At 36.2% G+C, this 72,089-nt stretch overlaps 1 pseudogene; it reads left to right on the top strand.

The window, feature by feature from the left end:
- The first annotated feature begins 39,022 nt into the window (after nt 1-39,022).
- LOC112926419 (large ribosomal subunit protein eL6-like) lies at nt 39,023-49,692 on the top strand (annotated as a pseudogene).
- The last annotated feature ends 22,397 nt before the right edge of the window (nt 49,693-72,089 follow it).

The raw sequence follows: 72,089 nt of genomic DNA, 5'->3' as shown, positions 1-72,089 counted from the left end.
GACAGTATTTTCCATCTTCTTACTTTTAGCCATTCTTAGGTGTTTAGTGAGAATTTATTGGTGTTTTAATTTGCATTTACCTGCTAACTAACAAAGTTGGGGGCATTTTCTTATATTTAATGGAAACATCTGATATCATTACATTTGCTAAAACAAGTGAATTCACTGCAGGGAATACTTTTGGCTAGCATTCATATGGGATATAATATTCTCATACTCTAGGCTCATTCTGAGAGGTCCATCTAAAAACTCCTCCTAAAATCTCCTCATTCCTCTCCTTTAATTGTGTTTCTATTAAGTTCCTGACCATCCAGCCAGACTGATTTCCACATCTTATAAATGGGACATATCCATGCCTCCATCTGTCCTTCTAGAAAATGAAGACAAAGTTTGAATTTCTACCTATTAGGAATATTTCCCTCCTCTACTGTCCCACAGACATACCTAGGGAAAATGCAATGACTTTCCAGTGCACTTTGTCCTGATTTACTCCAGTCAATCTGGCTATGCAGCCATAGCTATGGGTTGAAAGGAGAAGGCACACTATACGGGTGACTCTCATTCATGTATCTTGTTTGTGCCTTCAAGATCTCCTTAGACCTAAGTCCATATTTCCACTTCATCTGATAAGGAAGTACTACTGGGCATGCTCCAACTTGATAGCTTGATATATTGATTAATAGGTAGCTTTTGTTGCATGATCTACCAATAAACTATGGAGAGGCCTGATCTCTCCCAGGGGCTGGTAGCAAAGCAGGAACTCTTTCTCTGAAGAAAATTAGCTGTTTGCTGAAAAGGGTCTAGTTTTTCTCTAAAGTTCTAGGGACTACTGTTATTATTCTCCAATTAGAGTTAAGCATATCTACTACATAAAATTCTTATTTTCCCTAATACTTCCACACATCATTGAGTCTTATGGCCAACTAAACACCCAAAGATCCACAGAAATGATCCAGCAAAAGCACTACTGCCATTGGTCTGGAAAATAAACTCCACACCTTGCAGCCACTATTGGATTTGCTTAGTGTTATTGCCTCCATCAGATTCTGCACAGGCCCTGCTTCTTCACATCACTAGCTTTTGACCTAAAGTACTAAGGCAGGTACATGGATTAGCAGATCCTAGATCACATGCCTACACCCCAGCTGCAAGGGAGACTGAGAAAGCAAATACATAGCTTTTTTGTTTGTTTGTTTTTTCAGTCAATTTTGATGCAGTAAGGAGATTTAAATTCTAGGTATTGAAAATGAATACAAAAAGTTCACTTCATTAGGCATTAAATAGGTGTTTGTTGATCTGAATTCAACTGACTTCTTTCGCATAATGATAAAATGAGAGAAAATGTGAGCCAAGGTTTAACAGGTGGTCCCACAGCATGGGGACACTTGGGAAATTTGACCTTGGATTTACTTCTTGGACCACTGCTCTCCAGAAAATAGTGAGTTATGATAAATGCATGAACATTTAACTGTGTACCATTCTCTAAAAAAGAGATGTACCTTGTTAAGAAAATAAATAATGATCTCTTTCAACACATGGTTGAACTTTCTCTTCCGAAAATCTTGGGAGTCTGTATCAGTTAGGACTATTTAAGTTGTAAGAGATCAAAAATCAAGTGAGCTTACTAAAGTTAATTTATAAGCAGAAGTAGTTCTTAGTTCAGGCAGAGATTGATCATCCAGCTCAAAAAAAATTTTGCCCAGGATTCAACTTATCATGATTTCTCTGTACTGCCTTCCATAGTTTCATTTTCATGGACTGGCACTACACAGTGCTCAAGGGCCCTTCCTACCAACACACACACACACTCTCACACACACACACACACACACACACACACACAAACACATGCACTCACTCACTCACTAGACCAGACTCTACCTGCTATGGTAGCCAAATAGATGCCATGGTTACAAGCCTGAGAGACTTGCATGCACATTCCAGGAACACTGTAGAAGGAAGTGGAGGCTTCTCTTTTCCACAAAACTTAGCAAGTATCTCCTCATATTCTAAAGTCTTTGATTGGTTTATGTGTTCATCTCTGAATCAGGTATTAGGACTGGGAAAACGGGCTGGCCAGTTTAATTTAAGATTATGAAAATGATGCTAGGAATGGGCAAATCTGCCCCAAGAAAGATATGACTGAAAACAAAAAATAGTGGTTCCACCAGAGGAAACATGTTGGAAAGGCAGGGTACTATTGGTAGAGAAGCAAGGAAATAGGTATGAAAAGATACAAAACAAAGACCCATTAGAGATTGTTTTGGATTTTCTGTATAACTGCAGTCATCTCCTTTTTTAGCGTTTAAGGAGTATGCAGTACATTAAAGACTATTACTACTATGCTGTTTTTAATTTTTTTTTATTATAGTCACAGAGAGAGAGAGAGAGAGAGAGAGAGAGAGAGAGAGAGAGGTAGAGACACAGGCAGAGGGAGAAGCAGGCTCCATGCACCGGGAGCCCGATGTGGGACTCAATCCCGGGTCTCCAGGATCGCGCCCTGGGCCAAAGGCAGGCGCTAAACCGCTGCGCCACCCAGGGATCCCTACTATGCTGTTTTTAAAGGATTAAATGATTTTTCAGTGATGGAATCCATTTATATTTCCTAATTTATTATCCCTCTCAAATGTTCATATGCTCACTATTACATATCAGTCCAAAAGCTCTGATGCTAATGCTTCTGTTTGAATCATTCTGATGATATTAAAATTTGCTGTTGGAGATACAAAGGAGTGTCATAGATAGATTCACAAATTCCATGTGTTCCCCCAGGCACCATGTTCTTTTTCTCTAGATGAGAATTCTTTAAGACATTTCCAGTGCTAAGAATAGTCTCTGCAATTATTATGAAAATCACATTACAGTTTAAACATTTTCAGTTGAGGGCACTGAAAATCATGATCACTTGGATAACTTCTATCTCTAAAAATGTTTTGAACTTAGAGATTTTTTATGTCCCAGCAAGCAACACCGGCTTATGGAGTGTATCTATCTGTTTCTTTCTTTCTCTAGGAGATCCCATGAATCATCAAAATCAATCCCTGACCTGTCACAGCAGGTTAAGAAGTCTGTACTTGTACAATACATTTACAATTCATGAAAAATCAATAATAGGCTAAAATGTTAAGGGGAAAAAAAAGCCCTAAATTTTGCAGTACTGGCAGACACTGACTTATTACAGCTAAGCTCACTGTCTCTGGTGCCCAGCTGAGCAACGGCAATAATGCATTTTTATACCAGTGACAACTTTTGTATAGGAAGCAGCCTAGAAAGGAGACGTAGACAGGTATGTCACTTGGTACAGAAACAGGCAGTTTGACATTTGGCTTCCTCTGTACTTGGGCCTGAAAGAAAACCAGGCATGTTGCCAGCTTTCATTCCAATACCCTAGAGGTGAGATACCTGCTGAGATCGCACATCCACTTCCAGGTGAGAGAGAAATTTTCACCTTTGTGGACACCCTGTCCAGAAGCTGCGGGCTTTCTGCACTGCCCATCTTACTCAGCAAACCAGGGATAAGAGAGTGCCAGGGAAGCATTTTCTATTCACTTTTCACAGCCTGTCACTTGCGGTGACCTCAAGGATAGAGTACTCAGCATTTGTCAAAGCAGCAGAGACAACCTGTCTGAGGGACTTTTATTCAGGTTGCTTTCTAATTTGGGATGGCAGCAATCCGTAGGAACAGTCCTGGCAAGTGTAAAGGGGAAAAAAAAAAAACAGAGGCTGCTCTGCCTTTGTAGCCATATGATTTCTGATAATACTGAATAATATTAGGAGAAAGAATGCTGTGAAGTCAGATCATACATAATTCCTTTTTTAAAAGGCTTTATTTATTTATTCATGAGAGACACACAGAGAGAGGCAGAGACACAGGCAGAGGGAGAAGGAGGCTTCATGCAGGGAGCCGGATGCGGGACTCAATCCCAGGATGGCAGGATCATGCTCTGAGCTAAAGGCAGATCCCCAACCACTGAGCCACCCAAGTGCCCCAGATTGTACCTAATTCTATTGCCCCCTGAGAAGTAAACTCCTTTTGCACAGAGGGAAAACAGATCAAGCATTTCATTTAGAAGTGTTCCCTTTCCCCTTTCATATATCCAGTTGTTTACCAAACCATAGAGATTCTTTATATTTACATTATTATTCATTGTTACACCATTAGAGAAAACATTTGTATCACTCCCCAGCCTTGCCAAAACCACAATAATTTTTATGATTCTATACATTCTAGTCTCTCACCATGGGCATACAAAATTTCCATCAAAGGCATAGTATAAATCCTAGTAATCTTAGAGTAAATAATACTTTATGTTCTCCCTGACTTCACAGAACATTATTTAATAAATGTTATCCCAACTTGTTGCCTTCCCCTAATAGAAATCGTTTTACTTTGTCTTACTCCATGGAATTGGCAAATCATATTTTAGTAAACAATTCTTCTATTGTTAGACATTGACATTGTTTCCGATCATATTATAAATCATGCTGCAATTAACATTTTCAGGCAGGCAAATTGGGGGGAGGAAAAAAAATCTTGCTTTTCTAATTACAAAATCAACACACGCTCACTGCATAAAACTTGGCAAACAAAATAAAACCTACTGATGAAACAAAAAAATTATCTGTAGTCCCCCTACCCAGAAATAACTATTTTCACTTTGGTAATACCTTTCCATCTTCTTTCAGTATTCATTTAAGGATTTTTTCAACGTGATAATATAGCAATAAATTATGTACATTTCTCTATGTAATTAAATATTCATAAAGTCTGATAGGCTTGAGCCTTATAAACAGTTTCACCTGAGCCTGAATCCAATTTCAATCATTTATTAGATACGTAGCTTTCAGATATTGTAATACATTTCCAAGACATCAGATTGGTATTAGGATTAAGTTTTGAAATGTATTTAAATGCATTAAGTGGTAAATAGTAAATAACCAGTAAATATAATCATTACTATCAGTACCATATATGGTTTTAATGGTTCTATATAATTTTATTGTATAGAGAACAATACTTATTCCCAATTACTAAATATTTAAATTGTTCCCACTTTTTCAGTATTATAAAAACCATAAATATCCTCATATGACTATTAGTCCATGTACCCCTCTATTTTCTTAGTATAAATACATAGGAATGAAATTGCTGTGTCAAAGATTATTAACTGTTTTTGGATTTTTAATGCATGTGGCAAAAAAAAAAAATCCAGGAAATTTGCCCCAACCTGTTCACTCCCCTTCCAACTTGCTTGCAAAAACAACTGATAGAAGGGAAGATTGAAATTTATGAGCTAAGTTTTTACAATAGCCTCTGCATAACTAAGGATTGAGCTGATATAATTTGATAAGTGCAACCAATGCTGAACTTCTTTCATTCAAATCTTTGGGTGCTGTTCCTGCTACTACATTGAGATTGAAAAGGAACTGTGTTAGAGGAAGGCTCTCAAATCACAGCATCCAAAGGTGTCAGAGTAGGACTTTGAAAGAGTAATGAAGTATATTCCAGTCACATTACTTTAAAAATTCATTACTAACATTTTTATAAGAACAAATATTTCTAATAATATTATTGTTGATATTAGTGACAAGACATGTCACATTTTAAGAATAACATAATTTAAAAATTTAAGACATTATATTGCTTCTAAAATATTCACATGACATTATTTAACACTCCTTAAATGCATTAAAACAGTCTAACACATTCACAATCATTATACAAAAGCTATATTATTTATCATTCAATAAAATAAAAGAGTTGCATTAAATTCCTTACATTTCTGAATATCAGTTATTGGTGTCTCTGTCATATCAAAAGCTTACCCTGTAAAGGAAACATTTTAGTACCTTTTAGGAAAAGATTCCTTCATTAAAAACTTAAAAAGTGAATCTTGAGATTACATAGCATACTGAAATTATTCAAGCTGCTCCAAATTAAGCCACTTTATTGATTTTATAAATACTGGATTTAAACTCATCAGAAAGTCCCTGAATGACCAGAATGCTTCTAACATGTAAACACTTATCAGAGAGCATGAACTGTCAGACAAGGCAGTTCTGAACTCTGGAGAAAATTCTTCTCCAAATGACTAATGGCTAATAATATTAAAATGTACTTGTCTTTTTTTATAATAAATTTATTTTTTATTGGTGTTCAATTTACCAACATACAGAATAACACCCAGTGCTCATCCCATCAAGTACCCGCCTCAGTGGCAATCACCCATTCACCCCCACCCCCCGCCCGCCTCCCCTTCCACCACCCCTAGTTCGTTTCCCAGAGTTAGGAGTCTTTATGTTCTGTCTCCCTTTCAGATATTTCCCACACATTTCTTCTCCCTTCCCTTATATTCCCTTTCACGATTATTTATATTCCCCAAATGAATGAGAACATATAATGTTTGTCCTTCTCCGATTGACTTATTTCACCCAACATAATACCCTCCAGTTCCATCCACGTTGAAGCAAATGGTGGGTATTTGTCATTTCTAATGGATGAGTAATATTCCATTGTATACATAAACCACATCTTCTTTATCCATTCATCTTTCGATGGACACCGAGGCTCCTTCCACAGTTTGGCTATTGTGGACATTGCTGCTAGAAACATCGGGGTGCAGGTGTCCCGGCATTTCATTGCATCTGAATCTTTGGGGTAAATCCCCAGCAGTGCAATTGCTGGGTCGTAGGGCAGGTCTATTTTTAACTCTTTGAGGAACCTCCACACAGTTTTCCAGAGTGGCTGCACCAATTCACATTCCCACCAACAGTGTAAGAGGGTTCCCTTTTCTCCACATCCTCTCCAACATTTGTGGATTCCTGCCTTGTTAATTTTCCCCATTCTCACTGGTGTGAGGGGGTATCTCATTGTGGTTTTGATTTGTATTTCCCTGATGGCCAGTGATACAGAGCATTTTCTCATGTGCATATTGGCCATGTCTATGTCTTCCTCTGTGAGATTTCTCTTCATGTCTTTTGCCCATTCCATGATTGGATTGTTTGCTTCTTTGCTGTTGAGTTCTTTATAGATCTTGGAAACTAGCCCTTTATCTGATACGTCAATTGCAAATATCTTCTCCCATTCTGTAGGTTGTCTTTTAGTTTTGTTGACTGTATCCTTTGCTGTGCAAAAGCTTCTTATCTTGATGAAGTCCCAAGAGTTCATTTTTGCTTTTGTTTCTTTTGCCTTCGTGGATGTATCTTGCAAGAAGTTACTGTGGCTGAGTTCAAAAAGGGTGTTGCCTGTGTTCTCCTCTAGGATTTTGATGGAATCTTGTCTCACATTTACATCTTTCATCCATTTTGAGTTTATCTTTGTGTATGGTGAAAGAGAGTGGTCTAGTTTCATTCTTCTGCATGTGGATGTCCAATTTTCCCAGCACCATTTATTGAAGAGACTGTCTTTCTTCCAATGGATAGTCTTTCCTCCTTTATTGAATATTAGTTGACCATAAAGTTCAGGGTCCACTTCTGGGTTATCTATTCTGTTCCATTGATCTATATGTCTGTTTTTATGCCAGTACCACACTGTCTTGATGACCACAGCTTTGTAGTACAACCTGAAATCTGGCATTGTGATGCCCCCAGATATGGTTTTCTTTTTTAAAATCCCCCTGGCTATTCGGGGTCTTTTCTGATTCCACACAAATCTTAAAATAATTTGTCCACTCTCTCCACTGCTATTAAACATAGTACTGGAAGTCCTAGCCTCAGCAATCAGACAACAAAAAGACATTAAAGGCATTCAAATTGGCAAAGAAGAAGTCAAACTCTCCCTCTCCGACGATAACATGATACTCTACATAGAAAACCCAAAAGCCTCCACCCCAAGATTGCTAGAACTCATACAGCAATTTGGCAGCGTGGAAGGATACAAAATCAATGCCCAGAAATCAGTAGCATTTCTATACACTAACAATGAGACTGAAGAAAGAGAAATTAAGGAGTCAATCCCATTTACAATTGCACCCAAAAGCATAAGATACCTAGGAATAAACCTAACCAAAGAGGTAAAGGATCTATACCCTAAAAACTATAGAACACTTCTGAAAGAAATTGAGGAAGACACAAAGAGATGGAAAAATATTCCATGCTCATGGATTGGCAGAATTAATATTGTGAAAATGTCAATGTTACCCAGGGCAATTTACACGTTTAATGCAATCCCTATCAAAATACCATGGACTTTCTTCAGAGAGTTAGAAAAATGTACTTGTCTTAACTAAGTATGCAATAATTTAAAATAAACCAGTAAAAGAAAATTCCATAAAGCTTTTAGGCCTTGAAAACTTGAAGGATGATATTTCTATAGTATGAGCTAACATGGTTTATGACATCACCCTACTTCAATTCCCAGTGAAGACAGCCACCTTGCTAACATGGGTATCCATCCGTTGCAAAGTGAATTGGAGAAGTGTAACTGCATCAGCAAAAATCTATCACTCCTTCAGAAAAGTAACTCTATTCATGCCTGCTCCATAACACGGGGCTGGTAACATCATCATCCTACAAAACAAATCAAATATTGCTACATGTTAACTTTGCAATATATTCACCAGGAGTAAGATCTCTGCTGTCTGCTATAATACTATGAATTAACTTGGCATTAAGTAAAGTACAATTCAGTATTATTTTAGTTTTCATTTTATTATATACCCAAATTATCAGGTGCTTTGGTATCTGTGACTCTACTTAGGACACAAAACGATAAGTTAAACATCTCTGCTCTCTACTGTCTTTGTTATCTTGAATAAGTTTCTCAATCTCTCTGGACCTTAGTTTTCTCATTTGTAAAACAGGAATAAGGATGCCTTTCTTGTAGTGTTGCTTTGGGGTTTTTTAAAGATCTAGATCAAATTTATAGCACAGTATGTGGCACACTGCTTAGTAAATCACAGTTATTATCATAATTTCAGTGCTTTATAATTGATATTGATCCTTAGAGTACTCATAATACACCCTTAAGATTCCTGCTAACAGAGAGTTAGGTGCAACAAGCAATTGCTAAGTGAATAAAATGTCGGCTTAACAAAAATTTGCCATTGTTAAATAACACTTTATGCAGTTCAGATGAAAAAAAAATCTATTTAAAGCTAACTCAGTTCTAGACATGCATGCACAGCAAGCAGTAAAAAATCTAAGAAACATGCTGTTTCTGAGTTGCCTAAGTGGCAACTCCACAGTAGTCAATTTCACATCAACAGAAGATAATAGTCCAAATCAGAGATGGGTTCAAGCCCATTTGTGCTCAGTGGACCTACACCTCATGCTGTAGGTCATGCTGTTTGAAAGCTGACCTTGATGGCAACAGCAGAGTTTCACCAGAGCTTGCAGTCTACTCTGCTCTTTGGATTGAACAGTCACTAAACTCAAACTTTGTACATGTAACAAATGAAATGCAAGGTTTAAAAAGTCAGAACCAAAGAATGCATGCAGAAGTTGATGGCAAATATTGACCAGCTGCATATTGAATGTAGAGCAAAAAAGCAGCAGAATACTTAAAAGCTTCTAACAATCAAAAGTATTATTTTAGACATTGATGTAAAATTGCTACCCCACTAGCTGCTCCCAAAAGCTGTGAGGCATTCAAGAAAACAGAATTTCATAGCTCAATTTTAACTCCTTTTATCCTCTCCCTTCTGCCCTATTCTACACCATGTCCATATAAAGCTTACCAAAACATCAGCTAGCATATCAGTTAAAATTCATCAATCATTTTCCATAGTTCACAGAACAAAGTCTCCAATTCCTAGGCTCCTGAAGTTATCTCTGTAACTTCACATCCTGCCTGCCTTTGCCTACATTCACCCCATATTTAAACTTGATTGCTTACTGTACACCAAATATCTGTCATATCCTCCTCCTTTGCCTTGCTTAAATGTTTTTTTCACTTTTATTAAGGTTGCTATTTTAGTTCCAGTATAGTTAACATACAGTGTTCTATTAGTTTCAGGTATACGATATAAGTGATTCAACAGTTCTAGATATTATTCAGGGCCCATCATATGAAGTGCACTATTTAATCCTCATCGCCTATTTCATAGGCGCTTTCATATGAAAGCTCCTCATACTTAGGTGATTTACAAGGTGTTGATGTGTAATGAGATAATATTCTGGCAAATTACCTGATGTGTTCTGCATTCTTTGGCATTTCAGAGGAAGGGACCTCAATCTGTTCATCCTCCTTTCATACGAATGTCTTCACCTCTGTTCAGGTGCTGACACCTCACAACAGGTGCTTCTCTGACTCTCACCCTCATCTTTCAACTTTACGAGCACCAAGTGATGGAGGGAGGAGGCAAAATCCAAAATAGTTGAAATTAAACATCCACCAATTAGAAAACAAGCTGAAAATATAAATCACATCCAATTATAGGAAGATTAAGTCTACTATTACTTGGCTGAGATTTTAGTCCTCAGATGTACCCACTCCATATGGCTAAGACCAGTACTTGTGATCTTCCCCAACAATCCTATCACTCCACAACTTCCCTTTCCTTCCTTGAGAGTTCTCTGTTATGAGAAGTTACCTAATGTGATTTCTATTTCTGTCTCTTTTGGAGCTTCTTCCTCAACAAGACTGTTTTTCAAGTTTCTTGATGGGCCACATCATATACTTTATACCACCAATCAGCACCAATGCCAGAATTGTCCATAGTAGATCCTTCATGTTTTACTGGGGATTAAAATTGAAGAAGAAGGGGGTGCCTGGGTGGTTCAGCGGTTGGGTGTCTGCCTTCAGCTCAGGGCATGATCCAAGGATCCTGGAATGGAGTCCTGCATCAGGCTCCCTGGGAGGAGCCTGCTTCTCCCTCTGCCTATGTCTCTACCTCTCTCTGTGTGTCCTCATGAATAGATAAAATATTTTAAAATAATAATAATAATTGGAGAAGAGGACCAAAGGTGTGAGAGAAGCAGAAGCATAGATAGATACACTGCTGCAAAGGTTGGATTAAATACTTTTCTACAAGGGATAACTTTCATCAATACTCCCAAAGGAATCAAAACTGATAAAATTATGTTTCAACTCCCTACAGTCATGGCCCTTGGTTTACATGTTTGACTCCCTCACTGCCTGCCAGAGTAGATAGAAAATACTTCCTTGGAAATTAAGTCCCTGCCACATAAGTGTAATATAGCCTGTTTGCAGGACATGAACAGGCTTAGCCTAAATCAAGGAAACTTGCAGCCCAGGAGTTTATTGGTAAATTCCACGGGAATAAAATTCTATTAGAAAAGGTTTCATAACTGCAACTAATAAGAAAAAAGAAAAAAACTAGAAAAAGAAAGTAAGAAGAAAGGTTTGTCCTTACATAGGTTAACTTCTGCCCTATTTTCTGTCAACACTTACTTATCAAAGAATAATCCAATCATAGGACGGAAATGAAAAATTGTTCCCCCAAATTACTGTGCTGCATTTCTAGCTGTCTTCCCAGAGCGCAGGAATTCCATTTTAAGGAAAGCTATCCTCTCTGGAGGGATAAAATCTGGGATATCCAGTAGGCTGGTGTGATGTCTTGCACCAACCCTTCCTTTATTTTTGTTTTTATCATCCAGTACATAGGACAGAATGGAACACCAGGATTTGGGTCGTGCTGAGAAGTCCCACTGGGGAAGGCGGCTTTTATCCTCTCACATTTGCAGCATTGTTTCATGGTATTGACAGAGGGCAGCAGCCCTGGTGTTCATTAGTCCAGAAGGCTTTGATAAATGGCTTCACAGGAATCTGCTACTTCTATTTAAGGAAGTAAGTGAGTTTTTGTAATCTTCAGAAAGAAGAACTATCTCCTGTGATGCGTTATTCAAATAGCCAGAGGCATCTAGAGTTTGTAACAGCTGGAACCCAAAGACCCCTTTAAGGGAAAGCCCCAGTGCCACCATTTACATATTCTAATTTAAACCAGAAGATACCTGTGGTTTGCTGAAAAAGCAATCCAGCACTGCCCAACAATACTTAGAAACAATGCCCTGAAAGGGTCAGTTATTTTCATGAACTAGCTATAGCTGAATTGCCAATTTTTTCTGTATTCTCCTAATATTTTTTCTACTATATTTCTAGCCTTTCCTATACACAGGTAGATTTTCTGGGGCAAACCTGTATTTTTTAATTCCAGGACAACCATAATTGCTACATAAAGCCTCAGTGTAACACTCCTTGTTAAGACAAAACAAATGTTTTGTTTCTGGATATCAGTATTCTTTACCTTAAATATTTATCACCAGAATTTGAAAACAGAATTAGAAAACAATCTCAAGACTATCTTCTATCATTACTCAAGTCTAACTTAGGCTATTTTTAACTTTCAATAATGAACACTCCCAGAGAAAATTTTATATAACATATTTGCAAGGTGGTGACAATGCATATGCTCTTCATATGGTGCTAAATGCTTCCCATGCTTTATTGAATTTATCCTTCACAACAGCCTTTTGAGTCAGGTGCTATTATTATTCCAATTTTATAGGAGGAGAGAACTAGGGCTTGCAAAGATTAATTACATGGCCAATGTCACAAAGCTAAGAAAATGAAACAGGGATTTGGATCTAGCTGTTGCGGCCCTGGAGTCCATATCTATGTCGCTACACATAGTTGCCATAGAACGTACTACCACTGAACAAGGACACCAACGTTCCTTGTTCCTGTACTCAGAAGCCCAAAATTGCTAATTAAAGAAGGGAATTTGATTCTCTGATTAAGTTACATTGTCAAGATTGAGTTTTCTTTCCCCAGGGCATTTATTCCAAAGACCTAAATCCACAGAAGAGATGAAACTGTGTAAGCCAATGTCCCAGTTTTCATACATTTCATTTAATCTTCAAAGTGACATTGCAGGTGAATTTTGTTATCTCCAGTTTTATAAAAGAAAAAAAAAAAAACTCAGGTAAGTTATGCAACTTACTCAAGGATACACAAAAAATAGAGAATAAAGCTGGAATTTAAATCCAGATCTCTCTAGCTCCAAAGATCATTCTACTAGATGGAGCCAGTTTGATCTTGGGTCAATTAGAGGCAACAGAAATCAGGATTATCAGATTGATTCTTATTCTAGAATTCACTCTCAGCTCCCAGTGCTAAATGGCAGAGAATGTGGGTGGATTTCCAGTTCTCACGATCAACTGGAAAGGCTGATTTTAGTTATGGCCACAGAAAACAACTGATGAAAAATGTCAAACTCTTTTGTGTGCCTAGACGAAACGGTATGTTTCAAGCAATTATTTTACCTAACTTGCTATTCCAAATGGATTATATCATCACCAGCCTAAGACTAAGACTTTTATGGATTAATATTTTCAGCAAATGATATTAAAGTTGCTAAACAATCCAATAGTTAATAGAGAGCTTCAAGGGTCATCTTTACCATTTTGTACATCTCACCATATTACACAAGTCAAACACCTAGTAGGCTTGCTTTATATTTCCTTACCCTTTGTCCTCATATTCAAATCCTAGCCTACAGGAAACACCAAGTTTAGAAACTTCACATTGAGAACAGAGAAAATACCTACTTAAAAGGATCTCTGTTATAGTTTCCAAAAGTAACCACACATTATGCACAAAGAAACCCTCAAAAAAATTCCAAAAATTACATTCAATACAAAGTGTGTTCTCTGATCACAATGCACTAACTCCAGAAATTTAAAAAAGAAAAAGAAGAAAGAAAGAAAGAAAGAAAGAAGAAGAAAGAAAGATAGAAAGAAAGAAAAAGAAAGAAAGAAAGAAAGAAAGAAAGAAAGAAAGAAAGAAAGAAAAAGAAAGAAAGAAAGAAAGAAAAAATAGCTATCAGGACAGGTGAAATTTCTATCTCCATAACACTTAGTTTAAGGAAAAAAAATTATAACCAGAACTAAAAATAATAATTATGAAAAAAATACATATTTGAGTCTTTATAACACAGCAAAGATTTGTCATGCTAAGTATCAAATAAGAGTGAAAATAAGTGAATTAAACATTTCCATTCAAGAAGCTAGCAAAAAAGAAGAAAAAATACCTCAAGGAAAGCAGAAGGAAGAGATTAATAAAGAAAGTCAGAAATGTATGAATTATAAATCAGGAAAAAGAATTAATAAATCCAAGAGTCATGTTCTTGAAAATAAAATAATACACTAAATAAACCACTGGCATAATTAATTTAAAAAAAAAAGAAATAGGGGGGATCCCTGGGTGGCGCAGCGGTTTGGCGCCTGCCTTTGGCCCAGGGCACGATCCTGGAGACCCGGGATCAAATCCCACATCGGGCTCCCGGTGCATGGAGCCTGCTTCTCCCTCTGCCTGTGTCTCTGCCTCTCTCTCTCTCTCTCTCTCTCTCTCTGTGACTATCATAAATAAATAAATAAAAAAGAAAGAAAACTTATTAGAAAGAAATTTAAAAAAAAAGAAATAGGGGTAGAGAAATCATACATACACAAAAATAAAACTATAACAGTGAAAAAGTACAGATAGGAAATTAAAGTATTATTAAAAAACAAACTATAGCATAGCTTACGCCGTTTTAGAAGAACTTAACAATCATTAATGAAATATTAATGTTTTATTCATCAAATGTATAATTATAACTGCATTTTAAAAGCTTATTCTTCTTAGATACAATTCCCAATGAATCTAATCACTGAACTCATGAGGGACCAACATATAGATGCTCATGAATAATTACACAGTCAGAAGGAATAAACAGAATACCTCATAAATCTGTCTGTGAAAAAATCATCAGAAACTCATACAATTTTCATAAAATATCTAGTGCTCTGCAGTAAGTTCAAAATAGATCATTTCAAGAACTGTGAAGAGTCTGAGATTTTCCCAGCTCAGAAGATAAGTTAGCCTGCCACAGTTTCATGACAGTGCCAGGAAACACGGGATGCCCAGATCACAGACAAAGGACTTGATGAATCATGACACAACAGGCAGCCTGAGCTCCATGTTTGCCGTGTTTCCTCTCAGCCTGCAAGTCTAAAGACAGCAATGCAAAAGAGATCTAGGAGGTACTGCTCACATAGTGGGCTGGAGTCACAGCTGAGAAACTCTGAGCTTAGGCAAACCTCACTAACTCTTGCCTTGGAAAAAGGCATTGTCTTTATTGTTCCAGACGAAAAACAAATCTGCCTTCTTCCCACAGCAAGAAACTATCTCTATCTTCCAAGACTGTTCATTACACAAACATCTTTGAAAAGTTAGCCCAGAACAAAAGCTGTCAATGGTTCTGCTCACAAAACACATAGAAACGTGCAAGACCCGCAGAGAATTATCTCCCAAGGGATAGCATATATAATACATAAAGTATTAATTTCAACAAGATAACTATAAACTCAGAAATGTATAAAATTCTCAAAACCAAGCAATATCCTACAGCTAGAATGTCAACATTCCCAAATTATCAGGTATGGTTTTCACAGGTGTATTAGTTAACTCTTTCCGAGTAACAAACCAGCCCAAAATTTAGTGGCTAAGAACAACGGTTTGTTACTTCTCAGTAATTCTTGTGTTGGCTAGATGGTCTTTCAGGTCCTACCTGGTTCACTCAAAGGTTGCAACTCCAGCAGAAACTGGAGGTGACCTCACTCATATGTTCAACAGTCTGTGCTGGGTGTTGTGGGACCCAAGGAATTTAACAAAAATTCCCTACCCCTGGACAAGCAGAGCAGGACTAATTCCATTTTGTGCTACACCTGCCATCTCCTATATAAACCCCACATGACCTGCTTATTGCTTAAGGCGCTCGACCCCCCACTCCCAGTCAAGCGGCTGAGCACACCCTTACCGGGAAACCGGTTCATAAGAATGTAAACACCACCTTTTGCCCGCCAAACCTGAGTGCCAATTCTGACCAGAGTGATAGGCTAGTTCAAACGGTCACTATAAGGTAAACTGTAATTCAATTAGCCACCTGCATGTGGACCGACATGACTATGCAACTTTCTGTGTGTGTTACAATCTCATTGGCCACTGGCCCCTATAAAACTGCTATGCCTCTTAACCTTGGGGTCCAAGTCCCTGCTCCACTATGTCGGGTATACTTGGACCGAAGCTCAAGCTTGTTAATGAACCCTCGTGTACTTGCATGGGTGTCAGCTCCTCGGTGGTTTCTCGGATTTGCAATCTTGGGCACAACAGGTGTTAGTTAGGAAATCTTGATTTTCCTCCACATGGCCACTCACCCCCCCACCCCGCAAGAGGCAAGATCAGCTTCCTTCCATAAACCATATAGAAGCATTCCAAGAGGCAGCAAGGTCTCACACAATGTCACTTTAGACATACTCAACTAGTCAAAGCAAATCACAAAGCCATCCCAGATTCAAATGATGGGAAGATAGCTTTGTTCCCATGAAAATGGAGCTGCAAAGAACTTGTGACCATGGTTTTAATTTACCACACAAGGACTCCTGGATGCTTGGGATTTATTGCCTGAAGTAATGATGCCAGAACAATGCTCAGATGAATGCTGAAGAACAGTAGTACAACCAGGCTCTGATGAACCAATAAGTTTCACAGTAAAAACTACAAGAGAAAAATATTAACTCCACAGAATATTAATCATAAGAAAAGTTACCACAGTAAAAAGTTTGGCCGTCATGGTTAAACAAATTAAACCATTTCCTTGTTTGCAGAAGTTGTCAATCTTAATTAAACAGAAAACTCTCATTTTTTGGTGAAATCTCTCACTGGCACAGTGTTCTATATATTACTCTTTGGAAAAACTAATATAATAAAAAACTGTGAATTTTAGAGTCCAACAAACCTAGTTTAGAATCCAAGCATTGCCACCAACAAGCTTTTGACTTGGAACAAGTTGTTTAACATCTCTAAACTTTAGGTTCCTGAAACAAAAATTCGAGGTTCATTGTGAAGACTGAATGTAATAATGTATATAAAACAGCTTAGGTAACAGATAGTTGATGATACTGAAAGAAAAAAATTCTATTTCTTTTCCCTTACCCTAAAGTCGGCTCACTTATTCCTTTGTGTTCTTTCCCTGCCAGGTCTAGATGGAGAGGAATAGATCATCCTATTTAGTGATGAGAGATGTGTATTTGGGTAACCAATCTAAGGCCATCAAATATTACTAAGAATTTCCATCTCTTTTAAATAATAGGTCTGTCATTCTCCTATGGGTATATAGGGAATACTCCCTAAAGTTGAAAGAAAAATAATAAAACTATCCTTAAAAGGTGATTTATAGCTCAAATGATACCTATAATCTTTTTCAACTTAATATTATCTATTGGAGTATAGTATTTGAGATTTTAAAAAAAACTTGGGAGGCATTGGAGAAAAAGGAAACTGGGTACAAATCTTTGAGGATAACAGACAAGGAAGAGACATCTGGGAAGGAGCAGAAAACAAAAATAAAAATAAAGTAATTTTAGAAAGAGTCATTCTCTTACCCAATATTCTGACAGAAGAGACAGCTTGATGGAATTGAGACTCTGAAAGTAGCCACTCAGGACCCTGGGAAAATCCTGGAAGCAGTGATCAGAGTGGATCACAGTGTGAGCTTACAAAGGACTGGTGAGGAGAGCAGTAGGGGACCACAGCTCCCCCTGGAATGAGTAAAAGGACTTTCTATCAGGAATCAAGATTTGAGAGCTGCTGTTTGAAAGGACTAGCTCTAAACATTGTTTGCCTCCTGTCTTGATAAAAATTGTCTCCAGCACACCCCCTGGAGAGAACTAAAGCCAGCACATCAGTGAATTTTACACAGCTGGGAAAGAGCAAGGGCTGAAGGCTGCACATCAAGGTTTCATGTAGGTAAGAATGGGCTTTCAAAGGTGGAAAGGATTCTCAATGCCTATTTTTCTTATTGAAAACATGATATGTAAGTTATATGATAATCACTCACTCAAAATACATCCATGATAAAAAAAACTACCAAACTCATGTTATAACTTTTCCAATGCATTCTAGAAAATGCCTTATTTGAAATGGCCCATGCAAAGAAATTATCTGGGGATTTACTTTTTTAAATGCTTTGGTTTACTTAGGAACTAAGCAAAATATTTAGATATAAAATACAAAATAGCTCAGAAAATATCATAGTTAGGGACGCGTGGGTGGGTCAGGGGTTGAACGTCTGCCTTTGGCTCATGTCCTGATCCTGGAGTCCTGGGATCAAGTTCCACATCAGGCTCCCTAGGAGAAGCCTGCTTCTCCCTCTGCTATGTCTCTGCCTCTCTCATATAAATAAATAAAGTCCTTTTAAAAAAGAAAAGAAAATATCATACTTAAACCTCGGTGAATTTTTGTTCTTTAAATCCTTTATTCAATTCCTTTTCATCCATTTGAATAAAGAGTTATATTTGTGTCACTCTTACTTAGATATATTCTGGAAATAACTTTTAAATGTTTCTCCAATCTTCATTTTCTTCACTTTAGAAATCCTTCTAGTAACACATTAGCGAACAAATCAAATGAGAAAGTTAGCTGAGCAGTAAGTTCTATATTTGTAAGAACATGCCACATAATTTTCATTAAATACTCATTATCATAGCAATATGGTAGTATAACATGTTTGATGATGGAATCTAAGTATTTTTGTTATAACATAATTCATGGTTACAAATATATCTATGTCTTCAATTAGCGATCAGACAACTCAAAACCTGATGCAGCAGTGAGAAATCCTTGGGAACAGTGATCGGACAGTTAATTAAGTAACTATTTAAAGGATGAAGCAATTGCAGGGACAATTCATCTGCAAGGATTATGTTTTTGACACACCACCATCAACAGGCAATGAACATTGGTCTGGCTTATGACCAAGAGTTGTAAGAAAGTGTTGGGTGTAGGGATACCACCTGCAGAAACGCAGACTGCCACACCTGATGGCATAATCTCAGGCCTCATTAGAAAAGAGTGTAACTATCAGAAGTGACCAGGCATAAGCTCCCAGCTAAGCTTCAAACCACTCATTATTTAGAGTAATTATATAATAGCATGGAGGAACTAAAGAAGATGATAATGCAGTCCATTTTAAGATTGAAGACTACAATAAATAAGGAGAAGATGATACAATGACTTAAGTACTATGAAATAAATCTCCTAAAACTCATTCCATATGCTATGACTTCATACTGGGAGGGAGGGTTAAAAGCCTTAAATATTGACAATTTTAGTAAGTTGCAGTCATATTCCTGAACCTTGGGTGTTAATATATTTGATACCCAAAATTGGTCTCATTCTGTAATTACGTTAAACATATTAACCATTTCCACCAACTCCTCATCCTCCAAATGTTGTGCAACTTCAGCTCCTCGCCATTCACATAAGGAAAAGCTAACCTGATCATCCTGAAGAGAAATGGACTCTGCATCCGAGAGGGGTGCCCAGCATTGTGAAGAGGAAGCCATGAAACTTTGTCACAAAGCCATCCAGAGTAACTTCAAAGCCAGACAAAGTAACTTCAGCACGTTCTGTAACCATTTCCACATTTATTATTGTCTGTCAGGCTTTTAATCCCCAGAGTCTGTTAAAAATAAATCAAAGAATATGGAAAAAAACAGAATGGATATGTATAATTAATGGAAAGGAGTCCTTAAATATGACATGAAACTGTGTGACACCTTTCAACATGTTGAAAAAGTTGCTAAAACCCCAAGTACTAGAAACAATATTCTAATTTTGTTCTATCATATTACCCTTTACTTAAATTGATTCAGTCAATTACTGAGTACTGGTCAGGCACAAGGCTGAGTGTAGCAAGATAAGGCAGATATAAAGATGAAGTCCCTATAAAATTTACTGTGTAGTTGATAAGACATACACATTATTAAACATAACTCAAAAAAGAAAATAAGTTCCAAAATCCACAGGACACAGATGGCATTATGCTGAATACCTATGGAAAGGGGTACAGGGGTGCAAAAGAAATATAAGGTATAGTACTAAGCCCTCTAAGACACCACATTCTAATTAAGGATGTAAAATGTTTTAATGGACTATATTATTTTTTAAATGGTTAAACAAAAGGTGTATCGTTATGTGCTTCCTTCTTCCCAACTCAACCTTGCCCTATTTCTCACCAGCTAAATCCATTCTGGAGCCTCCTTTCTATGATTAACTGCCTCTCTCCTGACATTCTACACTTAACATAGTCAGGCTTCCTCTAAACCTATGAACTAGAAGCTAAATTATTCCCCCAAGCCCTTCAAAGCCAGGAGTGAGGTAGACATTGATTGGAATGTCATTTACAAACTCTACAAGGCAGGTTTCAATGCTTTCCCCACTCAATATCCATTGAACTGAAATATATTGAGATGCTTGAGAGTTAGTAGTAGGGACTAGATATTAGATGTCCTGAAACTGAAGGGTGGTGTTGGCACTCAGTACTATCCAGACCAATAATAAGGTGAAGAAAATCAGAGAGAAAACAGAGACAGCACACAGAAAAATGAGAAGAATCTAATATATCATTTGAAAGATGGACACAAAGGAGCTCAACTCCTGAGAACCCATATTTATAACCCCCAATGGCCCTACTTTGTTTCCAGTACCACGATATTAAACCTCCATATATCAAATTAGTTTAAACCGTTTTGTTAATTTTCTCAGAAGAGACATAAGAGAATATAGACCATTAACTCACCACATTCAGAAAACCTTGTTTATGTTGAGCTTCACTAGTCACTTCTAGGATCCTGATCACTCTAATCCACAGAGACTTTGACATATCATCTTGACCTTACCCCAAATACTGCCACATGCTAGGTAACTTCAGTATCATGTTGAAAATGGTAAATTTTATGTGTCAACATGACTGGGCTAAGGGATATCCAGAAAGCTGGTAAAACATTATTTCTGGGTGTGTCTATGAAGGTGCTTCCAGAAGAGATTAGAATCTGAATCAGTAGATTGAGTAAAGAAGGTCCATTCTCACCAATACAGTCAGCATCATCCAATCCTTTGAGGTCAGTGGAGAAAGGGCAAGCACGTGTGCACTCTCTCTCTCTCTCCTTGACCTAGAACACCCATCTTCTCCTACCCTCAGACATTGGAGCTCCTGATTCTCAGGCCTTTGGAATCTTGGAACTGCACTAGTACCCCCACTTTCATAGTCCCTCCCATTCTCAAGTCTTTGGATTCAGACTGAATTACACCATAAACTTTGCTGTTTATCCAGCTTGCAGCAAGATATTGTGAGACTTCTCTGCCTCCATAATTGTGTGAGCCAACTCCCATAATAAATCTCTTCTTATCTTGGTTCTGTCTCTCTGTAGAACCCTGACTAATCCAGTAACCCATGCTGCAATCTAACTGCTTAATTATTTGCTCTTCTTCATTCCCATCCATATTATGGCCACATCCCATCACTGCCATCACTGGAAATTGCTTTAATTTGATCCTTAACCTCTCTGAGCTATTCTTGCCAGGACTCATTCCCTTAATGATAAATTCAGTGAACACATTTTAGCTCAGGTGTTACTTGACCTAGCTATGGCATTGGGCCATCATTAGCCACCCTAATTCATTGACTTACGTTTGTCCCTAGGCTTCTCTGACACTGTGACTTCTTGATCTTCCACTTCCTCCTTGACTGATTTTTCTGAGTCAACTTTGTGGTTTAACTCTTTCTGTTCAACTCCTATATGTGGGTACTCCTTACGGTTCTTTATTCTGTGTCTGGGAAGTATGTGTGAAGAAAGGCTAGAAACAGGCTACCTCATCCAATTCAACTACTATCTTTATGGCAATGACCCCCCAAGTTTGTAGCCCAAATCCATAGCAAATTCGAGTCTGTACTCTTAGGAGGCAACTCACAACTTTGAAATAAAGGCGGTTTGGGGTTTTTTGTTTTGTTTGTTTCCCCTTCAGAATCTCAAGGTCTAGTTGTGGCCAGTGCACCCATACAAAAGAAAGCAAGATGGAAAACGTGGATTTTGCAAGTGCTAACAGGACAGTATGTTTACTGGACATTTTTGCTCTATGCTCTATGTATAAAATACACACAAAGCCAAATTCATCTTACTCCCAAGTCTGTTTTCTCCCGTTCACTTACTCAAGTCAGAAGCATGGCATCCTTCTTAAATCTTCCTTCTCCCTTGCCTGTCACTTCCAACCATCACTGATTCCCAGTATTTCTATCTGCTGAGTATTTCTGGACTGAAGCATTCCATGCTTCCCCATTCTCTCTGCCACCACTGTAGTTCACAGGAAGCTAAACATTATATCAAATAGAATATATTCAACAGGAACAAATCTGAAGTTGGTTGAATGCCCTTTATTTTTATTTAAACAAATATATGCAGTAATATTAAAATAATAAAATTATATATTTAGATTTAAAATGTTTGCTTCTAAGGATATTAAAAAATAAATTGATATTTGCATTTAAAGATAACTAGATTCTATTTGTGTGAATTACCTTCTGAATCAAGATAGTCAAGCACATTTCTTTTTTTAAGTAGGTTCCACATCCAACATGGGGCTTGAACTCCTGACTCTGATATCCAATCATGTGCTCTATGGACTATGTCAGCTAGGGACGCCAACACATTCTTAAATAGAGGCATAGGCTATGCTTCCATCACACATATGCTCCTGCATATAAAGAAAGCTATTATACACCTCTAAAATGATAGACTACCTTGGCAAAAGAGTGAAGCTATAATTCAAAAGCTCTCAAGCCCTCTAAAACATTATGTTATCACTATTTCCTTAAGTAAATAATGCCAGGAGGGATGGGAGGCTCCAGCTCCTCAATTGCAGGGCTCCAAGCAAATACGAACCCAAAACCACATGTAGTCAGGGCTAACAGGAAATTTCTTTCCTATTTTCCATTTTAACTTCTAGGTATGACATAAAGAATGTTTCTAAATATTTCTAAAATATCAATCTTACTGGAAACCCAAAAGAATAAGCATAGGAAAGAAAATAAATTATTTGTAAAAGAATCCTTTGAATTGTTTTATAGGACGATTGAGATATACAAGACTTTTTCTTCATAGGCTAGTCACGGCAATGAAGATTCAGTGTTGAATATATACCATCACTATCATATTTGATTCTTACAACTAACTATAAGAAGGAAACTGGGCTTGCTATGCCAACATTAAATGAGAGAACTGGGACATGTGAAGTATTGTGCCTTTAGAATTACTAGGTAGGTTGATGTACCCTTGTGCCATAGCTAGATAAGTACTAGATAACTACTAACTCTATCCTCCAATATCAATTTAGTCCAATGAACTCTGTGCTGCCATTTGCTTCAGTTTTATGCATTAAGACCAATTATGCCAGTAAGCATTCCAGCAATTCCACCTGTCCTGTGAAGTAGTTTCTATCAGAAGGCCTTGGGGAAGCACATACATAGCTCCAAAGAATACCTATAAACTCTTTACCATTGACTAGTGACAGCAAAGTGCACAGTTGCAGTGAACATATTGGTTTTACTATGAAGGCACCTGGGATTTAACAATAAATGCCAAGTGTAATTTGGATCTGGAAACGATGAAATGTGTGACTACTCTAAGCTATGATCTGACAGCTCAGCTCTGTCTATCAACCTGTAGGATGCCTTCTAATGACCGCCCAAGAGCTAATTTATACTACTTGGCCCAAAGCCAAGTAATTTGCCTTTCAAGAACTTCCTCAATGAAAAGCAACAATTTTAGCAAATAATTCAAGCTGTTGCTGCTTTTCTTATACAAGTCACTTTTACTTGGTGTATGACTTAAATAGTTCTTTTGTACTAGACTTCCATAATCTTGTTAACACCCATACAAAAACAGAATCCCACTCAGTCAAATTAAATAAATGTTGTGAGGACACTGCAAAGCCTGCCTGTGTCCAGGTGCCTAGAGCTCTCAATTTTCCCCTTATTTTTGGATAGGAATATTGATTCCAGAAACAACATCTAATTGATTTCAGTGTGTCCATGGCTTAGGCCTGCCATCAGATGACATTATGTTATATGCCTTCCTCGAAAAACCACCTTGTCAAATGTATTTCAAAAATGCCTGACATATGACACTGGCAAAATCTAGGTGTTACATGACATTCTATGTCTGAGTAATAGGACATAATTCACAATATGTCTCTTACTCATTTTCAGATCAGTTCTACTGAATGACGGGGAAAAGAGTATGTGTTTTAGATACTATTTTTTCCCCTTAAAAATAAGTTTCTCTCAGAGCCTACAATGGCAAGTGTCTCGAAGTACCAATGTCTAGTAATGAGTGTATGAGAGCTAATCTGTTCTCATACTCCGCTCAGTAAAAACCAGCAAGTCACTAAAATGTTCATTTAACATATGTCCACCCCAAAAACCATTCCCTTCAAACATCTTACCTCTCTTTATTTGATTTAGCTTGAAAGCAAAATTGGCACACTGTTACTCACCACTGGAGATTAAGTCCTAATAGAGTTGTTAAAGTACATATACACATATGAACTGTTCGCCATTGTTTCAGAAAAGGAGAAATGAAGATTAAAAGAGAAATTGGCACAGATCTCCCAACTACCTTGAATGAGCCTGAAAATTACATTCTTGAAAGCCTTTTTCAATTTAAGTAAAAATAATGAAGCAAGCATTTACAAAGCAAAGAGAGAGCACAAAGGACCATTAGCAAAAGCAGGAGCTTTGAGGGAATAAATCAGACCAAGTTGATAGCTTTTCAGTGAAGCTATAACATTGATGAATGAAGAAACAAAGACAATACCTTATATGTTATGGATATATTTAAGAAAACATTGATTTTTCTATTACTCAAGGGTTCTAAACACGCAACCCAATGGAATAATAAAAGCCAATTCAGTGTTTTGGCCAACAGGTAGCTACTTTAGTCAATATAACCCTTCTGAGGTTTTGGCAAAGAAGTACTGATGCCAGTAAGTTCCTAATTCAGTTGAACATTGCTCTCTCTGGTCTGGAAGTGACAGCATACCACTGAGACTTTTCTAATTCACGTATTTAAGAAACTTATCTAATAGTCTAACAGCAGAATATAGCAATGCATCCATTTAGTTTTAAGGTTCTTATATCATCTAACAAAAAAATAGCATAAAAATTTTAAATTACCTTTGGAAGACAGGTTTAGAGTGAGAAAAAAATATTTTGTACAATAATGAGAATGAGAAAATCTAGAAAGTATTAGCACTATAGTTTTGGGAAATAGCAATCAACAATTTATGGTAAATAAAGTTAATGAAAATAAATCACTTCAGAAAAAGCATTTAGCAAATGCTGAAAAGCTGAAAACTTTTCCTCTAAGATCAGGAAAATAAAGATGCTTACTCTCACCACTTTCATCATTCAATATAGTGTTAAGAAATCCTAGCCAGAGCAATTAAGCAAGGAAAAGAAAAAAAAAAAAAGGCATCCAAATCAGAAAGGAAGAAGTGAAACTATCACTATTTGCAGACAACATGGCATCTGCAATTTACAAAATCAATATACAAAAATCTGTAGCTCTTTTGTACACTAATATTAAACAATTTGAGAGAGAAAATTTTAAAAAACAATCCCATTTAAAATTACACCAAAAAGAATGAAATATGAAGAAATAAATTTAACCAAGTAGGTGAAAGACCTGTGTACTAAAAACTATAAGACACTGATGAAAGAAATTGAAAAAAAAAACACAAATAAATGGAAAGATATTCCTGCTCAAAGATTGAAAAATTAAATTGTTAAAATGCCCATACCATCCAAAGCAATCTATAGAATCAATGTAATCCTTACCAAAATTCCAGAGGCATTTTTCACAGAAATAGAAAAAAAATTCTAAAATTTGTATGGAACCACAAAAGAATCCTAAAAGCCAAGCAATTTTAAGAGAGAAGAACAAAACTGTAGACATCATGCTCCTTGCTTTCAAACTATATTACAAAGCTACAGTAATCAAAATAGTATGGTGCTGGGATAAAAATAGACACATAGATCAAAGGAATAGAATACAAAGCCCAGAAATAAACTGACACATATATGGTCAATTAATTTATGAAAAAGGAACCAAGAATAGATTATGGGGAACAGGCAATAAATTGTGTTGGGAAGCCATTTAAATAAATGGTGTTGGGAAAACTGGGAAGCCATGTAAAAAAACATAAAATCAGACTACTATCTTACACCATAAACAAAAATTAACTCAAAATGCACTAAAGACTTAAATATAAGACTTGAAACAATAAAATTCCTAAAAGAAAACAACAGTGGTAAGCTCCTGTGACATCAGTCTTGTCAATGATTATTTTGGATTTGACACCAAATCACAGGCAACAAAAGCAAAAATCAGTAAGTGGGACTAAATCAAATGAAAAACTTCTAAATAGCAAAGGAAACCATCAACTAAATGGAAAGGCAACAAACAGAGATAATATTTATAAATCATATATCTGATAAGGGGTTTATATTCAAAATATATAAAGAACTCATTGAACTCAATGATAATTTGATTTAAAAATAGGCAGAGGGTATGAATAGACATTTTTCCAAAGAAGATACACAGATGGCCAAAAGGTACATGAAAAGATGTTCAATATCACTAGTCATCAGAAAAATGCAAATCAAAACAATGAGATACCACCTTATAACTGTTAGAACGTCTATTATCAAAAAAATAAGAACAAGTTTTGGAAGGGATGTAAAGAAAAGGAAACTCTCACACACTGTCAATGGGAATGTAAATCTCTGTAGCCACTATGGAGAACAGTGTGGAAGGTCCTCAAAAAACTAAAAATAGAAATGCCATATGATCCAGCAATTCCATTTCAAGGTATTTATCCAAAGAAAGTGAAAGCACTAACTCAAAAAGATATATGTACATCCATGTTCACTGCAGTATTATTTACAATAGCTAAGATATGGAAGCAACCTAAGCATTCATGGATGGACAAATGGATAACGATGTTGTATATATACATAATGGAATATTTTGTAGACTTAAAAAAGAGGGAGTTTTGTCATCTTCAACAACATGGATGTAATATGAGGGTATTATGTAAAATGAAATCAATCAGCCAGAGAAAGAGTAATATTGGTAGTTGGATGCCAGAATCTGTGTGTAGGGGGGGGTGCGTAGTGGGTGGGAGAGATGATGGGGAGAATGGGAGGTGAAATGGGTGAAAGGAGTCATAAGGTACAAACTTCCAGTTAAAAAATAAGTTATCCATAAGTCATGGAGGTAATGTACAGCATGGTGACTATAGTTAATAATACTGTATTGCATATTTGAAAGTTGCTAACAGAGTAAATATTAAAAGTTCTCATCACAAGAAAAAAATTTGTAGCTGTGTGTGGATATGTATATTAACTAGACTTACTTGGTGCACCATTTTGCAATATATACAAACATCAAATCATTATGTTTTATGCCTGAAACCAATATAATATTGTATGTCAGTTATATCTGGGTTTAAAAAGAAAAAGAAAAATTTAGAAATCTTGTCTGCCAAGTGATAACATTAAAGTGATAGCACTTAAACAAAAACAAAAACAAAAACCTTTCAGAAGATATGCCAAGGGCAGCCCCAGTGGCGCAGCAGCCCAGGGCATGATCCTGGAGACCCTGAATCGAGTCCCACGTCAGGCTCTCTGCATGGTGCCTGCTTCTCCCTCTGCCTGTGTCTCTGCCTCTCTCTCTCTCTCTCTCTCTCTCTCTCTCTCTGTGTCTCTATGAATAAGTAAATAAATAATCTTTAAAAAAAAAAAAAAAGAAGATATGCCAAAGCAGACATGTACCAAACATCTCTTAAACTTTTCTCAACAAATGAGAATTGGAAATAAACCAAATGCTTATAAAGAGAGGAATATAATATGAAAATATGATATAATCATACAATGAAATACCATACAGATAAACAAAGAGGATTAAATAAATCCACATGGGTAAACCTCAAGAGAAAAACAAATGTTGAATTGTTGAATTACAAAATAAAATCAAACACCCAGTTGCAAGGTGATATGAAGGAGATAATTCCTTTTACATTAAGAAATACAGAGATATATATATTTTTTGATGAGTGCATTTATATTTCCATAATAAGGAAAAAAATGCCTAGTCAGAGGTTCAGAACACATTTACCTACAAGTTCAGTGATTCTTAGCGGAGCATAGCTGAGAGAGAAAGACAACTGCAATTCAGACAATTGGGGAGTAGGCTGGAAGACTTCAACAGTATGGAAGACATGAAACTGGGACTGGAAAGACCAACTTACAGAAAAGTGGCGCCACTAGCCTGGTTATGGAGAAGTGGGACAGAGAGAAATAGAGACTGGAAAGTAAATCTGTGGACTGATTATGGGAGGCCTTGGCCAGAGCAAGCAGTCTTAACTTACCATAGTGGCAGCCTGGGTGGCTCAGCGGTTTAGCGTTGCCTTCAGTCCAGGGCCTGATCCTGGAGACCTGGGATCGAGTCCCATGTCAGGCTCCCTGCATGAAGCCTGCTTTTCTCCCTCTGCCTCTCGTTCTCTGTGTCTCTCATGAATAAATAAATAAAATATTAAAAAAAAAAACTTTTTTTACCGACAATAAACTGGGAATCACTGACACTTTTTAACTAGGCAATGGCACAATTTGGGTCATTTTACGAAGACTGACCTGGGAACTGTGTTCATGATGTATATAAGAAATTTTAGAGGCAATGCCATTAAAAACCTAGTGCAACAGCCCAGATATGAAATAATAAAGGTCCCGAATTCAAATATACATAATGAGAGTGAAAAGGGATAGATGAATACATTATCATAAAGAAAGGGTTGGTAAAACCTGGTGACTAAGAAGAAAAGGGAGATGTTATAGGCTGAGTATTTGTGTTCTCCCAAAATTTGTATGTTGGAGCCTTAACTCCTGATTTGATGGTATTTGAAGATAGGGGTCTTTGGGAGGTAATTAAAGTTAGATGAGGTCATGAGGGGGCCTGTTATGATGCGATTAGTGCCCTTACAATATAACACCAGAGAGCTTGCTTTCTCTCTCTCCCCCTACACACAACACATAAAGAGGTCATCTGGGCACACAGCAAGATGGGTGATAGCTACCTACAAGCCAAGAAAAGAAGAATTAACAGGAAGATAAGGAGAAGAAAAGAAGAATTAACAGGAAGATAAGAAGAAGATCCAGTCTGTGGAGAAACCAATCTAAATCCACATAATTTAGATCAACTTCAGTTGTTCCTATGATATGCAAGTCAAATGGGGCTACATGTCTTATATAAAATGAAAACAAATAATTGAGTATAAAATAATAATGCATGAGTATGTCTCTGTGGGATGGTCATACAATGATTTTACATTAGAAACAACAGGATGCAAAAAATTATTTGAAACTCTCTGCTACTGGTTTTGTGTTTCTATTTATGCTTCTCTAATGATGTTGGTAATAAGCTTTTCAAACAATCTTACTGACAGGATTTATTGTGTTTTTATTATGATATGCCAGTTGGCACATAATGAGAGGAAACCACTTAATACCCATTTAGACCAATAAGGTTTTTACATTACCTAACTTAAAACAGTAAAACGATCATAGGACTTTTTTTATAAAAAAAATAATCAGCAGGTATTATTCTGATATTACATCAAATCTTCGGGACTGATTTTTTTTTCTCTTACTAGATTTGTGTTGTTAAGATGGTTCTCAAATGATTGATGGAAATCTACCCAATAATGGGCCATGTCAAAGTTAGTCTCCTAGGATCAACTCAACCACACCTGTGCATGAGCTGTAGTAATTTAGAATTAAGTATTTGGGATAAATACTTTTCTCCTGTTGACTTTCATTGATGTGTTATAGAAATCCACACTATTTTTTTCATGTAGTCTAATTAAGGAGATATGTTGTAACGAAATGTGGGTAAAATCTTTTGCTCCTCCAAGAAAGCTCAAAAAACAAAGATTAATATTATTACAATCAGCAACAAGCTGATATAGCCTTTTTTTTTTTAAGTTAAAAGAAAAAGAAAAAAAAGCCAAGCTCACTAGTAGAGTTGTCATGATACATTTAGTGGAATATGATTCAGCATAAATCAGTAAAAAGCCTTGAGGACAAGGAAACTGGTTTTCATTTCTGTTGCTTGGGGGATTAATATAAAATAGGCACTCCATAAATATTGGGTAAGGAAAGGAAAGGAAAAAAAGTCTTGAGTAAGAGAGGAAAAAAGAGTGGGAAAGGAGAAGGATAGGGAGAAAGGTAGAAACCACACTAAAGGCTTTAAATCCATGATTAGCTCAGCATCTTAGGTTCTCCAGAAAACAGACACTGAGTCATGGACTGAGTGCATCTAGTTGATTTGGGAGGGGCAAGGACATTCACTTTGGAGGAGGGGTGGTACAGAAAGGGAAGGAAAGGCAAACAATTAAGGATATATTATTAAGGCAGCAAACACTGTCAGCAATTGATGTGGGTGAAAGGAAAGCTCTTGGAAGCTACAAAGTACACACCTCTCAGCCAAGGCACAAGATAGCTGAAGTGAATTTACCCCCGACAGTCTTCAGGAACTAGTTAGGGGCCACCCCCATTACTTCTCAGGCACATTAGGCCTGCTGAGCAAAGGTCTTGGATGTTGGAAGTCAGGCTGGCATGAGCAAAAATGGTAAAGGGATCCCAAAGATATAAGTGAAGAACTGACAGCATCTGCTACACTCAGCAGCCAAAGATATTTCCATTAAGTTATGTCCAAAAAAAAAAAAAAGGAAAGAAGCTAGGTTGGAATATAAATTTGGCATGTTCTGGTGCATCAATTAACAGATTTTAGGCTTTTATATTAGAAGAATCTATTTTACAATGGTAGGAATCAGTCGCAGGCAAATCTAAGGAGAGATATCATGATAAAAAAAAACAAAAACAAAAACAAACTATAACTAATTCTCACCAATATCAAACTTATTCAGAGACCGTCAATTTCCTGACTCAATTATCCTGAAGGAAATTAGTATGTAAAACAGACAAGCAGAAAGCTTAGTTATATGTCCCAGGGAGAGGTGTGGAGAAGCAAAGATTCTGGTTCCCTATAGTCTTTAGCTAGGAATTGAGAAGTAAAACAAAAGCAACCTTCAGCAGCATCCTCTTTCAAGGAATAGCTAAGCAAGGCAAATGTAAAGAAATCTAGGAGTCTTCTCCTGGCAATTATTAAGTAAAAATATGTTATTAAGTAAAAATATGTTCTTAGGAACTCTTTCTAGAAACCGCATGAATATGTGGTTGTTGTTAAAGCTGTATTTTCTGCTAACTTTAAAGCACTGTACTAAATGTCACATAAATTCAGAATAATTACATATGGATTTAGGTATGCTTTTTTCATTTTTGACTATTTACAATCATTTCTAACCCCAGTTAATAAAATTATCTTCCAGTTAAGTTTAACTTATGATTCACTAAGCATTCAGTGAATGCCTCTATGAGCAAAGCACAGGACTAAACTCTGAGACACAAAGAAGAAATCACAGTGATTGCTGTCAAGAACTTTATGACCTAGAAAGGAGATATGATGAGTGTGTAGAAAAATGAAGATTTCTAAGGGCCATCACAGAAAATAAGCTATGGAAAGTCAGAGAGGGGATCATTAATTTTGCGTGAGGGAAGATAAGACCTCATGGATCAGATGGCATTTGAACAAAGCTTTAAACCACTTCTAGGATTTGGATGTGTGGAGGGGATAACAGCATTCCATGGATACAAAACAACACAAAGACAAGGCAGCAAGATAACTTGAATGATTTACAAATACAAACAGAGAATTCAATGTGGCTAGAGCATGGAACATATAGAAGGGAAAAGAAATTAAAGTCAGAAACAGATTTATAAAAGGTAGTGAAAGTTCCAAAGCTGCACTGATAGGGTAGCCATTAGCTACATGTGACACTGAGCCTTTGGAATGGAGCTAGAGACATATTTCAAAACCTTAGCATAAAAAAGAATATAAAATACTAATAATTTTTATATTGATGTTATGTTGAAATAAAATTTTGATATATTGGATCAAATATATTTCTTTTCACTTTTTTAATGTGGCTATGACAACATTTTAAATTACACATGTGGTGCAAATTGCCTTCTATTCTAGAACAATAGCTAGAATGTGTATTCTTTTTCGATAAGAAGTTGGAGGCCTTAGGGTAAAGAGTGAATGACTGAGTGACACGATTGGGTATCTGCTTTAATATGCCTAATCTTGATTTAAAGGGGAGAGAGTAGACCAGAAAGAAGCAGCTAGAAAAACACACGAGATGTAATGAGGCCAGTGGCAGCAAGTGTAGAAAAGAAGACAGATGTAAGTGATGTTGGGAAGGTAGAACTGGCAGTATTTGGCACGAAATCAGAAGTACTGTATAGGCAAACGTAGAAGCCAAGCGCAATGACAAGTTAGTGGAAGAAGTGACTGGAATAAATGCAATGATGTTAACAAAAACAGACAGAGGGAATTAGTTAAAAGAAAAAAAAGATGGATTCAGCTTGGGACATAATGAGTTTTAGGTCCAAAGGATACAGGTGGAGGAGCTGAGCATACAGTTAGAACAGAGGCTCCTATAATTTGAGAGATCTTCAAAGGCCATAAAGAGGGAAACAAATGCTAACAGAATTTTTTAAATAGCAGTTTTTACTCAAGAAACAAAGTCCTCTTGTTCCTCTTAGATCAGGCATAGAGACCACAGCTTCATATATTATCAAAAAGACCATAACAAATTGTCAAATATCATCGATAATGGCATCTTTAAAAGGAAGTTCAAGGTATGGGAAAGCAGAAAATAAGGGGAAACTCCATTTAGCTCTTGTTTATTGAGTTCCAATAAGAATCAGGCAAAGCACGGCATGCTGGAGAGGTGGGTGTGAATGAGGCAACACCCTATCCTGAGAGCATTCATAATCACATAGTTTTTTCTCAGGTAAAGTGAAAATGTTAGTGAATGATGAAGTTGGTAAAAAAAATCTGCCAAACCTTTAAGCTGTAAAGATTACAACATCTAATAGAAACAAAACCTGAGGCAGAATGGAGTCATTTAGAGAATGGTACTGTTTTCTTTCATTTTGTGACTGGTTTTAGTACAATACTAGCCTTAACACTTTTTAGCATTCTGTATCTTTAAGCTCACTTTTTATGTTAATATTCAGGAATCATTTCTTTCCAGTGTAGAAAAAATCTGTTCTGTGTTCTATGTGAAGTCATGTCTCTAATTTAAAAATATAATTTCCATGATCAAAGATACCCACAGGAGCCTCCTTACAGCTAAAAAAGACTACATCTTGCAAACTAGAAAAAAAAATATCCACTTACTAGTGAGGAAAATGACAATACCACATCCAATTCTCAAAGCATTAACTGGAATTGTATCATGGTCCAGACGCAATTGGATAGGGCTTGGTTAGTGGCACTCTAACAACTACAAACAGAACATTTCAATGTTTGGGGGCACAGGAAACAAGGACATTGAAGGTTTGAAGAATCATTATCTTCCTATGAAAGTCTGACCCCTGAGTAAAGGAATAAAGAATACAAACATTTTTCAAACAGAGAGATGGCAGAGAATGGCTACAGTTTAAGAAACTGAATAGCTATAAACAGAAACTATAATCATGTCTGACAGAGTATGTAAGTACTGCACAATATTAGGGTTGAATTCTGTGATTTCCATTGACTGAGGGGGAACCACAGGTTTTTTTTTTTTTCAGATATATACTAGTGGTTCTGGTAGAATATAATGTAAAATTCCTTATGAAAGGAAGACATAAGTCTTTAAAAAGGCTAAATGTGGCAATTTCTTACTACTCATAATTCATATACTCACTTGGACTCATTTCCCTTCCAAAAACAGAATAGAAAAGATAGATGCGGGGATCCCTGGGTGGCTTAGCGGTTTGGCACCTGCCTTTGGTCCAGGGCATGATCCCGGGATAGTCCCGCGTCAGGCTCCCAACATGGAGCCTGTTTCTCCCTCTGCCTCTCTCTCTCTCTTTCTCTCTCTCTCTCTCTCTCATGAATAAATAAATAAACAATCTTTAAAAAAAGAAAATATAGATGCTTTGTCAGAATTCTGATGAAACATTCTGGGATATAGTCATGGGACTAGGGAGAGAGCTGATGGCAAGTCTTTATGCTTGCAACTAACCCTTATAGAAGAAAATATGATTGAATGATCGTTCTAATAACATAAGAATAAATGATGATACAGTGACAGATCAGACAAAGGAGTTCTTTCTCAGAGGAAAATATTACTGCAATTTCATTTTAACTTGCGCTGAACTATTATTTGGTAAAATGCTATAGATCCTTAAAGAATATTAATTCAAATCTTCTAAGCTGTCAGTGAAATACACTATAACTTTTTTTTCTTCTTCATTACTTCAGAAGTCCTGATGCTAGAATGAAGATGTAGTCCCCATTATAGAAAATGTCACTTTATGTGACCCTTATGATGATTACGGAAAATCAAGGCATTGATCTTATCCTCATTACACATTCAAATGATGACATAGTCAATGCCCCTTTCTCACAGTAACATTTGTTTAAGTTTAATTACTGTACAATTAGAAAACCATCTTGTTACTTTGAATGCAAGACATTAATTTAAAAAGAAATAAAATATCTATATGCCATCCTCCCTAAATACCAGCTAGGAGAAAGTCCGAGAACAAAGAGATACTTAAAATTTTGGTATTAAAATATCTTTTATTTGGAGGGAGATTGCTAACTTTTAGTGATCTCTTATTAAATGCCAAGCACTGGATGAAGTGCTGTACATAGATTATGTCATTGAATTCTCATTCTGCCTTATGATATCCTAAAACAGGAATACCAGGAATTGACATTACTAGAGATATGGAGACCCAAGAAAAGTCTTCCTACCCCCACCAATGCAAGCCCCTCACCCCCATTCCAGGTTGCTGTTCCTCTGCCTTATGAGGTTGACTTGATTGACTGCTATAGTATACTCTACTATTGCCTGACATCCCTCCATAGAGAGAAAACAAGTTAAAGAGGCGATAGTAAACATGTCTCTTGGAGACTCCCATGGAAAAAGGTTAGTCCTGTATTTGCTAGCTAAAGTAAAAACATTTTTACGGTTTTTTTCTTTGCCATAGCTAATAATTTTCTCTACCAAAAATAAGCAGAAATGGTAAGAACGTTGCAGAAACGTTTTACAAAGATAGTGGGTAAATCAAGTGCTGCAATTATTTGTAACATCAGTGGAGGTGAGGTGAGGAGGAATGTAGAGTTCCCTAGGAAAGCTGAATCAGAAATTTTGGTTACAAGGAGCAAAAAATCAAGCTGAACTAGTTTAAGCAAAATGGAGAATGGGAGGACTCTGAAGCTTCTTAAGAAATACAAGAACAAGTTGAGCATACTGAGCTTGAAAAGGTCAAAATTAGAAAAGTTCTGATTACTAGAGTTCCTTAAAAATTCTGCTAGCCATAGCCAATAACCACATGATGTTGATGCTCAACATCACTAACCATTATGGAAATGGAAATCAAATCCACAGAGAGATACCACTTCACATCCCTTAGGATGCTGGCTACTATAAAGGAAGGAAGGAAGGAAGGAAGGAAGGAAGGAAGGAAGGAAGGAAGGAAGGAAGGAAGGAAATAACCAGTGTTGGGGAGAATGTGAAGAAATGGGAGCTTTTGTGCACTGCCGGTAGGAATATAAAATGGTGCAAATGCTATGGAAAACAGTATCAGTTCCTCAAAAAATTAAAGAAAAGTGCCATATGATCCAACAGTTTCACTTGTGGAATTGGAATATATATATATGTATATATATATATATATACATATATATATATGCAAAAGAATTGAAAGCAGGGATGATCATGCTCATAGCAATAGTTAAAAGGCAGAAACAATCCAAATGTTCATCAAAGATGAATAAACAAAATATGATATATACACATAATGATATATGATATATACACATATTATATATACATTAACTTTATTGAGAGTTAAAAAGGAATAAAATTCTGATATATACTACAACATGGATAAACCATGAAGACTATACACTAAGTGATATAATACACTAAGTGATATAAACCAGTCAAAACAAATACTGCATGACTCCACTTATATATGGTATCTAGAGTAGTCCAATTTATAGAAACAGAAGGCAGAGCAGTGATTGCCAGGAGCTGGGGGGTGGGGGAGTGGGAGTTATTGTTTAATGAGTATAGGGTTTCAGTTGAGGAAGATGAAAAGTTCTGGAGATGGATAGTGGTAATGGTTGCAACAAAAAATGTAAACATAGCTAGGAAACAGAGAGGGACGGTTGTCAAAATGCGGAGGGCAGCAAAAGTGTTCACTATAAAAGGCAACTTTTAGCAGATAAGCAGACAACTGTTATTTTTCATACTTCCATATGGCTTCCTTTATTCTAACTACACTGAACACTTGTACATCAACTCACATTTCAGTGTCACTTAGTTGCTGAAATTATTTGAACTATCTCCATGAATCTTTCATGTCCCTGGATACTTGGAGTGATACCTTTAAAAAAATTAGTCATCTTTAACAATATGAATGTTGAATTAATAGGAAAAGATTTGGATGTTACACACACTAGAGTATTTTTCTAACTTTATTTTTAGTTTTCAAAAACATCAAGTAAAAGTGATATATAGTGCTTTTAGGTAAGTAGCAAAAGAGAATGCTTTCTGAAGAATGGATATATACTTTTCCTATATTTTTTCCATCTTATCTACATAAATAGCCATAAGAATGCCAATGGTTGCCAGATGAGAAAATAAACTTAGAAATTAAAAAGCATAAATAAATAAATGAGTGAAAGGTGAAGCATTTGCTTTTGGATGAACAAAAACAACAATTAAAGTCTAACAACTGAGGTTTTGTGTTCAGCAAATAATGAGTATATAAATTAGTTAAGAGCAGCTCATGTATGTATTGTATTCCGAGTATTCCATCCTGACCTTCTAATTGTCTCAAAATAAAACACTTTATTGATTTAGGCAAGTCAATTAAGGGCCATTCGGCCATATCTTTATCATGGTTTCTGTGGTTTTATCCCTGGAGATAATTGTCAATTTAGCTAAGAGTAAGTGAAGCTACAAAGAGAAAAAGACATGTAAAACATCTTCTAAATTTTTAAAGTAAAAAACAAAATGACACAAAGTAGAGGGGAAGAAAAAAGAAACAAACGTTCAATTATTTACATTTTGGCAGGTGATAGCTGATATTTGACCTGTTCTGAATTTAATGATTTCTCTTTGAAACTAATTGTGCTTTTATTTCAACTACATCTTTCTGGGAAAGTAAAATTAAGAGAAATAAAATACAACTATTTATTATATTATTGTACAGACATCTTTTCTAAAAAGTAATCCCTTTGCTCAAAAGAATAAATGTTTAGCTGTAACAAAACTGAAGAATCTTTCTTTTATGCAAAAAAGGAGCTAAAAATAGAATAAGTTAGGGGTGCCTGGGTGGCTCAGTCAGTTAAGCATCTGACTCTGGACTTCAGGTAGGGTCATGATTGGGTGGTGAGAGCAAGCCCAGTCAGGCTCTGCACTCAGCAAGGAGTCTGCTCCTTTCTGTCTCCCTCTGCCCCTCCCCCCACTTACTCTCTCTCTCTCTCTCTCTCTCGCTCTCAAAATAAATAAATCTTTTTTAAAATTAAAATAGTTAATTAAAATTAAATTTTTAAAAAGATCAAATTGCAGTGTAAAAATGGCAAACCACATAGTTTTACCCATCCTAATATTAAACATCTGATACATAGTTTATCAATAAAGAGCATTAGGTTACTTAACTCTCAACATTGTTCTCCCCACCAGAGGTGGTACAGTGTAGGATTAAACACCCAAACCTTATAGTCACACTCTCCTGGTTTGGAGTCCGTCTCTGACTCTACCAATCACTTAATCTCCCAGTGCCTCAGTACCCTTATGTGGAAAATATGGATGATGATGACAATGATAATGATGGTGATGATAAAGAAGGTGGTGGTGCTGGTGGTGGTGGTGATAATCCTACTTTACAAGTTTGTTGTGAAAATTAAACAAATGTATATAAAGTGTTTACAATGGTGGCTGACACATAGAAAGTGATATAAAAGTATTCCCATTGTATGTTCAGGTCACTACAGATGCTGAAATCTACAAGTTACGTTAACAGGTAGGGGAAAAAGAGTTACCTGGTTTTATTTCTTCAAGTTGATACTCATTTTTCATAGGTAACTCATTTTTCATAGGTCCAATAGGCTTTATTTGGAAACATGCATGCCCCTTGTTTTCCAATAGAGTAGTATCACACCAGCCCAGCATCCCTCCTTTCCCACTCTTGCCAGGCTGTTTCACTTAATAAATTTGGAGATTCTCTCTCTCTCTGCTGCTTCTAATAGCATTTAGCAGTTCCTTTAACTATTGTACAACTACACATGAATAAATACAAGAATATGTTAGAATGATATAACAATGTGAATAAACCCAGAGAAATTAAATGATTACATAAAGCAAATAAAGTCATTGCTGCCAAACTGAACTAATTATATCAAAAAGAAAAGAAGGAAAATTGCAGCAGAGATTCTTATAAAATTACTTTATCCAGCACTAAAATATTTTTTTAATGTATGGTATGCTTAAAATATTAACATTTTGTTAACATTTGCCAATAAGAGACTAGCTACTCATATTTTCTGGTTTTTAACATTTTTTTATTATTTTGGTCAATGTTTTAAACTATCCTAAATGTGAATTTCCTTATAACTTCTAAAATACAAATAAATAATCAGAACACAAAGAGGAGACTATTTAACAATACATCGGAGGAGAGCAAACTTGTTCAAAAACAAACAAAAAAGATAAGTGAGTTGGTAAGTAGAAGGAACCACACAATAATACTCAGATGGTTGGTCTATTCATGGTTATATTTCCATTGACTAGAACTGTGTCTTGCACACAGAGGCATTTAATAAACAGTTGTCTGAGTTTTGAATGAATGAAATAGTTGTCAACCTCTAAACCTATTATCAAGCATCTGGACTTTGTAAAAGGTGTCAACAGTCTGAGAAGTGGTTCTCAAATGGAATAGGACCAACCCACTAATGGGTGTTTGAAAATACAGTGGGAAATTGGCTTGTCGCAATGACTGTTGGTGCAACTGCCAGGTAATGGTTGGAGGCCAGAGATTCTAACCTCTCTGCACTATGGAGAGAGGTAGGAAGGACAATTACAGAACAGCCCAGCACAATAAAGAAGTTTTCCACCCAAAATGCAAATAGCAGTCCATCAAGAATTACTAGAAACAGAATTAGGATGGAGGGATAAGAGACAAAGCAAGCAAATCAGAAAGGTTGGGGCAAGATTGGAGTACCTATTAGAGTGCTCAAGACATCTCTGCTATGACTGAGAAAGAAACTGTTTAGAAAACTGAGCCAGGCTAACAATGCCTAAAAATGTCCCAACCAGAGCTTCTGGGGTATTTGTACAAGCTGTAGAAGTGATCCTGAGTCCTTTTTTATAGTAAAAACAAATATGGAACAATTATAAAGTGAGAGGCAAAATTTCTTTAAGATAAGAGATTCAAAGAAATCTCATGTTTGTGGTAAGCACCTGGGGCATGTTCCCAGAACTCCGTATACACCCACCCACATACCCTTCACCTCCCACCCTCATACTGTCAGTGGGTGGCACTTTGGTGGAAATACAACCTCAGGTCCTGAGTTGTGAACAGTTCATCAGAGATGAATAGCAGTACTAAGTTTAGAATATTGTGGAGGTAGTACAGGTTAGGAGCAAGAAAAAAACAAGGCATCTAAAGGAAGGTGAAGATGTCTAAGAGAGTTCACCAAAAATAAACTTCAAGGTACAAAATACACAAAGTATACAAAGTGGCAACATTAAGGCCTTGATTATTTCATTATTAAATATTTACTGAACACTTTTATATGCATCAGGCACTGTGCTAGGCCCAAAGGATAGAGATACACAAAAGACATGGTCTGACCCTCATGAAGCTTATAATCTATTGGAGAAGACATTAAACAAATGAACAATAACAGAAACTCACAGAACACTTCAAAGATAGCAAGGAGGTCTACTTTAGATTGAAGTATTAAAGGAGAACTTTGCTAAAGGAGTGGTATCTTCTGAATTCTGAACAATGAATAGGAATTAGGTGATCTTTACAGAAATGCTTCCTGGCAGAGACCTCAGCCTATACCCAGGCCCAAGGCAGGAAGGAGCCTAGCACACAAATTCCTGGAGTTATAACAGGAAAAGTGTGGTTGCTGTCTTGGTGAGCTGGGGACAAAAATCCTTCAACCTCCCACAGGAATTTGGGTTTTGATCTCATCAAACTGGGAAACTAAGGGGGCAGGGTTTAATTAGACATGAACCAGGTTTTGTATTAATTAAGATCACTGGTGACAATGTGTAGAATTGGAGGAGGCAAAAAAAAGGCGCAGGTAGATCTTTAGAGAAGCCAGTGCAAGGGTCAAGGTGAGACATGATGCAGCTTAGTTGGGAGTGATAGCAACAGAAATAAGAAATGTAGACGATATGAAGCACAGAGTCAAAAGATTTGGTAATGAATTGGATGTACAGAGTGAGGAAGTGACAAGGATGACTAACTGGTGTGGCACCTGCAAGGGTGATAGAGCCTGCCATGTTCCAAAGCAGGTAGCCTGTTTCAGGAAAGGAAGTTTCAAGGACTCAGTTTTGGATTTGTTCACCAGGAGTGTCTAAAAGCCATCCTAGTGGAGACATTTTTTTAAAAAAGATTTTATTTATTTATCTGACAGAGTGAGAGAGAGCACAAACAGGAGGAGCAGGAGAGGGAGAAGCCTGGATTCCAGGACCCTGGGATCTTGACCTGAGCTGATGGCAGGCACTCCTTAGTGGAAACACTTTATATTTGAATCTCCAACTCAGAAGTGCGTTCTAGATCAGGGTGTGAATTTTGGAGTTTGAAGCACCAATAGAGAATATATAAAGACATAGCAATTGATATGATCACCTAGGAAAAGCATGTTTGTCTCAATCCATGAAGACAACACTATTAAATTCTCTGAAATCAAGTAAACATGATCCCATAATTTTATTTCCAATACCTTTCCATAATATTTTATTTGGTAACCATTCTTTCTGGTCTTTTTTCTAACAAACTAATGTAATACAATGGAATATTACTCAGCCATTAGAAATGACAAATACCCACCATCTGCTTCAACGTGGATGGAACTGGAGGGTATTATGCTGAGTGAAATAAGTGAATTGGAGAAGGACAAACATTATATGGTCTCATTCATCTGGGGAATATAAATAATGGTGAAAGGGAATTGAAGGGAAGGGAGAAGAAATGGGTGGGAAATGTCAGAAAGGGAGACATAACATGAAGACTCCTAACCCTGGGAAGCGAACTGGGGGTGGTGGAAGGGGAGGAGTGTGGGGGATGGGAGTGAACGGGTGACGGGCACTGAGGGGGGCACTTGACGGGATGAGCACTGGGTGTTATTCTGTATGTTGGCAAATTGAACACCAATAAAAAATAAATTTATTTAAAAAAAAAAGAAAAGAAAAAACCTCCCCCCACCCACCCAAAAAAGGACCTTAAATGTTATGGCTCTATGTGCTTCACATTTAGATGAACTAGCAGTAATAATTGCCTTCTCCTCATGTGCTTTTCATATTCCTGAGTTCAGTAAAATGGTTACTAACAAATGCTTATCAGAAGTTCATTGTGTCCCCTTTCACAAAGATGGCGTGGAAGGCGAAGAAGGAAGCCCCTGCCCCTCTCAAAGCCAAAACCAAAGCAAAGGCTTTGAAAGCTAAGAAAGGCATGAAAAGCTGAAAGGCGTGCACAGACACACAAAAAAAGATCTGAACGTCACCTACATTCCAACGACCCAAGACCTTGCGTCTCCAAAGGAAGCCCAAATATCCTCGAAAGAGCACCCCCAAGAAAAACAAGCTTGATCACTATGCCATCATCAAGTTCCCCTGACTACTGAATCAGCCATGAAGAAAATAGAAGACAACAACACACTTGTGTTCATTGTGGAGGTCAAGGCCAATAAGCACCAGATCAAACAGGCTGTGAAGAAGCTCTATGACATTGATGTGGCCAAGGTCAACACTTTGATTAGGCCTCATGGAGAGAAGAAAGCCTATGTTCCACTGGCTCCTGACTATGATGCTTTGGATGTTGCCAACAAAATTGGGATCATCTAAACTGAGTCCAGCCAGCTATAAATCTAAATTTTTTCACCATTAAAAAAAAAAAAAAAGTTCATTGTGAATCTATGACATCTAGTATATTAGTATGGAAAACATTTGCAGTGTACTAGCATTTCTCTGTTTCCATGACTGAAATCCTGCTGGTCCCATCATCATCTACAATGTAAAATCCAAACCCTAGGCTGCATATTTTTCCAGACCCTCTCTCTTGCCACATCCACATAACATGGCATGATTTTGCAGTAAGTTCTTACATTGCTTCCCTCTGTTCTGCTTTTACCCATGTGTTTCCTATGCCCAGACAAAATAAAAATGCAGTGTTTCTTATTCAAAATTTATGAAGAATTTCAAGACAGTGACAATATAGTATTAAACCAAGTAAAGGGTCCCTCTGAGGCCCTATGCAGTTGCATAGGTTGCAGGCCCATGTCCTGGCCTGTTTCCTGCCCCAGAGATAATAATAGTATCTACCTCATAAGACTGGTTGGGGATTCAATGAGGCAATAATGTAAAACAAATAGAGCGTCTGGCACATAGTAAATATTATGTAAGGGTGAGCTATATAGATGTACACAACAGAAGATAGTTCATTGGGACTCTGGAGTCCTTTTTTGGGGTTAGAAAGAACCTTGTCTTCCAAATCTTAATTTTATAACATAAGCCTATTTAAAAAGAATACAAGAAAAGTCCTCATATTTTGCATCTTATATTCTTTACCCTCCTTCCATTTAAATCTTCCCCTAATACTACTCAACACTCAACCCTTCTAATTAATTGCCTCTTTGGTAACTCAAAAAAAGGAAAAGGTATAGGGGTAGGATCTATATTTTAACTTCTTTAGGAACTTGTGGAAAGGATGAGTGCCTGATAACCACTGATCAAACCTCATTCTTGGAAAGAATTTCAACAAGAAAACATCTTTGAGAAAAGTGTAATGGAAAGCAACTCAGACACAACTAAATAGAATCTTCTCTCTGTCAACTTAGAGGAGAGGAATCAAAGGAAGAAAAATCTGGAATATTAAAGTATGGCCCCATAAGCCATTTTCGTGCCTAATTTGTCCTCTTTACTTTGTGGAGGAACAAGCACTTGAACCAGAATAATACCATATGATTTCATTTACATGTGAAATTTAAGAAAGAAAACAGATGAACATTTGGGAGGGGGGAAAAGAAAAGAAAAAGTAAAGAGGGAAACAAGCCATAAGTGACTCTTAATGATAGAGAATTGAGGGTTGATGGAGGGAGGTAAGTGGGGGATGGGTTGGATGGTGGCTGGGTATTAAAGAGAGCATCTGGGATCCCTGGGTGGCGCAACGGTTTGGCGCCTGCCTTTGGCCCAGGGCGCGATCCTGGAGACCCGGGATCGTATCCCACATCGGGCTTCCGGTGCATGAAGCCTGCTTCTCCCTCTGCCTATGTCTCTGCCTCTCTCTCTTTCTCTCTCTGTGACTATCATAAATAAATAAAAATTAAAAAAAATTCTTAAAAAAAATAAAATAAAGAGAGCATCTGTTGTGATGAGCACCAGATGTTGAATGTAAGTGATGAATCACTTAAATTCTACCCTTAAGACCAATATTGTACTGTATGTTAACTAAGAAAATTTTAATTCTTTTATAAAAGGGGAAAAAATAATACTAGAATTGATCATATTCAAGTTGATATTTTGAAAATATTTTCTGTCTGGATCTGAATTTAAGTACATTAGAAAAATATGAGAATTTACACAGAACAACCAACTTGCTGAAGAAAGAGGTGACTGGATTCTTACCACTGCAAGTCTCTAATTTCTTTAGAAATAGAAAATGATTTCAAATGTTGTCAGTATATCTTGAAAAGTAACAACATTTCTTGCAGATATTATATAAGAAATAGGAATAGACATTTTCCCTTTTCCCAGATATTATTTTAATACCCTAAAAAGGGAGAAAAATGACCAAAATAGTAGCAATCATCATCATCATAGTAATAGTGATTTTCTTCCCAGGAGCTTAAAGTCCTTGTTAAATATCATTTTATAATGAAAAGAAGGCAAATGGACTATTGAATTACTGGCACTACTATCATTATTTGGATAATGTAATAGCATCTGTAGTGAATTTTAAAATAGTTGAGAAAATCAAACATCCAAAAAATATAAAAAAGCACAGGGATTTCTCTTGTTTTGACCTCTGCACTTCACTCTCTACAAAAATACCTGGGTGATGGAGTTCTGATAGCTCATAATGTAAATTATGCCAGCCTGAACGTAAGACAACATAACAATTTAGAGAATGAGCAGCAAATTGGAAATGTCACACTAACCTATTAGTCTGGATTCTCAGTGTTGGTGACTCACAAATGGGGCAGTTATTTCAGTATTGGCATCTGTGACAAGTCCCACACCAATTCTCCAGGCAAATTAGATTCTTTGGAAACAAACAGACAGTAGAGCATTTTTTATTAGTCAGTCATTAGTACAATCACTATGGGTGCTGAAGTCATTTAGGGTACAGGTAGCAATGATGTCATCCATTTAGGGCTCTGTTAGTGTAACATCTCTAGCTAATATTTTTGTCCGCTAATAAGTATTTGATTCTTCAAATGTGTAACTTTAGTAAAATTATTTGAAATCGCGACAGACATACTCTTGCTATCAGTATAACTAAGTGTGTTAAAAATATGCTCCTTTAAGGAGGCAAAATCGCTTTTTGTGTAGTGTAGTTCTGCTGGACAGGGGCTTTGGAATTAGACAGAATTACATGTAATTTCTGTCCCCCAATACTTAATAGCTGTGTGGATGTGGACAAGCTAACTTTTCAAAACCTTTATCTTCTTGACCATAAAGTTGTCATAATAAGAGTTCCTACTTCACAAATTGCTGCAAGGAGTCAAGAAATAATCCATGAAAATGGCCTTCTAACTAATGTAGAGTAAGATTCAAAATCATTTCCACATATCTGCCAAGTCACCTGTACCTCTCTGATATCATTTCCTACCTACCACACTCCTCCTTTACCCTCCCTGATCCAGCCACACGTCTCTGCCGTTCCTCCAACATATCAAGCACAGTCTTTTCTCAGGACCTTTGTACTCATGATGCTCACTGTCTAGGCTACTTCTGGATGGCATCTGCACAGACACTTCTTTCAGTGGACTTTACCAGGGTTGTCTTCTCTGACTCTCCTCCATAAACCAGCTTCCCCATCACTACACTTTTTTTTCCCTTTACCACCACCAGACACTTTATTTGATTGTTTATTGTCTGAAACCCCCTCCCAATAAAATGTAAATTCTATATGAAGAGAAATTTCTTATTTTGTTCATTTTTGTATCCTAGTACACAACAGGTGCTTAACAGAACTTTATCATTGATTAGCAGAGTATAGGAGAAAGCAGTATCCTGGTAGACTATTAGGATCTTGGCTTGTGGAAGTGAACAGGTAGTGGTACAACTCATTGAGTTTGGAAATCCAAGAAGAGAACGTGGTCAGGGATGTTTTAGTTCTCTACTACTGTTTAGCAAATTACCTGCAAAGGCAGCAACTTAAAACAGCAAGCACAGAGTTTCAGAGATGTGGGAGCAAATTCACTAGGTGGTTCTGGCACAGGCTCTTTACCTGTTGCAATCAACCTACCAGTCAGGCCTACAATCATCTCAGGGATTTGTTGTGATTGAAGAATCAACTTCCAAGTTTGCTTATGTGGTTATTGGCAGCTCTTAGTTCCTCCTTAGTTGATGCCTTGGATGTTTCAGTTCCTTATAACATAAGCCTCTTCACAGGACTACTCACAACACAACAGCTGGCTTACCCCTAATGCCCCTCCTTTCTGTGTGATATCCAAAAGAGAGAAAGTATAAGCAAGAGAAAGCTTTCAAGATAGAAGCTGCAGAATTTTCTAACCTAGTATCAGAAGTGACATGCCATTACTTTTGCCATATGGTATTGGTCACACAGATCAACCTTGGTACAATGTGAGAGGGGACCATACAAGTGGGTGAATACCAGGAAAGAGGGATCATTAGGGAACAGCTTGGAAACTGGCCAGCACAGGGGACAAATGGTAAGTTCAGCAAAGTACAGGCTGACTTTGAAGGGCCTCTCAGATATTTAAGGGGAACTATCAGACAGACAGTGGTGGGGACAGTTCTAGCAAATGAAGACAGGTCAAGGGAACCAAGATAACATCCTAATTTAAGCGTGCTTCTATGATAATCACAGCTTTTGATTCAATTTATTATCTTGAAATTTCAAAAAAATTGAGATTAAAGTTGATCTACTTTCATTTCGTTTTGTACCACTAATATTGTTATTTTTGATGTACGAACTTTGAAATATATATATACCTATTAAAATTTAGGAAAATCTGGGGTGCCTGGTGGCTCAGTTGGTTAGGCATCTGCCTTTGGCTCAGGTCATGATCCTGGAGTCCTGGGATCAAGCCCCACAAAGGTCTCTCTACTCAATGGGGAGCCTGGGCTCCCTCTACCTCTGTCTGCTTGTGTTCTCTCTCTCTCTTTCTATCAAATAAATAAAATCTTAAAAAATAAAATAAAATTTCAGGAAATCTTCCACTCCATAACTAATAACTATATAATTAAATGGTCCTATTATTAATTCATTCTAGTAACATTTAGTGGATTAAGTAATATTTATAAAGAATAAAATTAGAATACGTAAAATCTATTTTATATCTATCTACATCATTGGGAAGTTTGAAATCACTACACAAAAACATTTCCCTACCTCAAGTCTTCCCTATTATCTTACATTTCAGAGAAAAAAAAGAACAACCCCTCCAATTGTGTCCTTGATGCCACCTGACCCACCTTCTCTGAGAATGTGCTCATGAATGATCTCCCCACATCTCACCTTTCTAACTACATGTTCTCATAGGATTCCTCCCCTCAGCTCATGAATATATTCGTGCCCTCTTCTTAACAACTCTTCCTTACTTCTTCTATCTCATCTTCTTTCTTCCTTTCTCTGCCAAACTTTACAAAGCAAATACATTAGCTACTTCCTATTTTTCCCCTCCATTTATTGAAATCCAACATACATTCTCATCTGCTCTATTGAAACCTCTCTCCCATGGCTTTACAGACCTCCTAGCCATCAAATCCAGTGCTTTTTCTCACTTTAATCTTTGTCTGCAGCACTCAATTGTGTCAGAAGCCTTCTTGTAACAAATCCTCATTTCTAAGTTTTCATTACAGACTCTTCTGTTCCCATCTCCTATCTCTCTTCTCTGTTGGTAGCTACTCTGTCTCATGGCACCAGCCCAAATAGAGGTATCTCCCAAGGAATGATCCATGGATTTCTTTTCCTTCATGTTTTCTCCCTTGCCAGTTTCACCCAAGCTCATGATTCCAAATACCACCTGGATGTTGATAATTTCTACCTATCTGTTTATAGCTCTTATGTATCTCTCAAGCTCAGTACCATATTTTTAACTATAATACTACATTTTTTACTGAAGTTGATGTATTTCCTCCTTAATGGGATATCATCCTCCTGACACCCCAGGCTGAAAACATTTTCATGCTACTAGCATTTCACTTTTCTTTGCTTGCCAACATGTAGTCAATATTCATTCAGCCTTCATACAGTATAACATTCATTACTTCCTTATTCTCAGCCCCCCATCCTACTTCAGGCCTTTATGATTTTTCATCTGCAACACTGGTGGAGTCTCCAAACTTCCCTCCATTTTTTTCCCTCCACATTCTGTTTTACACATGGTGCCAGAACCTTCTCAAACATGTCTAGAAAGACATCAGTTAAGTCCCTGTTACAAAATTAAGTCCAAACTCCTTATTCTGACATATTATTCCTCCATTAACTGATCTGGACTTAGATATCACATTGATTACCACGCTCACCAAAACACTCCAACCTTCTTGATTCAGTTTCTGCTTTTGAGTGGACTCAATAATTTAAGGCGCAAAACTATTATCTGAAACAGCAAAAATAACTGTTTGACCTCTGATTAATGATCAAATTTTGTAAAGAAAAAGATATTCACAACACTTATTAAAGAGGTAAGGGGAGTTATCACAATAGGTATAGGAATAACTGCAATGGAGTTCTGCAGTACAAGAAAGAGATTGTGCTCAATTCTGCATACGAAAAGGAAAAGTGAGAATTTATAGCCAAGGAGTGGGGAGGCCAACATATGTTGCCGAGGATGTGTAGAAAAAGGAACCCGCATGCATTGTTGGTAGAAATGCAAACTGGTGCAGCCATTGTGGAAGACAGTATGGAGGTTCCTCAAAAAATTAAAAATAGAAATACCTTATGATCCAGTAATCGCACTACAAAGTAGTTACTCAAAGAATATGAAAACACTAATTCATAACGATATATATGCACACTTTGATGTTTATTTTTGTTTATTGCAGCGTTACTTAACAATACCAAATTATGGAAGCAGCCCAAGTATCCATCAATGGATAAAGAAGATGTGATACACACACACACACACACACACACAGAATATTATTATTCAGCCATAAAAAAATGAAATCTTGCCATTCGCAATCACATGGTTGGAGCTAGAGAGTATAATGCAAAGCAAAATAGTAAGAAAAAGACAAATTTATGATTTCACTCATTGTGGAATTTAGGAAACAAAACAAACAAAAGAAAAAAAAAAGACAAACCAAAAAACAGACTCTTAACTATAGAAAACTGATGGCTACCAAAGGGGAGAAGGGTGGGGGATGGGTGAAATAGGTAAAGGGAATTATCTTGTGTTCTCTTTCCCATTTTGTAAGATGGTAGGCAAGAAAAGCTGGGAAGCTGGATAATAAGGAGAAGAAACCTGAAGCCAACAAGGCTGATGCTGGTGGCAAGCTTAAGAAGGATAACCTCAAGGCTCAAATGCCAAAGAAGGTGAAGCCCCAATGCAGCCAAAACCCTATCCTAGTCAGAAGAATTGGCAGATATGCCTGATGGGCTGATTGGCTATGTATTCCAGAAAGACCATGTATAAGAGGAAGTATTCAGCAGCTAAATCTAGGACTAAAAGAAAACGGAGAAGGTTCTTACTATTGTCACAAAACCAATTGGTAGTGAAAAGAATGGTGATATCTGAGTGTTTAAACTTCAAAAACAATGCCTAGATATTATCCTACTGAAGATGTACCTCAAAAGCTGTTGAGACATGGCAAAAGAAACCTTTCATTCAGTATACGAGAAAACTTCAAGCTAACATCACCTCTGGGACCCTTTTGACCATCCTCACTGGATGCCATGGAGGCAAGAGGGTGGTTTTCCTGAAACAACTAGGTGGTGGTTTGCTACTTGTGATTAGACCTCTGGCCCTCAATCAAATTCTTCTGTGTAAAATCCCCAAACATCTCACTGATGCTTAATTCAAGAAGAAGCAGCTGTGTAAACCCAGACACCAGGAAGGTGAGATCATTGACACTACGAAAGAGAAATATGAGATTACAGGGCAGCCAAGGTTGATCAGAAAGATGTGGATTTACAAATTCTACCAACAATCAAAGCTGTTCTTCAGCTTCAGGGCTGCCTCTGCTTTGTGTTTTCTTTCACAAATGTAGTTCTAAACTTCTTACGAAGAACCTAATTAAATAACAGATCCATTAAAAAAGAGTACAATTATCTTGATAAATACTGAGCAATATATGGAATTGCTGAATCACTGTATTATACACTTGAAGCCAATATAACACTATATATTAACTATACTGGGATTAAAATTTTTAAAAAAGTCAGGTCCTATGTGAGAAGAGTTCAAAGGAGCCTGAATAGAGTTTAGTTAAAGAATCTTTGTCAATTCAGCTGAGTTCAAATACTAGCAACCCAGGATCTCTGGGTGGCTTGGCGGTTTAGCACCTGCCTTTGGCCCAGGGCTTGATCCCGGAGTCCTGGGATCAGGTTCCCTGTGGGGAGCCTGCTTCTTCCTCTGCCTGTGTCTCTCCCTCTCTCTCTGTGTTTCTCATGAATAAATAAATAAAATCTTTAAAAATATATATATTAGCAACCTAAACAAATAATCCCCAAATCTCATTTTCCTAAAGAACAGAAATGGTTTTCAATGAAAGATCTTCAATCAGCACATTTAATTATTTTTTATCTGCAGTAAAACTGGCTTTTCATCATTGAGTCAAAAAGTTTTACTCTGCAGCTTTGTCTAGTTAGAATGGTAATAATTCAACCACGTAGTCAATTTGAAATGCATCCTTTTCTTAGTTTTGTAATGAAAATAAAAATGTTAAACAATATGTAGGAATGTGACGTTAGATATGTTTTGTGCTCACAAAACACAATTATCTAGTAACAAAATTTGATCAGTAACAACACCTTATGGGTTAATCTATGAATTTAGAGGTAAAGTCATTGATAGTTAAAATCATCAGTAATTTTCATAAGCTAGAAATTCACAAAATTATGTAAATTATAATTCTACAGAATAGGGGCTAATTCCATACATATCAATATTAAATACCATACTAGAACTTAAACACAGTTTGAGGAGTGTGAAACTCCAGGAAACGTGACAAGAAAACATATCACTCAAACCCAAGTATATTTCTTTCCTGCCTGATTGTACACTAAAACAGAGAAAAGTTAGCACACTGATTGATTATTCCCATAACCCATTTTCTCATACTTCACATGGGAATTCCCTCAGACCCTCCAGGGTACCCCTCTTGGTCCTCACATTTCTTCCTATAGGCATGAGCCTAGTAGTAGTGGGTATAGAGCTGCTTTCTTAGTATGGCTGGTTACCACTATGACCCAACTGGGTATGGAAGAAAACATGCCTTGTCTATATAACAAACAAAAAAGTCTTTCTTTGACCTCAATTTTTAATTAACACTCAGCAATTTTTCCTGTACTTCCTAATATGCATAAAACTTAGAGATCACATGTATTGTGTTACTCTGGAAAGAAACATTTTATCAGAATATTCTTTGACAAGCATTGGCGGGTCATCTAGTAAAAGTGTGTAGACATGGAGTCAGAAGACCCAGTGTGAATTCCAGTGCTGCTGCTTTTTAGCTCAGTGACTCAGCATGTCACATATTCTCTTCGACCTTCAGTTTCCTCAGGAGCAAAATCGAGGTAACAATTCTCTCAGGTGATAGTTCTGATGTGAGTAAAAAGTGAGATAATACATTGTGAAAACTAACACAATACAAAAAACAAGGCATTTTTTTTTTTTTAATGAGGGCTCAGAAAATCTTTCCTTAGCAAAACCAGACTCCTCAGGTCACATTCACATCTCATTCACATTCACATACTGATAGTTCTCAGGTTGAAAAAAAAACCCAGTTCCATGTGTCTCTGTATGAAATTGAAAAGCAGGTGCACTTTGATTGACTAATGGCTGTATAACTTTGAAGAAAACTGAGCTAAAATAGGATTTTGGTAATATTAAACTGAAACTGAGCAATATTAGAGGCAAGAAGTTCTGCTAGGTTTTCATCTTAAAAAGCCAAAAAATATGAAATAAAAATATGTATTTCTTTCAAAATCCCTACAGAAGTTGCATTTCTTGGTGTCACCAGCCACATTCTAAAACCTATGGATCACTTGAGGACCAATTAGAATCTTCCTGGAAAAAAAAAAGAGAAACCTCTAATTTCTTTCTCTCCAAATCATCTCTTCTCTCATAAAGCAACATCCTTCCCTCTTTCATGGCCATCTGAAAATAGATAGCCAATGGTGTATTCCCTATGTTCCAATAATTAGTATACATCTCTCTTACATCAAACCACATCTACTTGTAGTGATGGTAGCTAAGGTTGCAGGCTAGAAAGATCTTGTTTATATTTGCATATCCCTTACAAATACAAGGGATCCATATATCTATATTTATAATACTTATATATCATATATAACTAGTTGAAGTTAACCAAATATCTAGTCATTGAATATAGGACTATCCTGAAAGCACTGGTTTATCAATAATGGCCAAAATCATAACACTTAAAGGAAAGGACTCACTGTTGGACTACAATTACAGAAGACATTATAAGCAGGGTTAGCATGAAGGAAAAGATGCAATTAAACTTTCCTTTCAGCCTTTACACTTTCCTCTCTTTCTTCCCCCACCGCACCTTCATGCTACTCCCTTATTGCTCAGATAATTATCATACCCCCACACACACATACCCTACCATGACTCCTAATAAATGCCATAAAAATCTTTGTCCATCTCCTTTCAAATACAGCTCCCTTAGTGCCACTTTTCTTCTGATTATGGAAATTCTCACACAAATATAAAACAGAGCTCCCTCCATTATTATTGTAAATATTTACATTTAAATACACAGACATACACATTTATATGTAAATACTTAAATAACTTTTAAATCTAAAATGCCAACTCTCTGATCATGACTTTTATGGTTGTGATAATCTAAGTGCAAAAAAGATACCTAATGATAAGATGATAATAGGGAGATAAGTGATAAAGACAGAGAGATAGACACAGATAGCCAGAAGTCAAGAGTATGTATGTCTATGTATGTTTATATGTATATATGTTCCTACTTGGGGTAAAATACCCTTTAAGTCACACTACTTTAGATAGCCTCCTCATTTATTATAAGTGAGGTCAGCCATATGAAGAAAAAAACATTTTCTCCCTGAATCATGTAAAACATCAAATAATGGACAAGACCTTTGCAAAATGCTTCTTACTCTGCAAACTTGTATCTTTCTTTAATCTTAGGTAAAAATGATTTCTAAAATTGGTTTTGAACCCTCAAATCATTCATGATTGTAGCATTCTATATTCTAACCTCTCTTTTCAGATGTCTTTGTCTCTATGACAGTTTCACAGAAAAATCATTTCTTTTCCTTTTTTGAAAAAAAGTTACTTGCTTCAAGAAACTCCATTCGGGTTCTCCTTCAAAGATTACACAATTGGGAAATAATCTACAGTATTGCAATTTATCTATAGAAAATTATCACATTTAAGCCAACCACACAATATATGTTTTATGCAACCCTTGAAATCAAGGAAATAAGTATAACCTCGGTTTTATGATAAAGGAAAGCATACGTACAACTTAAACTGATAGAACCAACCATAACCTATACCTAGTAGACTACTTATAGAAGTATCTGATGCACCTGAAATTAGGAGTCATGAGTTCTCTTCCCTTCCTCTCTATGGTTATTTCACAAAACAACCACTCTAGATTTGTTTTCTCCTAGCCACTCTAATGTTTGCCCTCCCTGCCTAGCAGGGCCGTGCTGAGAATCAAATGAGATAAAATATATTTTAAAATACTGTATTGTAAGATAAAATCAAAGAGGGAGGCAAACCATAAGGGACTCTTAACTCTAGGAAACAAACTGAGGGTTGCTGGAGGGGAAGGGGAGAGGGATGGGATACCTGGGTGATAGGCATTAAGGAAGACACATGACATAATGAGCACTAGATGTTATATGCAACTGATGAATCACTGAACTCTATCTGAAACTAGTAAAACACTTATGTTAGTTAATTGAATTTAAATAAAATTTTATAAATAAAATAAAATGTGTTGCTTCATTATTACTATTTAAGTAAATAACATTATAAATTATTTTTGACTTTTCAGGAAAACAGAAACTTCTACCTTTATTATTAACTTCCAAAACTAAATATTTCAGTAGCTTAAATTTTTTGACTTGCTGGTTGAAATGCCAAACTATAGATATGAGGCATAAAGGCTTTGGTAATGATAGGATTTGTTAAGTAATTGCTTAAGATCTTACATGTTTTAAGGCACAGATTTTTAGGAATCTGAGAAGACTGCAGGGAGTTAAAGACATAATGGAACCAAACCTAGTAAAGAAGGAGTACTGAGTTCATAGGCTTGGCGTAGAGTCTTAGCCAGCCAACTGACCCTCCCTGTGTCTCTAAACTTTAGTCATATCTCCCAGTCCTTGAATTCCCTAAGTAGATGACCTCAGATTCACCTTTCTTCCCTTAAAGAAAAATGTCTTTAAATAAGGATTAAGTCTCCTTGCAACCCGTTCCCTTTCCCCAACTTTATGTATTTTAAAAGGATACAGAATAGAAAAATTAAGACAATTATGATAAGCTCAAAATTTATCTCCCTAAAATATTGCTTTCACCTTGTCATTCTGCTCTTCCAGATGTCCAGTGTCTTGTAACTGACCTTAAGATAAAGTCCAGTGGCATAAGCAGCCTACATGGTTCAACACAATACAGCTTTATCTGTCCATTTTCAAATCACCTCTTAACAACCCAACAGCATGATTAAATACTCATGCTCATTCCCTCCCCAGCTTCACATGCAACTCTTTCTCTCTACCTATTTGAATTCTACCCAACCGTAAAGGCTATCATAAAGATCTCTGTCTTTGTTGAATACCTCTGAAGTACTTGTTTGCATCTCTCCCTCATTTTTGCCTTTTGCTACTGATTGTTTCATGAGCATGTGTCTAGTTTCCAACTATAAATTATAAATTCCTGAGATAGGAATGAACTTGAAAGTTGGGACAACCTTCAGAGCCACTGCAGAAAAAAGCAATAGCATAACCAACAAAACTGAACGTGAGTATAAGAGTTAATACTGCCATCTTCACAGACCCTCAAAATTTTTCAGAGTATTGTTTTATTAGAGGGGATGACAATTTTGTTCTCTTTGCTATGACACATTTTACAATGAGACTGAATTTCTATCTTCGAATGCTATGTTTGTATACAATTTAGTCATACATTCCTAAAAATGCAGCAAGTATCAGAACAAAAAGACCTATTGTTCTCATTAAGACTGTCACCAAGGGATATATATACATATCATTAAAGATTTTTTTAAAAAGCAGATTTGAGACAATTACAGTTTAATTTATACCAAGTGTAGGTGTTAATAATATTTCTGAACATCTTTAGCTATTTGTCATTCATTTCTTCCACTGGGAATCTTCCTCTTTTGAAAATCAAGGAGAAATGAGGCCAATAAGCAGAAAATCTCACCAAATTTTCACCCTTCCTCCCAAACACTTTACACCCAAATGCTGACCAGATTTTAGAGGGCTATGAATGTACCACAGTCAAATACAGACCTTTGACATACAAAAATAAAATAAAATAAAAATGTGCAGCGACTGATGTTTCTCAATTGTACTTCTAAGTCTTTTTGAAGAAAAATATTGTTAAATGAAATGAAACCGAATTAATCAAGATATAAATAATCTGTGTCTATGTCTATCACTTAGCTAAGGCATTTTATATCTTATAAATTTTACATTTTTCCACAATTTAACACACTTTACTTCCTATCTGATGTAGCAGATTAAAGGTAAACTAGAAGGCTGGTGATAAGTGTCAAAGAAAAGTGCCAAGGAGGCTACACTCTGGAGCACTGGAAATAATGATAAAAATTTATACAAACCACTGTGATATACCTGGTTTTGAGGCCAAGCTGACAAATTAAGAAGAAACATTAGGTTAAGAGTAGAAAACCCAAATCAAGTACAAATTCACAAATTATGGAATTTAGCAAAGATATACAGATGGAGTACCAAAAAAATTCTGTGCAAAAGCTAATGTGGGTGTAGTATTTCTAGGTAAAATTTACCTATTTGTCATAAGTTGAGTTTTTTAGAAATTTTGATGGTAGGCTTGACTTTGCTTGGATTGATAATTACTATTTCCCTAGAGTCCTCTGAGGGCCTTCAACTGAGACTGTATCACCCCTCATACTCCAACTTCATCTGAGATGAATATGGATGTATACAAACACCCCTCACCTGGCTCCCTCCTTCATCTGACCGAAATTGCCTCTTGGTCTCATATTCTCACCTTCATGTTTATTCAGATTTGGATATTAAGCTAATGGCTTTTCTTTCCTGTTGTGCTTCTGCAACTCTGCTTCGGTAACCTACCTATACCCTTTATGTGACCTCTGTTCAGCTCTACTCATTTTAGCAAGAACTTTTCAAAGGAAACACACTGTACTACCTGCCTGACATAATGGCAATGGCCCTGGTTTATCCTCATGAAAAACAGTATTATAAAAGAACCATGTACCAGCATTCCTTGTAAAATGAAGAAACCCTTGCACTGTGTAACATCAGACAGTAAGTTTTAAAGGGTTTTGAATGCTTACCAGTGGCAAAATGTCCAAAATTTTAAGGATACAAGATAGTTTCCTTTAAAAAACACATTTTTTATTCAGTCCAGTCCTAAGGCATCTCTCCTGGTCATTTGTTGCCTCTAAAACTGCCCTCAATTTAAGTGACTTGGCCTTATGAAATAGGATCCATATATCTTCCTTTAGCAATCCAATTTTATCTTACAATATTTTTTGTAGTAGCAATTTTCCTTATTTCCATTTTTTTTACCAGAATCATAGCTAATTTGGTATTGCATGACTTGAGTACACCTTTACCTTCTTTCTCCTCCTCTTACCCAGCTATTTGCAACATAGCAAATCCCATAAGATTTTGAGAGATAATGGAATATACCATCATCTAATATTATATAAATGTAATCAGAAGAAATTTTACTTTCAAGTCTTCTAATTGTTAAAAGTAAATTGATCTCTATTCTATCAATTCAACACTTCAGATACTATATACATAGCAGATTTATAGCTCCTCATTTTTTTGTAACTCTGTTCCCTCAGCCAGAAAATTCCTCCATCTCATACTATTAAATCCTAGGTATTCTTAAACTTCAGTAAAAAAGTCATTTCCCCAAATAAGCTTCATAATACTACCAAACTTTCCTGGCCTCTTACTCTTTCTCTCAATGTCTTCATTTCTTCCTACGTCCCCCTGCACACCACAAGGAAACCCCCTCTCAGCATTCAGATCTCATTCCTACAAACACTGTTCTGCAACACATGCCCTCAGAACTTTACCAGGTAGCTAACGATAATACAACTAAATCAGATGTTTTTTGTAGAACAGAGTCAGTTCAATTACTAACAGATTACTGTTATGTTAGGCTGAATGAGCTCAACAGCAGTTTGCATTACTTTGAACTACAAATGGATTAATGATGCAAATTTTTAGGCATAATGGATGCAATTTTTTAGACATAATATGTGCCAGGGGATAATTTAGGTTAAATAAAGGACTTCATAACTCCTTACGTGGGCCTTTCATAGATGATATCAATGCCAACACTGTATATTTGCAGCAATTCGTAACTAACAAAAGCTAGACTCTGAAATCCAAATCCTAATTCCAACTCTTGAAGCTCTTCTGTTGAATCATCAACTTATTTTTCAATTTATTACTATTATTTATTCATCCTTGCAAAGATTATTAGCTTTATTATGTCTCACCTAATTGTATCAATCTAGGCTCAATCTTATAAGTGAGGTGCTTTTTAAAATGTTATGTAAGCCCGATAAGAATTAACAGCTCTTTCTTCAGTTCTTTTACTCTTGGACATAATTTGGACCCATCTCCTTCCACACAGTACTTTCTGAAATAAGCTTGATCCCTGTATATTTCAGTTAGTTTCATATAGATAAAAAGTGCCGTACAACTGAAATTAATATAACATTATGTATCAACTATTCTTCAATCTTAAAAAATGTGTAGGGCAGCTCAGGTGGCTCAGTGGTTTAGTGCCACCTTCAGCCTAGGGCCTGATCCTGGAGACCGGGGATCAAATCCCACGTCAGGCTCCCTGCATGGAGCCTGCCTCTCCCTCTCTGTCTCTCTGTCTCTCTGTCTCTCTCTCTTTCTCTCTCTCTCTCTGTCTCTCATGAATAAATAAATAAAAATCTTTTTAAAATGTGTATATGCAAAAAACTATAAGACACTGATGAAAGAAATTGACTAAGGCACAAATAAGTGGAAAAATACCCATGTTCATGAATTCGGAGAATTAATATTTTAAAGTGTTCATACTACTCCTGGCAATCTACAGATTCAGTGCAATCCTTATCAAAATTCCAATGGCATCTTTCACAGAACTAGAAAAAGCAATTCTAAAATTTTTATGGAACCACAAAAATCCTGAATAGCCAAAGCATTACTGAGAAAGAAGAACAAAGTTAGAAGCAAAGCACTTTCTGATTTCAAATGATACTATGAAGCTATAATAATCAATACAGTATGGTACTGGCATAAAATAAAAAAAATAGACACACACACCAATGCAACAAAATTGAAAGCCCAGAAATAAACCCAGGTATATATGGTCAACTAATATTTAACAAGAGAGTCAAGAATCCTCAAAGGGAATAAAATAGTATTTTCAATAAATGGAGCTGGAAAAACTGGATATTCAGATGCAAAACAATGAAACTGAACCGATATCTTATACTCACAAAAAATTAACTCAAAATAGATTAAGGACTTAAATCTAAATACTGAAACTACAACTTCTAGAAGAAAACATGGGAAAACCCTCTTTACATTCTTGGCAATGATTTTTTTTTTGACATTATGACACCTGAAGTACAAGTAACAAGAGTCAAAATAAGCAAGTGTTACTACATCAAACGAAATAGTTTCTGCACATCAAGAGAAACAATCAATAGAGTAAAGAGATAACCTATGGAATGAGGGAAAATATTTGCAAACCAAATATATAGGACTCAATAGCAAACAAAAACAAGAAAAAAAAAAAAACAACCCAATTTTTTAAATGGGCAGAGGATCTAAATAGACATTTTTCCTAAAAAGACATACAGATAATTAACAGGTACATAAAAAAAATGCTCCACATTATTAATCATCAAAGTAATGTAAATCAAAATCACAATGAGATATCACCTCAAACCTGTTAGGATCTTTATATCAATAAAAGATAACAAATGCTAGCAAGGAGGCAGAGAAAAGGAAATGCTTGTAGATTGTTGGTGAGACTGTAAACTGGTACAATGACTATGGAAAATGGTAGGGAGGTTCCTCAAAAAATTAAAAATGGAACTAGAATATGATCCAGTAATCCCAGTTCCACATATATATCTTAAAGAAACTTAGTATCTTAAAAACCATCTGCATTCCCTTGCTCATTGTAGTGTTGTTTACAATAGCTAAAACATGGAAATAATCTAAACGTCCATCAGAGGATGAATGGATAAAAAAAAAATGTGGTGTGTGTATAGATGTAATATTATATGGCCAAAACACAAAAGAAATCCTGTCATTTTTAAAAACATGGATGAACCTGGAAGGCATTATGCTAAGTGAAATAAGCCAGACAAAAAATGACAAATACCACATGGTATCACTAAAAACCAAATTTATAGAAACAGAGAGTAGATTGTTGGTGGCCAGGGGTAGGTCACAGAGAATGGGTGGATGTAGTCTAAGGGTACAAACTTCCAGTTATAAGATGAATAATTTGGGGGATCTAATGTACACCTAGCTGGCTATAATTAACAATATTCTATTGTATATTGGAAACTTAAGAGAGTAAACCTTAAAAGTTCTCACTACAAAATAAAAAACAAACAATAGGAAACAGGTAACTATGTTAGCAATTGATGTGTTAACTAACCTTATTTTGGTAATTATTTTCCAATATATACATATATCAAATTATCATTTGGTTTATATCTTAAACTAATCCAATGTTATATGTCAATTATATTTCATTAAGCCAGGGGTGAAGGGAATGTGTGTGTGTGCATACGTGTGTGTGAATTCTGTAGCCATAAGCATTCTTCCTGCAAAGACATATTTGTAAAAGGTGACTCAGTTGTCTGTATAGTTTAATAAAATACAGCAGCAAAACTATCTTTGTAGACATACAACAGAATAAATAACAATATTTTGTAGTATGATTAATCTCACAAATTTCAAATCTTTTCTAACACTTAAATCCTAAAAAAACAGTGCAATATGATTTCTACTACTTAAATAAAATGGTATTTGGTTCCTTTGTGATGATCCCATTACCAAAGTCTCCTGATTAGAAATTAGATAAGCATACAAAATAAATATCAAAGAAACATAAATAAATTGGCATCATCTATAATAATAGCAAAATTGTTTAAACCTTCCTAAAGCTATTCCTAACTAGCAAGAGTGTTTTTGCATAAGTGATACCTAGGGGCTTAAAAGAATTAACACCAAAGCAGAGTCTTCATCTAAACTCCTTGAATTTCCCCCTCTTTTGCATCTGAGTAATTGACCTATCTACAGTTCAATGACTATTCTAGAATCTATACTACTTGAAAATTAGTATCTTGTTATCTAAACTGCCATTACCAAGATCACATTCCAAAAACTACTGTAATTCTGAGTGAACTCCACTGACTGAAGACTTGAGTCCAATAAAAGATACCAGAGATAAAAGTTTCTGTTTTCTTAAAAGTAGCAAATTTTAAGAACAGAAAAAAATACAGACTTCTCTGTTCTTTAAAGTTAGCCTCCTCTCCTTGTTCTCAATAGATTTTATAACAATGATAGACTCCTCTTTTTACTTATTTCTTCTGCAAAGCTTTTGTTGTGGCTCTATCATCTGAAGACAAAGACAACACTTGAGATATTAGAGGAAAGAAAAGCTTCCACCTCAGGTAGTAAGATAGAAAAAGATGTTAAGGCATATATTATCTCCCTGGACCTATACTGCATTCTTATGAAATCATTTTTATTGTAAGCATTTAGAGTAGTTTTAGGTTGTAAAACCTATTAATATGTTCAATATGTTTAGTTCAAACATGTTTATATCATTTGCTATAATCCAAATGTTGAAATCTACTTTTTAGAATTCTGATGATTTAATAAAACAATTACTTTATACTTCTTGCTGTTCATATTTTTACATTTGGCTATTAACTAATGGTGAATAAAACTATTTTAGATTGCTTTAATAGCTCTGATATATATAAAGGCTTTAGTATTCCCCTTGCCCTTCCTTATAACAATTTAAGTAGGATTTTCCAGTTATCTCAAAAATAACCCTTCCCTTTTCTCTCCTGAAACACATAGTCCAGAAGTTTTTTTTTTCTTAAGTTACTACCAAAATCATTCGTTAATGATAAGAAGAAAAATGGGGTTTTTAATTCATTTTTTGAGTTAAGGGTCTTCACCTCCACTCAACCGTCACTACCATATATGCCATACCTGGAGTTTGGATGCACATCTATCTAGAAAATGGTTGTAAAGGGCCATTTCCTCCTGTACAGACTAAATCTATTTGGAAGGGAAATTTCTAGGTCAAGAGTGCATATGAGTGAACATTGACATTGGCAAACTTTAACCATCTATTCTTTCTTGCATGATTGCTACCAAATCCTACCAGAAAGTTGACCCACAAATATTAAGACAGCTGTCTCTTCATTTCCTTTATACCTGGACATAATTTGGATCCATCTCTTTCCACACAGTTTCTAGTGGTCCAACAGTTTCATTCCAGTAAAGTCATAGCTATATGACTAATGGGAAGGAACCGCTGTGCACTGACCATACTGACAGAATATACCTCAAGGTTGCAGCAGCCACACTATGTCAGTAGGAATCAAAAAATCCAATTCCTGTGATCAAATTACAAACCAACACATATAGGGGAGGGGAATCATTTGTTATATGATCAATTTTACATTACTTTGAAACTTCACATTAAAACACATTAAATACGACAAAAATGTGGAAATGTGGGCAATTTCCATGGTAGGATTTAAATAAATATTTGTTGAATAAATAAATGAAATGTAAACCAACTTGGTCACAAAAGAGAGCTTCACAGTTAACACAAAACAAAAAAGACAATGTGTGAGAGATGTCAAAGACAGCATGTTCACTCTCTCTATCCCACTAGCAAGCCAAATTCTCTGGACCAAACCTCTCTCCACATTATTTTTCTACTCTTCCTTAAAAATAATTTTATTCTATTGTCCACACTCACTGTCACTACTTCACCACCTTCCATGCATTTTAGAGCTTATTTTTCATTGTGAGAGCATCTTCCCATAAGCCCCAAACTGACAAGAGATGGTCAAAGTAGAGTAGAAATGGTGGCAGAGCAGGTGTAGGCAGGGAGAGGTCTGGGATATTACAGAAATACCTGGAGTTTATCTCACCACCAGGAGATGACTCAAAGGATAACCTAGTGAGCAGGTAAACTCACTGGGATTGTCACCACAAAGCTAGGTCTGTGAGTGTCCCTAATTGGGGACTGAACAAGATTCACAACAAGCCCTCAAGCAAATCTGCAAGAGAAAGGCAGTAGGGAGGAACAATTGTATGCTGACAGTGCAGAGAGAACAAACCTTAGGTTGCAGTAGCCATACTGTGACAGCAGGTACAGCAAGAACAGAGGTGGCTATGTGCATGTCACACAAGAGGACATCCCTCAGCAGCAGAGCCTGAGGACAGCAAATGGACCACAGGCTCCTCCCCCAACACTATGAAGTTAAATAAAAATGTGATGTTGTTGAGCAAGGGCACCCCTGCTTCCAGATCCAGAAGAAAAAAGAAGGGGAAGAGAAACCCTCTTTACTCAAAAGAGGCTAACATAATCTGGACAGGACTGAGGAAACCAGGAAGACGATTATCTTTAAAGAGTAAGATTACTCACCTACACCACACAAAATAGGGCTCAGAGATAGGTTAAGTTCACTTGTGGAGAAATAAAGTTATATGTCTACATATCTGAGTTGTAACTATGAGTTTTAAATTTATTACATTTGTAAGTGGAGAGACTAGAACCCAGAGGAATTCTATATTTAGCATGTTCCCCTGCCTAATGGATCTCAACAGAGACTGAGCAGTTAAAGTTCATTGCCAAACAATAATTTTCCTTCCCTAAACGACACACAGATGCAACACAATTCCCTAATTTTAGAAAAAGAAAACTGAGATGCAGAAAAACTTGATGATTAATATAACCACATTCTATGATTCTAATTAACCAGTTTATCAGTCACAGAAATAAAAATTTAGATTTTTTCCCCCAACCAACACCAAGCTAGAGGGATTAGGAGAGAGAACATGAGGGCTTGAGTACTTGGTCTAGGAAAGGTTAAGAAAAGAATACAGCTAAGCTTTCAATTACAGCATAATTGAAATTACTGTTTTGAATCCGAGTTTTATGTTGCTTTTATTCAATTATGAGCTTTCTCTCAGATAACTGAGTTTTAATCATTTGAGAAGTGTTTATTGAGGACTTAATTCTGATCAATTCAATTCATTCCAATTAAGCGTTTACTGGGAATTAGCTGTGTGGCAGCCATTGTGCAAAGTGCTGGGAATAGAGCAATAAGCTAGACCTGTAGAGTTACTGCCCCCATGGGCCTCAGGTGCAGTGGAAACAAGGGGAGGGGGAATTGAAAGAAGTTATGATGACTGTGATAAGATAGAAAACAGAGACTATACGATGCTATGGGATGCCCAAAATAAAAAAAGTCTGATCTTGACTAGCCTTACCCTAATACGTGAATGTCATAGGCCTTTATTTACAGGAGACAGAAATTCATTTTTACTTGATGTTAAAAGTATAATGCCATTCTTAAAAGGCTGACATTTAAAAATCAAATATCATAGAGACCAGAAGTAATTTGAAAAAAATTATAGATTATTAGAATCTGAACATTCATTGATCAAAGTCCCTTCTTTAACATCTGAATTCCCTCACTACCATGGTTTCCTGAAATTTTACATTTTATTTATATCTTATATATATTTCACATATATGTCATATTTTATATCTCACCGATCACTGTTTGATCGAGATGGAAATCAAAGACCATTTATGTGTAAATAGCATAAGTTTATTTTGCATATTATATATTATGGCAGACATTATATTATGTTTTCATTTATAATGAGTTTTAGAACCTAGAAGCTGCAAACATGATTGCACTTAATATTGAGAGTGAATTCATTAGGAATTTGGGGTTTTAAGATTTTATTTATTTATTTTCGAGAGAGAGAGAGCATGTGTGTGTAGGGAGGAGCAGAGGGGGAGGGAGAGAGAATCTGAAGCTGACTCCACACTAGGGAGGAGCCAGTCACAGGGCTCTAACCCACCATTGTGGGATCATGACCTGAGAAGAAACCAAGAGATGGACACTTATTCGACTAAGCCACCCAGGCACCCCTCCTTGACTCTATTTTTTAAACCTCAACCTCTACCTAATCTAGAACTCTCAGCCAAGAATTTGACAACATGATGGTTACTTCAATTACTGGGAAATATAAAAAATAATTTAGAACTAATAATAGCTAGAAGTATTAAAGCTTAAATATTTTAGTTTTGCAATACATTAGAACACACGTGATATTACTGGCATGCTAAGTATTTTTTCTTCTCACTCACTGGCAGTCTGATATGCTTTCATAAGAAGGAAAGAAAGGAAGTTATGGCTAGAAAATAGGTCATGGCACCAGTAAGTGTCACCACAGGACACCAGAGAGTGTCAGACATGAAAATATCAAGTACATCCTACAGGCTAAAATATTTTGGACTCTGTCCTACTACTGATACCTTGGTTTCCCTGTCACATATTCTACCCTCTTGTCCTTGAGTATTTCCAGGAATAGAAAACTTCTCCACCTTAAGTCTATTTTCCTGAAGGCTCTCACTCTGTAGGTAGACTGAAGTTCAATAAGCCAGACTACCTAGATGTAAGACACCAATAGCAGAATGAAGCCTTAACATCCAGTGTAAGAGACAAAAAAACCCCAGCAATTCTATCCAAATGTGTGTGTTGGGATAAGAAAGATATAGGAAAATTTTAGGAAAACTTCACTCTAAGTTTTTATACCCAAAGTGAGGTAAAAGAAGTCTGCAAAACATTCATAGAAAATTAAATTCAATTTCAGAGGGTTATAATGCACTCAGGTTTTGCTAGAATGAAGAGCTAAATATCTACCTCTGCATAGATCTGTAGTAGACATGTTTATAATTACTAATACTTTTCATTATTAAACCCCATTGGTTGATAAAAAGAATAAACAGTTAAAATTATAAAATTAATGTAATCAAGTCTATTGGTTGGACTCTTTATATAATTTTAATTGGCTACATTCTTTAGCCTGGAGATGTTATGTCAAAAGTCTATATTTTTATTTTGAATATGCATTAGTTGAAGTGAAGTCTAATCTGCTATAACAAAGAAAGACAAAAATGCAATGGTTCTTACCAAGATAGAAGTTTACTTCTTCTTCCTGTCATCATTGAGAGCAGATAGATAGACTCTGCTACACAGTTATTCAGGAGCTTAAAACAGTGAAGTGATTCCTCCATCTTTATAGATTCTAATATCCCTTTAATTCATATTTCATTGTTAACTTAGTCACACAAGCATTCATAACTGCAAAGGAGACTACACATTTTATGTCTTCCTGGGTAGGTAGTGCCAACCACCACTGGCACTCTTTTCACAATAATGGGTCAATTCATTTACCATTTTAGAAGTTTAAGACCCCCCCTTCATCAATCATTAATTGGTCCTCTGGGTATAAAACATCACAGGATGTAAAGTTAGTGACACCAACATGGCTTTTTTTTTTTTTTAATTTTTTTTATTTTATTTATTTATGATAGGCACACAGTGAGAGAGAGAGAGAGAGAGAGCAGAGACATAGGCAGAGGGAGAAGCAGGCTCCATGCTCCGGGAGCCCGACGTGGGATTCGATCCCGGGTCTCCAGGATCGCGCCCTGGGCCAAAGGCAGGCACCAAACCACTGCGCCACCCAGGGATCCCCCAACATGGCTTTTTAATCTGTGCAGTTTAGGGACATAGCACCTGCTCTACAGTGGAGTTTATAAAGAATAAATTGGTGCAACTCTAAATTTACTACATGCATCTGCTTTACCTGTTGAAAAATATTCTGGGATTTTGTCAAGAATACTGGACTGACTTGTAAAGTTATTGGTTAATAACTGGAATGGCAGCTTGGTATACTTTATTCAGCAAGAAAGGAGATATATCAATAAAATTAAATTAAATTAAAGCTATGCCATGAAATGGATGCTAGATTTGATTTTAACTGAGACTTGTGATCTAATTTGTAGAGACCTAAGTATTATTAGGAAGGTTACATGGACTTAAAGAAATTGTCCAATTAAACTTAAAATGAAGGGCTGGCATATTTTCCCTGACTACTTTTAATGGTAGATTTGATTTGATTTGATTAATTGGGGAATTTGAGATTTCTGATATTCTTGACTGTTTTTTTTTTTGTCTTTTGAGGATTTAGAAAACTAATAAATGAGATAAAAATTAGACTAATAGGCCACTGCTGAAAATGAGATTAGGTTTTAAATTATTGATAGACTTCCAAAATGTAATGTCATAAGAAGGCCTATTTTATCTTATCATTTGTGTTCTGGTTTGTATTCAAGTTAGTGTAGAGAAACAAAACTCTATATCAGAGGTTCTCAAATATGTGATCTTCAGATCCTTTTAAACTCTTAAAAACTGAAGACCCCCAAACAGATTTTATGTGGATTCTACCTACTGATATTTACTGTATAAAAATGTAAAACTGAAAAAAATGGAAAATTTTAACTATTATTATTATATAAATTATTATTAAATGTTGCCTTACTTTAAATAACAGTAAATATAAAAATAGCTAGACTATCCAAAACAAAAATATATGTGAGAAGAATTACATTGTTGTATGTTTCTTTCAAAACTCTTCAATGTCTGTCTGGCAGAAGGCAGATGAATTCTCATGTCGGCCTCTGTATTCAATCTGGTGTGATATATTATTTTCATCAAAGCAAATGAAGAAAATTCAACCTCCAGAGATATGTAGGTGGAAAAGGAAGATACTTAGGGACCTTCCAAGAGGATCTCAGTGACTCCCAGGAGTCCTCCAAACACACTTTGAGACCATTGCTCTTCACATACCCTGGGCCTTGGATTTAGGTCTTTACACCTTTCTTTTTGAAGGAATTCAAGCTTTTCTTGACCAGGAATGAGCAGTCCTAAGACTTCAATAAGGAAAGAAGTCAAACTTTAACCAAACTGATGTTCTTATCGCAACCTTGAAGAGTTTTTAGATAATGGCTGAAGAAAGATGGTATTGTAATAGGATTGTATGGGGACAGATGGTAACCACACTCCTGGTGAGCACAGCAGAAGTAGAGAGTTGTTGAATCACTATGTTGTACACTTGAAACTAATATAATATTGTGTGTCAACCTTATTATAAATAAGTAAATAAGTAAATAAATAAATAACAATACCTACTTCCAAGAATTTAGTGAACTAATGTGTATAAAAGAGCTTTATTTACCCCTTATCTTACACCTGTACACCTGCTAAAAGGTGCTCCAGTGGGCAGCGTTGGCATGTGCAGTGAAGCTCATATGGATGTGTCAGAATTACCTGTGTAATCTGTCATATAGTGTTTCATTTCTTCAAATATTTAATTTCTCCTCTCTGTGGCTATATCACAATCCAATTTTATAGAGTGTTTATGTAGAAATATTAGTATTTACCACCATATCTAGCATCTAGTAGGTACTCAATAAATTGCTAGTTCTCTTCCATAGCCTGGATCAATGGCCTTGAAAACATCTCAAAAAATGACCTGAGTAAGCCTACATCAGCTCCTCTGCCATGCATAGGTTCTTGGACATCATTATTTTTTTTTCCTTGTGAACTACAACATCTAAGTTTAAATCTGGGATATTTTAGTTAAAATAATTTATCTCACCTTAAAATTCATCTATAGTTTGAAATTCAGGGCCAGGATATTGCATTACAATCCACATATATCTTTACTCTTGAATTTAATGGCAAAAAAGGATGGAAATCTATACACCAAAAAAAAAAAATGATGCTGTAGGAAAAAATAACTTAATATTTAAACAGAGTTTAATAATAGACTCCCAGTTTCTTTCTCTATTTTATTTCCCTGTTACTTAACTACAGCCATATATGCAAGAATTACAGATATCCAAACTCCCAAAAATCAAATTTAAAATGCCCTAAATTCTTTACTTTCTTCTTTTTATTCTTGAATCCCTCTCATCTCTATTTTCAGAGATGCTGCCTTTCTTTCCTGTGGCAGAGCTCATTTGCCATGGCTATTAACAGCCCACAAAATCAATGATTCTCTCTCTCCTTTTTTTGCAATGTCTCATTTCTTCAACTCACACTGAGACCTGCACCAAGTTATGGAAACTGCTCTTTCCAGAGGAGTTTGACCTGAATTCATCTTGAAGTCTTCAGTGTGTTCTGGCTGTTGGATATTGTGCATTTATAACTCATCTTCCTTCTTTCATGCTGAAGATTCTTTGCATTACTATGGAGATAAGTTGAAACAGGAACCATAGAACACAGGTGAGACACTCAGATCTCTGGGCATATGGGCTCAGTAATGGTTTCCTCTATATTACATATATGTACCTGGAACAAATGCCTGGATGCAGTTTTTTCTTCCTGAAGATTTTTTAAAAAGTTCTATTAATCACCAATCAGTTTCTTAAAATAACTTGGCATAGTTAAAACTCCCAGAATAAGAAAGTTCTGTCATATAGGGAAATTCTCCAGCAATTGTGGGATTACAATATATAACAGCCACAAATCTCTGTGTGCATCTATTTTATGTACCTCAAGACTTCTCAAGGGGGAATAAAGCACCAAACATTGCAAATAACACCCACTCTCGAATTCCTAGTCCAGTGCTCTGCATAAGGTAGATGTTTAATATAGGTTTGTGAATTTAATAAAATAATTCTTGATTCCATGCCTGCAAGAAGAGTATAAACTTTTTTCTCTAACAATAATTCAAATCCATATCCCTACCTTTTCCACTAAGCCAACCTAGAAAGAAAGTTCTATCAGAAAGTCAATTCCAGGACTTTAAAGAAACTGGTTGGTTTTTTCTTTTTTTATTCTCTCTTTAGAATATTGAGGGGATTTAATCAAACCACAAAATGTAAAAGAAATTAATTCTGTAATCTATCATTACTGCGAAAAAGAGACAAGAGGAAAATTCAACCATAATGAAAGGTTCAATTATTTCAATTACATCTCTTTTCAAAACGAACATTCTTTTACATCAGACATCTGCAATTTAGTGCTAATTTGCTCCCTAAAATAGCATCAATTATAATACTTTAACCAAAAAAATGATAAAATACATTCACAAATTATTTAATGGTATTTATAAATGTAAGAATTATACACACACACACACACACACACACACATCTGACTAGAGAAGTTCCGTCTTTGTAGCTAATCCAATTATTACCAAGGATAATCCAATTATAAAGACACACACACATACACATACACAGAGGTGTGTTGGCAGGAGTCATGTATAGTGTCTTTGTGTGAAGATAAACTGCTCCCTCCTCAGAATAATAAATATTTACAGAGAGCCTTTTATATATTACTATATCTTTGACTTTTGAACTTCCATGTACATGGATACTCAAAAAAAAGTATTTAACTGATTTTTTCTCTTATGTGAATCCATCAAGTTTGTGCCCAAGCATTTCTACTTACTTTAACATTCCAATGAGGGAAATGTTAGTTCCTTTCACTTTAAATTTGGAAATGAGATCAGATTTGCTTCTCAAACTGAGACACATTATGGCACAGGATGTGCAGAGCTGGCTCCTATTGGAGAGAACTAATTATTAAATATTTAGGAATTACAGTTGAAATCAGCCATGGTGGAAGTACTTACCCTGTGAAAATTGGCAAATGCTACAAGTCCGGGATTTTGTTGCTGTTATGGTCATTTTGTTATAGTTGTTGAGAGAGCCAGTTTACCAGCATACCACTGCATGTAGTAAGGCATAGAGTCAGCAATCCAGACATGAGCATTCTAATCTAGCAGCCAGGACAGCAATTACTTCAAAGAAGTGGCACCTACAGTAGTTGGTTCATCTTTCTTAAGTGTTTGACTTATAATAAAAATAATAGCATGTAATATTAATATATTTATTAGCTCCCTAGCAAAAAGCTCAAAATTCAGGCAGCCCCGGCGGCGCAGTGGTTTAGCGCCGCCTGCAGCCTGGGGTGTGATCCTGGAGATCCGGATTGAATCCCGCGTCGGGCTCCCTATGTGGAGCCTGCTTCTCCCTCTGCCTGTGTCTCTCTGCCTCTCTCTCTCTCTCTCTCTATGAATAAATAATTTTAAAAAAAGTTCAAAATTCTTTATTGAGCATTGTCCAGGTAAGTTTATAACTGGTAGAGTTAATTTGTTAGACAGTAAAGAATATAAGGTATAGGGATCCCTGGGTGGCGCAGCGGTTTGGCGCCTGCCTTTGGCCCAGGGCGCGATCCTGGAGACCCGGGATGGAAACCCACGTCGGGCTCCCGGTGCATGGAGCCTGCTTCTCCCTCTGCCTATGTCTCTGCCTCTCTCTCTCTCTCTCTCTCTCTCTGTGTGACTATCATAAATATATATATATTTTAATATATATTTTAAGAGTTACAATAACCTCTGTATGGTAATCCAAAAGTCTATTTTAAAAACTTCAGTATCTGGGGGGCTCAGTAGGTTAAGGGTCTGCCTTGGGCTCAGGTCATGGTCCCAGCATCCAGGGATAGAGTCTATGTTGGGCTCCCGGCTCAGCAGGGAATCTGATTATCCCTCTCCTTCTACCCCTCTCCCTGCTTGTGCTCACTCTCTTGCTCTCTCAAATAAATAAATAAAATCTTTTTTAAAAAGCCTCAATATCTTAGTTATAGTTCTGCATTTACTTCCTAGAACAAAAATATTTTAATTAAAGTGAAAAGGAGTAATGATATTTTACTTCCACCATACAAAATTCACTAAGCCTATCAAATTAGTAACTATTATTACTACTTTTTAGTACCTATTATAGGCAGATATATATATATATATATACACATTGATACTCAACCCTATGGGTTAGAAAGTATTATTCCGATTTTACAGCATTAAAACTGAGGGGCATAGAGAGTTTAATTTATTTACAGTTTTAGGACATGTAAGAGTCCAGGCTTGGATTAGAACTCTCTCTCTGACTCCAAAGTTCATTCTTTTAACCACTAGATTTACTTGCTTATTATGCATACGGGGGTCTCATGCATTCCGAAACACATTGCTGTTTTTCTTTTCACTAGCTTAAAACCTTCCTGTGTGCCAAGTTAATCATTATAATTATTGACATGTTTGTGATTAATGTGGAGTCACAAGGTGTTTAGATTGATGGACTTTCAAGAGTTTATGCTAAATTGAGATGTTGCTTTTAATTCACCCATTGATTAAATATTTGGTATAAAAATGGCCATAATATTAAATACCTGCAAACTCCTTCATTATTCAGTTATCCCATGGTCCCAAATCTTTCCTGTCTCTCACACCTTCTCTTTTCTGTGCAATTAAACTTCAGTCAGTGCCAATGGCTCAAAATATTTTTAAAAAATTTTCTTTCAAATTGTTACCTTTGATGAAAGCAATACAGCAAACCCCTAAGTTCACATTTTCCTGTTAGTTGTGTATCTAAAACTTAAATCCTATTGTTAAGTGGGTGATAATGAATTTGATCCTACAACCCACATATCAATTTTGTCATCATCTTTTATCAGTGAGAGAAAAATCTACACGTTTAAGATGAAAAAAAAAATGTGTGCTTAGAAACAATGTCAAGACATAGCTGATAGAATTCCACAACAGCAACTGCCATGAAAATATCATTTATTTTCTGAAACTGGCAAATTTAATAGTGCCTGTTATGCTGAAAATATCCTGTAAATGTTGGAGGAGGAAAAGCTTAAACCTTGGAGAAGTCACTGAAAGTACAACCTTATAATAATCATGTTGTGAGAAGAGAGATGCCCCAGGATTTCAGGCACATTATTAAAGCTGTTGGCAGACCTACTATTGGTTCACGAACTATTCATTAGCACTTCACCTAAATCCTGAGTTCTCTTGAAATTGAAAGGCTCTTACCCAGCCCATTTATTTTCAAGTAATTCCAAAGGAGAATATTATTAGATGATTTTTAACGATGAATAAGAGAGTTTAGAGGGCTACCAGCAACTGCTCTTTAGCTCAGAGTCATTCTTTATACCTTCAAGAATAACACAATTTGGCTCAACTTTACCTTCATTTTCAGTGAGAAATAATTAG

The sequence above is a fragment of the Vulpes vulpes genome, chromosome 1 (genome assembly GCF_048418805.1).
Source record: "Vulpes vulpes isolate BD-2025 chromosome 1, VulVul3, whole genome shotgun sequence".
In the NCBI taxonomy this organism is placed as follows: Eukaryota; Metazoa; Chordata; class Mammalia; order Carnivora; family Canidae; genus Vulpes; species Vulpes vulpes.
This window is presented reverse-complemented; position numbering and strand designations above follow the sequence as displayed.